The 71,811-nt window shown below is 42.8% G+C and overlaps 1 protein-coding gene across 1 annotated transcript; it reads left to right on the top strand.

The window, feature by feature from the left end:
* The first annotated feature begins 14,367 nt into the window (after positions 1-14,367).
* On the top strand, positions 14,368-68,100 carry UBL3 (ubiquitin like 3). The gene is made up of 5 exons (XM_068672476.1): positions 14,368-14,984; positions 57,231-57,339; positions 61,272-61,358; positions 65,832-65,909; positions 66,344-68,100. The coding sequence occupies exons 1-5, from the start codon at positions 14,958-14,960 to the stop codon at positions 66,394-66,396; spliced, it is 354 nt and encodes a 117-aa protein (XP_068528577.1). The 5' UTR covers positions 14,368-14,957; the 3' UTR covers positions 66,397-68,100.
* Positions 68,101-71,811: the final 3,711 nt, after the last annotated feature.

The raw sequence follows: 71,811 nt of genomic DNA, 5'->3' as shown, positions 1-71,811 counted from the left end.
ATCAGGCACAGGAATCCAGTGTCAGAAGCAATCAGTCTTTTGTTCAAGCTAGAGAGTGTAAGGATATCTTGCCTCCCTTGGCATTACGAACAGGGCACACGGTGATGGCAGGAGATGGCGATGCTGAAGGAGGGACGATGACTTTGAGCATGAAGTTGTTGCTTTGGGGGCATGATGTAAAAAAGTAAAAAAAAAAATTGGAAATATCTGCTCCCACCACCGCTGCCTTCTCTTTTTCATGCCCTGACGGGAGTGTAGGGGTGGCTGTGGACCTTCTGCTGCTGCCTCCAGAGGGATGGATGCCCGCACTCACTTTCTAGCAAGACTTTTCCTAATGCTAACCCAGATTTCTCCTTCCTCTCTCCTCCTGCAGCCCAAGGACAAGCCTGCAGGTGACAAAAGAAGGCTTCTGCCATCCAAGCCAGAAGTCATCTGGGGACAGAGCTAGGAGCCAAAGCTGGGCTGGGCATGTGGCTGCTGTGGGTGTGAAATGTGGAGTTTGCTCCTCACGGGTTCCTGTGCATGGGTCTCATGGCAAAATTAAGCAATTGCATTTTCTGCTTTGTGTGTGTTTAGATTGTTAAAAGGCACGAGTGCTTTCTGGCTTCAAAATGAGAAGCCGTAAATACACGGGTACCAGAAGTGGCTTTTGAGCGTTTCTTACTGCCTGCGTTTCCGAGCCGAATTTTAGCTCTCCTAAAGGAGACACTGCCAGCTTCTGCTATAAAGGGTACACAAGCTACCTGGGGCTCTGCTCCATGGACCTTTCATTGACTTTGCCCCGTAGAGATGTGACCATTATTTCCATAATGTTCAAGTGAAATCACATCAGTAGCGCGAGTGTTTCCAGTAATTAACCCCACGTAGGTTCAGCACGGCTCTCTTGCGGAGGTATCACGGTGCTCCAGCAAGGATCACTCTGCTACTGTGCCTTGTTGTGCTAAAACCAGCACAGTATTTTGCTGTTCTAATATTACAGAGGTTATTTTATTCAGATGCACTGGCCAAAATCTCTTGAGCACGCTGCTGCTCTCAGCCCTAAGCTCCCCACTGCTGGAGGGGGGGAATTTTCCTTTTTTTTTTTGGCCTTTCAGCAGAGCAGGAATGTGCTGGCAGCAGCAGGACTGTGGTACCACATCCCGGCCAAGAGCCCACCACTTTTTAAAACCATCTGGCAAGAGATAAAACATTTATTTTTTTTTTCTTGAAAAGCAACAATAGATTCTGCTGGGGGAGTCAGATCTACTCAGTTTGTCCAAAGATCAAGAAGCTAAGGTTGGGTCCCTTTCACCTAATAAATTTAAATTTATCTTTTCAGGAAGCAGGTATCTAATCCAAGTTAGTCCCGTTGGTTGCTTGTCTGGTGAGATGAGAGATGGATTGCCAAAACCTGGTTCATCCCTCTGAAGACAGCTGCCCACGTAGCTGGCCCTCTGCTCTTGCCTTTCTTTCTCTGTAGTTCACTGGAGGTGTTTGATCTGAGATGGGTTTTATTTTGGAAAAGGGTCGTACTCACCCCTCAGAACACAAATCTGCTTCCCCTTTGGGGCAGAGGGGGTTGTCAGAGGGCCAGGAGCAGGAGGGTAAAAGAATGGGGTTTTGATGTCTCCTCTCCCATTTGCTAACTCAACGAGCCTACCCAATACTTAATTTGGTAGATTAACAAAAGAAGCTATCCCCGCAGAGCTGGAAACAAGCTTCATTATGCCATGTCTTGAAAATTGCCAACAAGTCTCTACAGGACCTAATTTAACGCATTCATTTGCTCACAAAAGTGCTTGAAGAACAACAAACCTGTCCTGTGCAAGGACAAAGAAACTCTATTAATGTACTTTGTCAAGCTGAACCTATCATAAAAGTAACTGTACATGTCTCTGCTTTATTTTGCACAATGTATATCTGATTCTGTACAAAGAGTGAGAGCAGCTATAAAACTTCCCTGGGGCTCCGGAGGATTTTGAGCTCTAACTAAAACACCCCGAATGCCCTCCTTTTACCAGAAGACTCCACCAAACATGAAAACTACTTCTACAATGAACCCCAAATGCCCAGATGCCCTAGCTTTCACGGGTAGGGGATTTCAGGAAAAAGAAATAACCCTTTTTACTCATGCGCACATATATATTTTTAATGTATATCAGTGTATATATATATATTTGTGTTTGTCTATCTGATCAGTACTTTTCTTCAGCTTCTCCAAGAGCTGCTGTTCCACAGCAAGAGGAAGGGCTCTCACTCTAGGAGTTATATGGTCAATACACAGCGATGACATCCATCATATGTTGCTCCACCATACCCAAATTTACCAGCAGGGAGCCAAGGTCCCAAGCAGGAAGGGACTGTTCCCGTGGGATTTACAGCTGATCCGGTCACCTCCTGCAGGAGAGAAGGGCCACTGGTGACTGACAGACCCTGTTCTCCACAGCTGCGTGGAAAGGAGAGGGAGAAAACAGGGCTGAACCCAAAGCTACCACGCTACAGACCTCACAAAGAGAAAGAAACTGTGCTGAAACACCTAAGATGGAATCCAGCAGAGCATTTGGGCTTGGTACTCAGACCTGACCACCTGAAGAGCAAACGAATCTCGTGAATTTAGTCCTCGCAACAGGTTCTTAAGCCTGACCTCTGTGGTTGCAGCATGCGTGGCTTCATGCCCATGGGGAAAAGATATCTCTTCTCCACGCCCTTGGCTGGTGGATACCACCCCACATCACAGAACACCTAGTGTGGGCTTTCCTGGAGGGGATGGGATCCCCCAGGGAGCTGATTAGGCCCAGCACAGGCTAACAAAGTACTTCAGGCTGTGCTTAGCTTCCACACATGCACAGGCTGGGATTAGCGATGATTTTGGGATTAAGCATGTGCTAAAATAGTTTGCTGGATTATAGCCAAAGGAAGGAAAGAAAAGGTATGAGAACAGAGGCTGGCGATGAAGGGATGTGCATGCGCTTCCAGCAGCTTAATGCAAACTATTCAGCGCAGGATGAAACACACGCTGCCCAAACTATTCAGCTACTTGTTCACAAGCCTATAAATCATTGCATCAAATACTGTTAAACTAATTGGAAGATATTTTTGAAATGGGAAAACCACTCCCATCAAACCATCAGCCTGTATCTCATGCGAGCTCGCCTTTTTCATCTTCTCAATTTCTCAGCCTCTAGAGATCATGTCTCTACCAACATGTCCAGTGCTTCTGTACGTTTGCTGGCACATAAATCCACTTTAAGAAAACACCTGTCTTTAGATTAGAGGTTTGAGTGAAGGGCTTAAATGCAAAAGTCAGCGAGTTCATTTATTTGTAGACATCCCCCAATACAGTGGTCCTGCGATGCGTCGCCCAGGTGCTCATTACCGCAAAGGAATGGTGTTGCAGTCAGTGAAATGAAACTGAAGCTAACGATGCACACCAACAGCAGGAAGAAAAAAAAAAAAGAAAAAAAAAAAAAAAAAGAAATACAGAAAGTACAAGGGTTGCTCTTCCACGTCCTTGTGCAGTGTCAGGAGGCACATAGAGCTGTCACGTCTCGCCAGGCAGGGAAGGGACGCTTCGGTGCCGGTACAGCCGTGACAAGCACATGATGCTGAGCTCTGGGCTGGGCTGTTATCTTCCCAATCTGTACCTGCACCAGAGCATGAGAACAAAACAAAAAGCAGAGGCGAGAACGGGCAGGGTGGTGTTGGTGAATGGGTGTGTTTTAATCAGAAAGTAGAATCATAGAATCATAGAAAAATTAAGGCTGGAAAAGCCCTCCAAGATCTTCTGGTCCAACCACCCCCCTACCCATGTCACCCACTAACCCATGTCCCCAAGCACCACGTCCAACCTCTCCTTGAACACCCCCAGGGACGGTGACTCGACCACCTCCCTGGGCAACCTGTCCCAGTGCCTGACTGCTCTTGCTGAGAAGAAATGTATCCTAATTGTTTTAACTGTTGAAGAGTAGTGCTCTTTGTGCAATTTTTTGTTTTAATTGATGAAGAGTAGGGGCATGACGTTTCCATTTTTCTACTCATCAGGGACATCGCCCGAATGCCAGGACTTTTTGACTATGATGGAGAGAGGCTTGGCAACTCCATCAGGCAGTTCCCTCAGGACCCTGGGATTCATGTCATCAGGCCCCACAGACTTGTACCTGTTTAGATTCATCAGGTGGTCTCGAACCTGCTCTTCACTTATAATGGGTAGGACTTTGATCCCCCATCCACAGGTTCAGGGAAATGAAGGACTTGGGAAGCCCATCTACCAGTGCAGACAGAGGCAAAGAAGTTGCTGAGTGCCTCAGCCTTCTCCATGTCTGTCATTACCAATTACTCAGATACAGAAACTCACACCTACTATAAGAAATTAGCCACCTATAATCGCTTACACACTCCTATTTTCACCCCTTGGTCTATTTTCACAGATGTTAAAGGCACATGGTGGTGGCACTTGGGGACTCCTCCTGTCACCCCAGTGCAGCAGCCTGAAGGGGGCTGGGTCCTCTCTTGTGCTCTTCCTCACGTCTCTGTGCAGAAGGGATGCCACCTCTGGCACAGGGCTGGCAGATGGGAAAGAAGCACTCACACAACCCCTGAGAATCGGTAACAAGTTCTTTATTGCTGGGTGTTTGGTGGCTCCAAGCTAATGCCTGGGATGGAGCCTGAGTGACGATGAGCAGGGAGCTGGCTGGGCCCTGCTGCGAAGCTGTCGGTGTTCCCTGATGGCACAGAACAAAGAGCTGCTGGGGCAGTCCCAGGTCTGATGTGGCCGAGGTGGATCCACTTCCATGGGCTCCTCTGCCTCTTCTGGTGGACCCAGCTCCATGGGCTCTACCGTGTTAGGCAGGAGGACGAGCCCCTTGCCCGGGACTGCCCAAATGGGATGCCTTCTATCAGGAATGTTTTCAGGCCAGGGTGCCGCACCAGGGGGTCTGCCCCATGCAATCCTGCCTCAACCCATTTTTCTTCAGATCTCCAAGGGTTAGAATCTCGTGCTAACAAAAGAAATTCCATGTACTGGATCATCTCGTGTATTGCTTACAGACATCGTGAATTTTCCTCTGGATCTATTAATATTCTCAACTTCAACTATGCAGGCACCTGCAAATTTCATCACAAAGCTGTTTTCCATTCCTTTGCATTAGGAGGCTACTCAAATTCAGCTCTAATGCTGTTCTTTCCAGTGCTGCAGTCACTTTTCGATTGCATTTTGTTCTGCCCTAGTGCCTGAGCTCATGGACTGCTTAGTTACATGTTCCTCTTTGCTGCTCTTCCCCGTGCTGCAAGCTACTCTAACTTAATACTCTTGCTTTTCCATGCTCCCCCTGTTTTTCTCATGCCTTTTTTAACCTGACTCATGTTTGCGACGTTCTACGCTTGGATGTGATTAAGAGTCACCAGATGGTATCGCTGGAGATGGCTTTGCTGATCTTATTTAAGCTGACTTCTTTAAGACCAGTTCCTTCCTGAAGAAATGGGGCCAGTTGTGATACATTTCCAGTCTCAGCTGTGGGGAGGATGACGGATAACATCTATTTTGCCTAAACGGCACTTTTTCAAGACCGGTGTGTAGGTTCTGCCTGTTGGTTACATCTACGCAAGCAAGTAATACGTGGTGCCAGAAACCTTGTACGTCCACAATCAATCCCTAGAAGAGTTTTCTTGTGTTGTTAAATTTGCTGGGATCCCAGAAAATTTGTAAAGGTCTCATACTCTTGGGTGTTGGAAAAGTCAAAGCAGCGTGAGAGCTCTGCTGGATGGCTGACAGAGCGCAGAAATGTGCTTCCTTGAAAATAAGTTCTTTATCAAGAGGTTTGCAGGCATAGATTGCCCATGAAAGCGAGAATGGAAATGCATTTTTTGTTTCATCACGCTATATACAATAATCAGGAATAGAACAATTTAATCTGATGACAGTTTTCATTCCATTTCTTTTAGGGAAAAAAAAAAACCACCACCACTGAATAGCTTTTTGTTTTACAGTGCTTGGATTGTTCCTCCACTCTAATGCAAACCTTTCTCATGCTTTTTCAGCTGCCACTTAGACACTTTTTAAAGCGCAGGAAAATTAGTTTTTCATACAAAAGGGAAGAGGTGTTTCATAAATAAGGAAAAGCAGGAGTTCAATTTTACTGCAGTCATTTGTCACTGAAAGGGCAGGAGAAGTGAACAAGATCTCTCTTTGGTGGCGCACTTAATGCTCTTGAAAATACTCTGTAATATTCTGTGCAACCAGTCTCTGTTTAAGACCTGCCTTTTGCTGCGTCTACAAAGGAATTTGCAACAGTGAGCTAGAAAATGTACTCGTGTTAAATGCCCTATTAAAGCTAGGAAGAAGAGATCTCTACGTGCTCTGCCCAAGCTTTCCCTTTCTGTTCTTGTTCTCCTTGACCAAGCCTTTAATGATCAACTACTGCACCGTGTCCTCAGTGTTGTAGATAAGGATCCTTTGGGAAGAGGATGCAGTGGACTCTGCCCATGTAGTTTCAGAGCAGCCACGAGGATCCAATGCCACAGACCCCAAAGGAATCCCCGTGAGCACTGAGCAGCCTGACGCAGCAGGGCAGCCAGTCTATCACTTTCTGGCTTCTCCCAGCGTTGCATTAAAGTGTTTTAAGTGATGCCATGGTTGTAACCTTTCCAACGTTACTTCACCATTCATCAGTTTGAAAAGCGAGTTAATTAAGTGACAATAGCAAGTTTTGCTCTGCAAAGGAAACAAAAGAAGAACATTTTCTTGCCTCGAGGTGTTCATATTTAAGCCTGGATCCTGCCAAAGTTTTGCACCTGCTTAAGTACGTAACCAGTGTGCTTGCACGTGCTTACTGCTAGGAAATTCACTCATCCTGTACCCACTGACTCCAGCCTTAGTTTCACATTGAAGGTCCTGCATGACCAAGTCATCCCTGGCTTTAGATCTCAGCGCTTTGGAGCATGAGTTATGCCAAGGTTTGGTGGGTTGGTGCAGCACAGCACAAAATCATAGTTCATTTTCCAGGCAAATGGCACATGGAGCCGAAAACTACATGTTGCTGGGGAGAAGTGGGAGAGACTGGAGAGAGATTCACCTTGGTTAACTTCATCTGGCTAAAAATTGAGCATCTCATCTAGAATTGTTCTGGCTTGTCCAACAGTAAGCAAAGAAAGTTTAAGAGTCTCACCTAAGATGCCAAGGTGATGGATGTACCTTGCTCCACCAATGACAGGAAGAAGCCAGACAAGTAGCCTAGGGTAAATATTCAACATTTCTAGAAGACTTTATTCAGGTGAGTGGAATCCCGCTCTTACTGGCTGGTAAAGGAAATCGGAAAATGTGGTGTCACTTGGACAAACTTTTCCACCGTTGCCTCTCATGAACTTGCTGTGCCCATAGCTTGCACCCACAGCTGAGGTCTGATGAATTCTCCTTTCCTTTGACTTCTAGCTAGAGTCATGTAAATAAATCAATAAAACTAAAATTAATAAAATAATAAGGAAGCCCTTTACCAGAAGCAGGTGACTACAGAGCCGTATTACCAACTCAAACGTGGCGAAACTTTTCTGCTCAGTCTTTCGGATTCTGCTGCTCTCTTGCTGTCTCTAGCAAGTCTCTTGCTGACAGTAAACCAATTAGACGACTTTTAGTGCTGGCTATTTTGGGAGTATTCGGCTATACTACACAAACACCTATTACAGTACATGTTGGCCTGGGGACTGGAAAGAGAAAGGGAGGCTGGAATTAAATCAGGCCCTCTTGGGTTTTATGGTCATGATGAGAGAAAGTGAAAATAGAGAAAAAAATCAATCCCAACACTGGCAGCATTCAGGACCCAGATGACTGTGACCTTGTAAATAATGTGGAATTCATGCTCCTATTAATTTGCCCAGTGCCTCTCTCACCTTATTGTAAAAGAGGAATAATTCAGATTACGTCAACGGAGTTAAACTCCTATAAAATTAATGTAAGATCCCAGTGCAGCCAAAAGTCTCTCCACTGGAAAACAAAATCTCCTATATGCGAGACTCCATTCCCCAGAGTTGTTTTTCCTGTATTTTCCCCTTTAAATCTGAAAGAAAGGGAACCATTCAGTGAAACAAAAAGCAGTTATTCAGTGTTTCATATACTGACAACATTCATCCTCAGGAAGTCTTTGTTGATTGTGCCTAGCATGTATAGTAATAAAGTAAAAGCAACACAAAACGGTGGTGTCTCCATATCCTATAGATGACACGAGGCCATTGTCCCGTTATATTTAGACGATGCCCTGCTGCTCGTGGAGAGCCTCCCCAACAGCAGTAACCAGTTACCAAAGGTCAGGCAATCTCTTTAGCCAATTAAAAATAGTGCTCCTAGACAGTGGTTCATTCAGATATTGATTCTGGTTTGGAGACCAGCGAGCGATAGAAAAGAAGTCAGATTAAATGTTCTATTACAATGGCGTAATGTATGTAAAAAACAATTATGTCCTCAGCACAAATGCCGAGACGGGTTTTGTTTCAGTTAAAGTAGCGGACAATCAGATTTGAGCGCAATTTATTTGAGTGCTACAGTTAGCTTGAAAAATGTTCAGAGGTTTAATACGCATGGGCGCATATAGAGTCTATATAAACATATGCTTGTATATACACACACACACACACACACATATAATTAACAGCCTTAAATTAGGGACATATGAAGATCCTTAAATTAAAAAAAAATGAAGAATTCTAAAACAGTGTTGACAACAGGCTCGGAAATCACATGAGCAAGAAGACTTTTGTGCTTCGATTTAGTATTTTTGGTACTAATTTTATAAATAGTAAATATGAGCTATAACGGGAGCTCGCTAATGGTTAGCTTCCCACTGGAGACCCTTACGGAAAAAAAAAAATATATATAAATGAACGTAACCTTCTGCATGTGCTAATGTAAAAAATAACCTGCTGGAGTCAGCAGGAAGCAGGGACGATAAAAGGCGGAGGTGCTCCAGGTCTCGGCTAATGGGCTGTGCTCCGCCGCAGGCTCGGTGGCTCCTGCAAGAGTGAGGGGAAAGCTGGGGGCCGGCAGGCAGCACGAGCTCCAGCTGCCTTCTCTAACATTTTTACAATGCCATTTTCCTTTTTCATCCTTGGTTGGACCAAGTGTGATCTCTGGTGGTCTTTTACTACCCTCTCTCCAATGTTTCTCCGTATGTGTACATACTCTGTGTATTTTTCTTTAATTATTTTCCCGACAGTTTTTGTCGCAAAGTACATTTTTTTGCAACAGCCATTCCCCAAGGTCACAGATTCTCGTTCCTTTTTCTGAAGAACTTTCATTTACTTTCGCATTGCACACTTGGAGTTTCTTCATCTTATCCTTCTTGTCCAGCAGCTTGTAATAATATTTGCCGCCACCACTCTTCTGATTATTTGTATAGGAATCTTTAATTCCCACACATTTGATTTCCAGATACGAAATACAATTTTATTGCTATGTTTTGTAAATCCTTCACTAAATTCAAGTTTCTAGTTCAGAAGTTGAGGGTGTTATTTCAATATTTCCTTAGCTTCCCCCTGCCATCAGGAAGTGGATCCAGGATGGATGGGATGGATGCTTCTCTGCTACAATTTCTCCTTCCTGTGTTTTTATTTATGACACAAAAAAAAAGGAACTTCCAATTGTCTTCAGGGTTATTTTTCTGTATGGACTGGACAATGTATCTGTTAATTCATAGATTTATGGGTAGTTGAACCACCTCAGAACGCTGGTGACTTGAGCACTTTCTAATATACACATGGGAACTTCTCATTCATGTTCTTCTTCCTTCCTCCTCATTCCACCTTTGTACCTTCCTCTGTCAATCCTCACCCCTTCTTAGGATTTCCCCGGTGCTATTTATGGCACTAGTACCTGGAACACTGATACGTCCTATCTCCTTTTCTACTGCTACACCCATTACACGGGCAGAGCACTGTTCCTACCAGCTCTCACTGCATGGGCCAAGCCAGGAATAACCTCCGGTATTACTTGCTTGTTGCCAATCATCTTGAACTGTGTGTGGACACTACATCAAGAAGTGGGGGAATAAATCATTAAAGCATATTGCGGCATTCAGGGGTACAGTGTGAGTTAAAATAGCTGTGTGTTTTCATTTTCCAGCAAGATCAGCATGACAAGTAACTTAAAAAGTAAATAAATAAACCACAATTATAGCCACCAGTATTATAAACTCTACAAAACCTCAAAGGTCCTTTTGCTATCCCTACTGGCTCTGGGGCAGGTGAGAACCACTAAATGCTATTCCCAGGAGTCTGCTGACATCAGGTGAGGGGCTGGTAGGACACCCACGCTGTTTTGACTTGACTCAGAAGAACCAAAGAGGCAAAAATCAATGGAAAAGAATCAATTTAGTAAGGAAAAAAAATATATTTGCAAATACAAAATCTGAGTTTTTTACAGAGGCATCAAGTTAAATGTGAATTTTGCTTGGCAAGAGTTAAAAAAAAGTCCACATGTTTATACAAAGGTATTAAAATACCCTGCTGAGTAGCCCTGTGTGCTCCTTGCTGCCCTGGGTATCTTGCTTCTGTGGCTGCCAGAGAGGGAAGGAATCCTGATCTGTCCCATGGCCAAATTGCGGAGAATTAAACCCTTTGTCTTGGGAGCCTTTCACCTTCTCAGGCTGCTTGAAAAACCTGCAGGGAAACGAGAAGCCATGGATATTCTTGCCTTGGGAGAAATTTCATTTCTGTCATCGCTGCGTGCTCCTTCTCCTGAAGATGCTCCTGTTCGCAGCCTGCATCAAATGAAAAACACTGGAGTACATTATGGGGCTGAAAGCTTTTAATGTCAGTCTTGGAGCGTAGGCTCGACGTGTTCTCAAGCCCGGGCAGTAACAACTGACGGGAGATAGCACCGCTCTTTCGAAAAATGGCAATCATTTTTACATGCTATTGATGGGTTATTCTGCTATTAAGGCCATAAAGGACATGAAGTTTTGTGCTTCGGGGCATAAACCAGTCTCTCCTACATCCTTGGCAGCAGTGGAAACTTAACCAAATAAGCAGATTATAACGTGATTGTCCATTGCGGGGTTTTGTGTGTCTCTCTGAAGTATTTGATGCTGGCCACTGCTGGAGACAGGATATCACATTGGCTGGACTACTAATCTGATTTAGAATAACAGGCCTTTTATTCCTATTAAGCATGTCTCAGTGCAGAGTCAGGTTTCAACTAGTACTGATGGTCATGACACACCAAAATCGAGCCTCAACCCACCCGCAGAGACCAGGTACAAATTTTATCAATGCAAATACGGCATTGCAAAATTCGACTCATCCAGTCATGCCATGCCATGCTTTCCAAATGAGGAGCAAAATATCAGCAGTATATTCCATCGTTTTCCTCTGCAAATTGCCAAAGCAATGCCAATAAAAGATTTTGTGCCTGGCCAGCTAAATTCACATACCAGTTCTGCTAGGGAGAGTTAGCGGAAAGGTTTGTGTGTTTGAGTACAGGGCTAGGTCCCCAAAACAGAATAGCCTTTTCAGCTCTCCATGTTGTTAGCACTTCTCTCAAACAGCACTTCCCCTTTTGCTCAATCCTTGGATGTGGGAAAGGTTTGTTTTCAGCTCTGTGTGCCTGCAGCGCTTGCTCAGTGCTGAGCTGCAAGCTGGTCCCATATGCAGGCTATAGCTGCGCTTTTGCAGGGTCCCTTGTTGCAGCCGACTGCTGCTGACCACAACTCTCATTTCCTCTCCGTGTGAACGTGAAATGAATGCTATCAGAACAGCCTTTCTTAATGCAAGCCAAAGAGAAAAAGATATTTTTCTGGTTTATACTCGACCACACTGTATTTCAAATCCATTACCTCACCTCCACAAGTCTGGTGGGAATTCATCCCTTTTGTCACGTGCAGTACACGGACCCGCACTACTCCTACGAGGATCGTTGTACAGCTTTTCTTTTTATTCATTTGCCCAGCACACAATCATCCTTAAACGATCTCCAGTGTGTACCAGCTGTGCTGGGTCCTCCGTTCGTTTGTGTTGTGTCATCAGAGCTGAGAGCTGGGGAAAAAAAAAAAATCACACAAATGTGATACAAATGTCAACTGTAGAGTAAACACAGTACTGTGAACCTTTCAGGACAGAAACTCTGTCTTTGTTATGTGTTTGTACTGTGTGGAGCCTAATGTAGAGGCTTTCTGGCCTGCACTCATAATTGTGGATTCAAATTTGTCTGAAGTCCTGATCCTCCTTTTAGCAGATTTCTAAGCCAGGGGTAGGAAAACAGAAAGCACGCAATCACCCTGATTTAGGTTCTGTGTCTTCTGTGTTCCGTCCTATGGCTCTGCCCTATGGATGTGCCTATCTTTATGGACCACAGATGAGCTCATCCGGCTAAATAATTCAAAAGAGCCATCTCCCATGGAGTGGATGTGTCCTGCTGCTGCCTCCTTGGCTGGCCGACCCCTCATCCAGTCTGCCGGTGCTTGTTGGTGCCCTAACTCTCCCTGCTCGATCGAAGGGTATTTCCATATAACCTTTGGCAGCTCAAGCTGCGAGCTGTGCAAGATTACTCACCCCTGCTGTCTGCCCTGCCTTCTCCTCAGCTGTCACGGCAGGGACAAGGACATCACTCTGGGTTGCCACCAATTTCAGCTTACAGGAGCAGACAGCTGGGAGCTGTACTGCCTGAGAAGCAGACACTGTGCCTATCCTCTTGCCCCTGCTATCAGTGGGCATGGGCAGGGCAGCTCCTAAATCACCCTGGGATCATCTCAAGGCACCTGTACGGGGCTGTGGTCTGCTTGGAGCAACTGCTAGGTCTGCAGGATTGCCTCACAGCAGAGCTCGGGTGTCCACCTAAACTTAAGCTGTTGGGCACTCAGTTAAAATTCCATAAGGAATTTTTATTGATAATGTTCTAAGTATAAACTCTGTTCAGCGAGACCTATTTATAATTCTTCAATCTGTCACTGCCATAACCAGGCAGACGTATGTGCCCAGGGAGGCATATTATGTCAGATGGGAGACATCCTCCAGAGCTCACCCCTTTGACTCTCATCTGTGAGTATTATTATTTCGATGCCTTATGAAAAGATATGAAAAAAATGAGGAACCCTTACACTTTCTCTGTCCCTCAAGGATATCTGATTGGAGAAAAATGTAAGTAATGTTTCAACAATATGCTATTATTGCCACAAACACAAGACTTATTGGTGGCTTGAAGAACTGACTGAAGTTGGGGACGACTATGGATGGTACCACAAAAACATTTGTCAGGGGACAGTCGCCAAGACACTGTGACAGAAGGGATGAGTTCGGAAGGTGCATCAGACAGGGTGAGCCACAGCAGGTTGTCCACAGCCATGTCCAGTTGGGTTTGGACTGTCTCCACAGACAGCAACTCAACAACTTCTCTAAGCAGAGGTCCTGGGGAATGACAAGCCCAAAGTCATGCAGCATGATAGCACAGGTCTCTTTTATTGACCCCCAAACTCTTTTCCTGGGCATTCAGCTGGGATGTTTGCTGTCAGATCTGCTTTTTACAGTCAACGGCCTCATGCTATTCTGTAGCTTTTCCTGAAGAAAAGAATGATAAATTTGATGGAGGGGACAGTGGGGTTGCCTTTGTTGCTTTCAGTAGGAAGTCATAAAGAGGAAAGACAGCTTCCAACTTTTAGTATTAAAGGGAACAACTCTGTCTTAATTTCCTGTGGTTTTACATGAGAACTGTCCCTGAAGGAACCAGACAGCATCTGCCACAAGCTCTGTCTACTTGATTTTTGTGATTTTTTTTTTCTGGACAATTTTACAGTGCTGGAACACGAACGCATCTCCACATATCCCTCTCCAGAGGCCCACTCATTCCTCGGGTAGATGTGCACATTGAGCGGGATTTTATATTGTATTTTTTTTGTCCGTGTGGGAAGCATTTTTCACGGGGCACGGCCTTTATGGCACGCTGAGGGGCTGGGATGAGGAATAAACCACTGGCCGCGATGGGGAGTTTTTACCAAGGAATGCCGTGCAGGCTTCGATTTGTTAATATGGGATGGAAAATAGAACAATTTATTTGTATGTATATGAAATAGTGATGATGATTAATTACAATCTCCCGCCCTAGCAACGGTTGCTAAGGAGAGGGGCGGGGCCATGAGGCGGAGGCCCCGCCCGCCCGCCTACAAGTCCCATGATGCCGCGCGGCGCCGCGGCGCCTGATTGGGGGGGGGGGTGAAGAAGAAGGAGGGGGGGGGGACACCGACCCCCCCCCCCCCCTCCCGCCGCGCCCCCTGTCCGGGCCCGGCCGCCGCCGCCATGTTGGCGCCGTGAGGCGAAGATGGCGGGGGGCGGCCGCGGGCGGGCAGCGCGCTGAGGGAGCGGCACCCCCGGCTGCTGAGAGGGAGGGAGGGAGGAGGGAAAGGAGGAAGGGGGGAGAGGCGGGGGAGAGAGGGAGGGCTGAGGAGGAGGAGGAGGAGGAAGAGGAGGAGGCGATGCGAGCGCAGCGCTGAGCTGAGGCGAGGCGGCGGCCGTTGGACGCCCCTCAGGGTCCCCGCGGAGCGCTGAGGGGATCCGGCTGGCGGTGACCCCCCGGGATCCAGCTCGGCCCCGCGGATCCGGCTCGATTTAAGCCCCCGGGATCCGGCTTTATCCCCTCAGGACCCAGCTGGACTCTCCCCCCCGCAGAAGCTGCCCGCCCCGCCGGGTGTCCGCGGCGCTAATGAAGGAGGCGGCCGGGCCGCGGCAGCCCTGGCCGTGAATCACCCCCTCGTTATCCGGCGGGGGAGAAGGAAGAAGAGCAGGGAGAGCGAGGAAGGCGTGGGGGGGGAGGGAGGGAGGGAAGGAAGGCAAGAAAAAGGGGGTGTGCGGGCAGAAGGAGCCCCGCACGCAGCCCATGTCGCCCTGCGGTCCTGCCGGCCCTACCTGGCACCGCCGGTGGTGACGAGGACCTTTGCTGCCTTTACGTCTATTTTTTTTATTATTTTTATTTTTTTAATTTAAAATCGGTTTTTCGGAGGGAGCTCAAGATGTCCAGCGGCGTCCCGGCTGATATGGTGAGTCCTGGCGTCCCCCAAGGCCTCTTTTGGCAGAAGGGGATGGAAAGGAGAGGGGTGTGGGAAGGGGAGGGGGGGGGTGTGTGAAAAATCTCGGTGGCGTATTTAAGGAACAAAAAGTTCCCGGTTAATAATTCCTCCCCCCCCTCCCCGATGCTGGTTCGGCTTTGATTTTGGGGAGTGGAGGGGAAATCTGCAGTGTCGTCTGCTGTGTGGCCAGGCAAGTGTGGATGCCGCCCGGTCTCCTGGCGCTGGCAGTTCATCTCCGGCTGCTCCTGCCTGCCTGCTCCAGCAGTGCTCTTCAGCCTTGCCCACCACTCTTTTGGGGAAGAGAAATTCAAAGCAGAGCATCCAGCCTGATTTACCCAAGCCATTTCTTTTTTCCCCTTCCCCTAAACCAGCTGTGAAATTGATTCTCAGCCTTCTTTTTCGGCTCCCAAACTTTGCTCGTTTCTTACCGACGCCGTGCCTTCTGATGCTGCTGGGAAGTTAATCCCCTCACCTGATGCCGGGTCAAGAGCGAGAAAGGAATTCTCGTGCCCTGTTTGCACAGGGAGAGCCTTTGTGCACTAGCTGCAATCTGGACGTTTTTCAAGGGCACTCCTTGCACTTCTTATGGCGGACTGTACTTCAGCCCGTGTGGGTACATTTAAAATAGGAAGGCACAGCTAGGCGTGAAGGGAGGGCGATCGGGTCTGTTAGGTAACCTTTCTGCTCAGCAGGGCTGCACCGATTTGCCTGTATTTCCATAAATCACTTAGCTGAGCGGAAAAAAAAAAAGTTGTGGCAGTGGTTTGATATGGTGGCTCTTTATTCTTACGGCAAAACATTTTCACTTCCCTCCCCCCCCGTGATTGTTCGCGTTTAAAGGCACTTTGACAGCAGCAGACGGGGCTGTGCGTTTCATTTTCGGGATGAAATTCTGTTTTGTGAGTGTGAGCTGCCGTGGCGGTGGTGATAGAAAAACTGAGCCGCGTTTCAGCCATCGATACACAATTAGTGGTGCATATGTAGGACAAACAGGCTATTGAAATCGTGCTAGTTGCTTAATTTCATTGTTTAATTCACAGCTTTTCTACTGCAGGGAAGATGAGCGGGTTTTGCCAAAAGAGCAGAACCAGTGAGATACAGAGGGTGGTCAAGCACAGCTTTAGGATTCCCCACCCCCCTCCCTAAATACTAAAAATATATTTTGTCTTTATGGGAGAAAAGGTGGTGACGAGGCTGCTGCCCCTGTGTTTAAACCCTTTCAGTTGTTTAGTTCCATACGTGTCTTTTTGGGGTCTCCGACTGTGAGAACACTCTGAAGCCCCTTCTTTTTTGCACTTGTCTGCCTCTGCATGGCAGAAGTCCCCTCCTCAGCTGCGGAGAGCTGGAAGCACATCTCTCAGAGCTGCCTGGAGGAGCCCCGTGGCTGTGACACGAAGCTCTTCTTTCCTCTTACCCTGGGCTGAGCGCAGTGCCACCTCCACGGCTCTCCTCCGTGCTGGGCAGTCGTGGTGCTGCCACTACGCTCGTCGTGTTGGAGGACTCCATTTTATAACAATACACAGATCTCCAGAGGTGAACTCGCAGCTCGTTCCTCTTGCAACTCTTTCTTCCCGTAGTTGTGATGTAATGAGGATGCTGCCGGCAGGGATACCGAGGCCTGGAGATGCTCTGCTTCCCCAAGTCAGGAAGAAGCTTGTTAGGCAGAGCGATGTTTAAATATTGAGTCATTACAAAGACATTTGGATGAAGATGTTACCAATGCCAGTATCATTTAACTGGAGGGACGGATGTGTTCGGCTCTGTCTTGGGATCGTTCTGCTGAGTGACGGTGTTATTAGCAGCAGTTTCTTCAGGTCTGAAGTGTGTTGTAGAAATTCAAATCGCTAAATACAATCAATAATTTAATTTGTAGAAAGAGCACTTGGAAACTCATTTTGGGTCTCTTTTTTATCACCGTCCTCCTTATTTCAAAGGAGCTTGTCCAGGAAGGAAAATGGGATTGTTATTTGATTGCTCTTTAAAGAGAAGCACTTACCAGGCTGTCACCTTGTTTATATATGTTTTTATTTACTGTATGATTTTGCAGTTTGCATTTCTCTTATCCACCCACTCTGTAATTTGCATCTACAAAAAAAAAATATTCCCCATTTCTGTACGAGCTGGCATTGCTGTGGTGGGGTGTCATGTTACGAAGGCTCCATCACGTTTCCTAAATCTGCTCTGAATTGCTTAAGTATTATAATAATTGCGTTTCAAAGTGTTTGTCAGATTCATGAACTAACCCTCTCATAATAACAGTAAAACTATTATAATTGATGCTTCTTAAAACGCAGCCTTCCTGTCCTGCCTTGGAAGCATCAAGGACCTGCTATAGATAATTTCCTAGCGAATTATCAAATCTTCAGCAAGCTTTGTGCTGCTGGGTAGACACAACTTGATCCGGCCTTCTTTCCTCTGATGCTTGGTTGACTTCTTCCCAAAGCTCCAGATTTTACCTGCTAACCCTTTCAACATCACTTCTGAAGTAATTACCATAAGTACTTTATCATTTGCATTCCACTAATAAACTGGATGGTGACACACCACATTCCGGGCATTGTCAGTTTGTGTTGCATTATTCCTTAGCAATCCGTGCTGCTTACAGGCTGTCGTCCCCTCCTGGAATGAAACCTGCCAATATTGACCTCCGTACTCGTGTAGGTTCTTTACTTATTGAGGATTAGGCCGTTCTGCATTTCTACAGCTTAATTTTGTTTATTTCCTTGATAATTACTGGCACTTGTGGCGGCCAGGGTATTTGAATACGTTGAATGATTTCATCAGATAACTTGTTGGTTTTGCCATCTGGTAGCAGCTCCGGTTGGAGTGAATGACAGCGGAGCTGTTGGCAAGTTTTCTTTTCCAACAACGAGGAGACGTGAGGTGCTTTATGGACTTGCAGTCAACGATGCTGTGCTTTTTTGAAGTTAATCGAATGAAAATGGTTTGCTACTTGTTTAAAAACTGTAGCTGACTATATCAAAGAAAGCGATTTATTAAAAAAATAAAAAACCACACCAAAACCCACCACCACCACTAGGCCCAGCCCAGCAGTTACTGCTCAGTTGAACAATCCCCTTTATCTCGGTGGAGTTATCAGTACAATCTGGGAAGCTGAATCTCTCCATTGTGTGGCCCTACCATGCCTCCCCCTACACATATAATTCTTCGGGGGTCTTGGAAGTTCACAGTATGGGGCCTGTGTGACTAAAGACTATTATGCTGCCTGCCGTTTCCTGTATTGGTGCATTTTATTTAGGTACAGGAAGGCTCTGCCAGCACTTCCTTCCTGTGCAGTTCTTTGCGTGCCCTCTAGGATATCGAATTTCAAATTCTTTTTGTGTTGAGTAGTAATCAAGTGTAATGTATTTGGCCCGTGGTGTTTTCTTTTCCCTTTTTTTTTTTTTGGGTGGTGTTTGAGTGCTCAAATCTGTCCAACAGTTGAAGGTTTTCACTTCTCTTATGTACAGCTATTGAATCCGTACGCTAAATTTAAGAGATGTAGGTTTTATGTCAGAGATTTTTTTAATAAAACTGAATGTTTGGTGATAGACAGTTGCAGACATGCAAGACCATGGGGTTCACAGCCTAAAATACTGACGTACATGAACAATATTAGACAAGGGCAATAGGTGGAGGAAGACCAACAAACTGCTCAGTTTGTCTTGTTAGTGTCACCATCTTTAGTGACAACGTGTGTACACGTGTCCTTTTAGGAAGTTTAGTGCAGAATGGCGATGAACGGCGTAACTTGTCACATTTATGTGTCATTTATACAATAAAATCCATTTTGGAGGAGGCTAACAGAGGAAAAGGATGGACTTCTAGCTGATCCTACAAGCAGTAGGGCAACGGTGGCATCCTGGAGTAAGGCTCAGGCAGCAGGGGCTCGGAGGAGTAGCTGGTGGTACGGCAGCTGAGTTTTATCGTCCGTCATCCAGTCTAAATAATTCTTTCATCTAAGAATAATAAGTCCTTTATCACTACAATATGCTTTGAACATAGAAAGAAAATGCTTTGTTTGCTCTTAGCATGTTAATGTATTGGAACAAAATGTAAAAAGCCACGCGTCTTGGTTCTGTTTTGACTGCTTTTCCTTCTGCCTTCGGTAGATACCTTTTCTTTGTTTTGAAACTTGTTACATCCCTGGTAGCCTTTCTGCATACCCTCATGAAGAGCTTGGGGGCTAACAGTGTTTGTATGGCCTTCATTTTCTTCAGGGACAGGTAGCTGTAACCTCTGGGTGGTTACAAATTTGTTTGGCTCTGCTTTTGTTGTCTGATCCCATGAAATAGTGGAGGAAACGGGTGCTGAGGGCCATTCAAGTCTTCCCTTGTTGGATTGCTGGAAGCCAGTAGTAGCTGCTGGCAGGTTTCAGCAGGACTAAAAGACAAAAAAAAAAAACAACACACACACAAAAAAAAAAAACAACAAAAAAAAAACCACACAAATACTGAGTATCTGATTGTAGCAAAAGGAATGTTGAATTCTACACATTTAAAACCAAAAAGCAAAACAGTTGCCAGACTTCATCTGAGGAATGCTGACAGCGAGGTCAGGGCCTGAGTGGGGACAAGTCGGGAATGTGGAGTTAGGACCAACGTCAGGTACCTGTAGCCTGCTTTTCACCTCAGTGTGTGACTGCTGTTTATGCATATCTAAACGTAACTTTGCCCCATTGGTATTTTGTTTGAGATCGTTCAAGGCCCATGGCTCTTTTCCTTGGCTTGGCCTAAGGCTGTGGTAGGAGATCAGCCAGTCTGGATACCGCCCTTGCAGCAGACTTGATAGGCAAGGCTTTTATGGTACTGTAAACAGAGTGACTAAGGGCAAGCTTTTCTGTTTTTAACTCCCAGTCCTTTCTAAGGATGACTTCTGTGAACGTCAGAGGCCGTGGTCACGGTATCTGCAACCAGGCGGGATTTACTTGTTTGATAGTTCTGGTCACTCGGCGTCGGTTCTGAGTAGAAGTCAAAATGCAAACTTTTGGTGATGTCCCTGCATATGCTTATGCAATCCTGAGCAGAAAGGAGAGCTCAGTTGTGACTCAGCCCGAGTGCTACTCTACTTTGCAGGAATCCAGAAATATCTGGAATGTGACTAATCATTCTTGTGGTTTTATGTGGAAGCGATCGGATGGCTTATTTTCAGCCCTTGCTTCGTACAGTACTGGGTCCACTGACTTGGTTATTTCTCAGCCCAAGTCCAGGGCCAGGCAGAGCTGCAGATCAATACTCTTTTCGATGTTGTCTGTGTCTTGCAGCAATTAACCGAGCCCACGGAAGGAGCGAGCCTTCCCTGCCACAATTTTGCATGCATAAACTTCAGCTCCCCATAGTTATTACAGGGCTGTGACTGAGGGAGATGCTTTCATTTTAGAAGCCGTCAGAGGTGAGCGGAATGTCAATGAGGAATTTTAATGTCGCTGCTGTCGTGTCAGATCTGAACTTCAAGACCCCAGCTCTTCACCAGTTTTAGCTTAATTTAGAGCTCTGGTTTTCAGTTAGCAGTTAATAATAACAATTGAATTACTGTTAAAAATTACCCTTTGAACTCTGCTAGAAGGACAACTTTATTCATTTTGATGGTGTCTGATATACAGACTTTGCAGAATATCTTAAAGCAAGGAGTAGATCATTTTTCACTGGGTATACCTCCAGATAAGTAAAAATTCACAGATGTGCCACTGACTATTGCAAGCTACGATATTGAGGAAATGATACTGGAGGAAAATGAAGAATCAACAACCCACAAAAAAAATAAAACAAAATAAGATTGAGACATCAGTTGAGGTTCTGCACATAGCTTTCTGTGCTTCAATACTATGTTTTTTGTATTTGAAAGGAAACTTTTTGGGTGTGATAACTTGTGAAACGGGCTTTCTAAGAACGTAGAGACAATTATTTAGGTCTTTAATTTGGGGGGCAACATTTAAAGAACAAGTTAAGACCTTCTGACTTGTAGAAATACTGGGCCTACAATGTATAGTCCTGCAGAAATACTTACGCATTGTTGCTTTTGAATATTCTGACATATCTGTGGAAATTGGGGTATTTTGCAGTCAGTAATAGAGATTGTGGTTAGCTCCTGAACAGAGGCTAAATTAGTTGCTGCTCGGAAAGCAGCTGCTGTGAAGACCCTTCTGTGTGTGTTAAGACTCCACAAGTGTGTTGAAATCTGGCTTGGAAGTGTGGTTGGTGTGCATTTTCCACAGCTAGAAACTTTGTGAAGTGCAGATTCAGCTGATTACAGAGTTGTGACACTGCCATCGGTGTCTTGTAACTTTTCTGCTTTTCTGCTAAAGACATCTGAAAATAGCTTGCCGGTGGCAGGGCCCACATTTGGGGGTTTGTGTGTTTGTTGTTGTCTGTCCTTAAATGAAAACTATTTGTGTGATTGAGTTTTCCATTAAAAGGAGACTTTGTGGCAGTGTTGAGCTGAGATTTTATTCCATAATACTGTTGTTATGGAGACAGAAACAAGCAAGGAACTCCTTGAGTTGTGTGTATCCATACAAATTAGCCAAGTAGGCTCCTGCCTGTGGTTTGATGGGTTTGTTCAACCACCAAAACACCAGCTCAGGGCCTCAGTGGGATCTGATTTCTGTCAGTGGCCTGCACCGCTGCTGAGAAGCCAAGGTGGCCGTGTGCTGGAGCACTCTAGCTGAAGCTGAGGATCTGGACTCGAATCTACAAATCGATGGGCAGTTTGCCTGGGAATGAATACTTAGCTCTTTTTTCTCCCCCCCCACCCCCCTTATTATTTATTTTTTAATTTATTTTTCATAAAGTGGTGTCCTGAGCTCGTGTGGAAGCTTTGCTGTGATCTTCGTTATGCAACACGCGTTGTTTCGCGTTGCGTAAGAAACTTGGAGCACTTGATAAAAGCGCAGTCCCAACTTCAAAATAAACACAAGGAAACTAAATGTGACTGCTCTTTCAGGGACTGAAGAGAATGAAGTGTTTCATCTCAAAAATAATTGTACTTCAAAGTCCTGTGTTGTAGCATTGGTTGCTATCTCCTCAGTGGAGTTACGATACGGTAATATTTCGTGGTCTGGCAGAGATCCACGGCATTATAATCTGTTCCTGATACTTACCATATATTCTAGATGGTACTACTGAATCTGGCTCTGGGACCTGGCGTACGTTTTGAATGTAAGGAAATAATGGACTAGTGATAAAATAGTGAAGTTCAGTGTTAATCAAAAACCTTCCATAGCTGGGGGTATAAATTTAAAAATCTCCTTTTTAAAAGTAGATTAGTGTCAGTCTGCTTGTGGATATACGTGGCGTGTGTTAGTAAGCCTCAGGAAAGTTATTTTAGATTATATTACTGCAACATAATTATTCGAAGATAGTTGTACTTCACAGTATTTCCTTTAAGATAAAATACTGTCCAACATTCTTCAGACATGCTTATCTTTCAGATACTGTAAGTGGCTGGCTAGAAGGCCGTGTACTTCTTAAAAACCGGTAATACCTCATTGCAGCGTTTTTTTAGTATCAATTTTTTGATTATAGAAGTCTTATTTGTATGAACATAAAACTAAACTTAATTCTTGGAGTAGCATTCAGTGGTTGTAACTGATGTACAACACGTTGCTTAGGATATATCCTATCTGAATATTTGTCACTTTGGCTGTGCGTGAATATACTTTTAATCAGTACAAGCACGTTAGATATAACTGTCATGGGGTATGGTAACAAGAGCTTAGCTCTCATTTTTGAAGCATTGATCCCCAATGGAAATAGACTTCGTTGGGCTCGCTTGTTTCAGTGGTTTATATTTGCGCAGGTATTTCTGGAAGTAAACTCAAAACTTTCAAAAAGATTTATTGAAAGATTTAAAGTGGGGGAAGGAGAAATCCCCATTCACTAGTTCAATATGATTCCCTAATAGTGGAATTAACGTAAAATCACACACACACACAATTAGTAGCTTCCAATAGCTGTATTATAGCATGTCAGTGGTGATGAGGGTGTCATGTATTACTGTGTAGAATCATAGCAGATCCTGAGCTGGAAGGGAGCACAGGAGTGATGGAGCATGGAGTCCAAACTCCTGGCTCTACACAGGACCACCCCAAAACCAAACCATGTGTCTGAGAGCACTGTTCAAGCACTTCAACAACTCCAGCAGGCTCAGTGCCATGACCACTGCCCTGGGCAGCCTGTCCCAGTGCCCGAGCACCCTCTGGGTGCAGACCCTTCCCCTAATCCCCAGCCTGACCCTCCCCTGTCCCAGCTCCATGCCGTTCCCTCGGGTCCTGTCGCTGTCCCCAGAGAGCAGAGCTCAGCGCCTGCCCCTCCGCTCCCCTCGTGAGGGAGCTGCAGGCCGCCATGAGGCCTCCCCTCAGCCTGCTCTGCTTGGGGCTGAGCAAACCAAGGCACCTCAGCTGCTCCTCATACATCTTCCCCTCTGGACCCTTCACCACCTTCATAGCCATCCTTTGTGTGCTCTCTGATAGTTTTATGTCCTTCTTTTAGCGTGCCACCCAAAACCTCACACAGTACTTGACGTGAGGCCACACCAGCGCAGGGCAGAGCAGGATAATCATATGTTTGTAAGGATGATTAAGAAGCTGTTCTCCCAACAGAGCACAGTGCTGTCTGTTACGAAGGCTTCTGAAGCTCTCACTTGCTTTAATTTTCTGGCTTGCTAAGTGTAGGGCTGGGACTGGCTGTCGGTCACTCAGTGTGGGGAGCACAGGGGGTAAAACTCTGCCAGAGGCTGTCGCTGGTTAGCATGGTGGGAACAGTGGGGTCAGTGGTTTAGCCCCTCTCCTGAACAGCTACGGATGTGCCCTGCTTTCCCCTTTACACGGATGGTTTGGCAATACCTCTTTGAGTCCTTGTAGTTTGCCCGTACCCGCAGTCAGGAAGCCGGTGCTCATAAGCTGGCACTTGCCAGGCGTGTTACCTTAGACCATAAAAATGTATCCTATTTGACTTGAATGTTTGTAGGTTTTCTACCCAAGTATGCTGTAATGTGTATCCTTTGTGCTGTCGGTTTCTAAGAAACGCTGTTTTAGCAACTGACTTTGAAGGTTTGGTAACTGTTTTAGGTGAGTTTCAGCCAGTCCCCTTCAAATGTGAAATACTGAGGAAGAGAAGTTTTTTTCCAAATGACACTGATGAGTATTTCTAGCCATCTAGACACTGGAACAAAGCTTCAGGATGTAATATGTCAGATGCTGGCACCAAGAAAACAGCTTATTACCGAGCCATGTAGGATCTTCAGGATCCCCTCTTCATGAGTAATGGCAAAATGACCAGGTGCTCGTGTCAAAGAGAGAGTGCAGCGTTTCTGTCTGCTGGTTGCTTCTGGCCAGTACAGTTCCATAAGAATCCGGCTTTCATACAAATCTGGAAATGGGGATCTTTCATTTCTAGTTCCATATGCTTGAAATTATTTGGGAGTTTAAAATCCATTGCAGTGGATGGGATGCTAGGTAAACTCCAGTGGGATCGCAGTGAGGGGTCCGGGGAAGGTGGCAGCGGGTATTGCAGAATTGTTGTGGCTTAGAAGTGGTTCCCTTATCACAAGGGTAGAAGAGGAGTATGCTTCTCCAGTGGTGGGCTCAGTGCTGCTTTGCTAGCAGAGGTATCCATGAAAGTGGGGTGGGGGAGACCTCCAAGCTTGCTTTTTCACCTTCATTTCACCCTTGTTGTAAAAAAGGAGGCCTGAAGCACACAGTTCTGCAGGGAACTCTCACCACTCACGTCTGCTGGGGTGATGGGATTTCTGTGTGCCTTCTCTCTTTCCCTCAGTTGGCTATAAAGGGTGTAAAACTCTTTCCAGAAGGAGGCTAGCACTTCTAAGCTGAGTTGTCTTTTTCAATTTGTGTTTTAAGCAGATAACGCCGGCAAAATGTGCATAATAAACTGTGTGGTGTAGTTACTGTAGTGCTAATTATGTCATACATGGAAAACTGGCATTAGGAGAGAACTGTCCCACTTCTGAAATGAAATACAGGAACATAAATACCAGGATCAAGATGGCAGAGCATGGCATGGTGGTGCTTAGCTGCCCACTGGTTGTTAAACCATCAAATTTAACTATTTATTTATCCTGTTGCATAAATGGATAATCAACTCTTCTTCGAGAACCACGTGCGTCTCTCCATCACAGTATCCCTTTGCTATTCAGCACCCACTCCTTGTGCAAAGCCTGGATCAGCGCCTTGCTATTTTGTGCTGCTCTAACATGTTTTGGATGAGAAGTCCTAATTCACCTTGAGACTTCTGTGATATGCAGCACTTCCCTGTGTTCAATAATGTGAGGTTTTAGTTTCATTCTTAATTTCTCCCTTGATTTCTGTAAGCTTCTTTTTAGAAAACAACATGTAGGAAAGGCTGCTTGACTTATCCACGGAGAAAGGGGTGATTATCGGTCAGTGCCTTTATCTGCAGATCTGCTGGTTGGTGCTTGCTTTTTCTTCAGCTGGGTTTGAAATTTGCCTGAGTGAGTAGTTAAAGAGTGCTGAGTAATGCCAGATAAGGTGGAGTGAAGGTAAATACTTTCCTGCCTTTGCAGCTGATTCTGCTGCTGCATATCAGTCCTGACTTTGATGCCTTTAAAAAAAAAAATCCTAGGTTATGTATTTTATTTACAATAAGCATGTGGTTAGGAGATATTTTCTTCCCCTTTGTTATCTTCTGCCAAAAAAACTAAAACCCCACTTTTGTTTTATCTTCTAGTTCTCAGCATATAGAGGTGAAGCCCAGAGGGAAAGAAAATTACTGTGCTTAAAAGGGAGATCATTTAAGGTTTCGTTTTTTTTTGCCATCAACAGTAAAGTTTTGTAGTTTTTATCTTTTGCTAAATGTTGTTCTGCAGGAGGCGTAAGATACAGATTATGCCTGAATAAATCCATCATTTTCTGCAGTCTTTGTATCAAATAATAGTTTTTCTCGTGAAATCAGATGTACAACGTTATGAAAACTGCAGTGCAGTTTTCAGGAGGAACCATAGCTATTTGTTGTGCTAATCTAAATTTCATCTACAAAAATATTTTTTTTTCAGAATCTTATAGGAAGTAACCTCCCGTTCTTGTTCTGTCTTTAACTTTGGGGGAAAGACAGCAGTTGTTTCGCTGCGCTCTGCCAGAAGCTGTATTGGCTAACCTTAGAGTGTCCCTCGGGCTGTTGGGATAGGGAAGAGGAAGTGTTTTGAGCTGTTAGAAACCGTTCTGGCTGGGTTGCTGCAGGAGATGGCACTTGCTTGGTGTTGTAGGCATCTTGAGCTGCCGTGGTAGCTGGTAGGATGGGTGGTGGTAGCAGCTGAGAGGAGCCAAATCACAACTACACAACCTTCTAGCAGCGAGCTCAGAGGCATTGGACACCGCAGTGTAAAAGCCTTCAGGCTTGTTTATGGGTAGTAGTTTGCCATACAAGCATGCTGGCCAGCAACCAGCTCATGATTTTTATTCTTACCATGCATAGGTTTGTACTCTTAGTGATTAAATTCCAGTACGTGCTGCTTTTAATGTGTCAGATGATAGCAGTTTTCTGATGGGCATCCTCACCTACGTGTTGCATGCCAAATACAGACCGATGTACCCAAACCCATCCCATAACTTGTATTTGCATTTTCAGTATCAGTGCTGAATGGAGATAAGAGAGTAGAGTATGTTACTTTGGGTGGAAAAAATCACAGAAATGTGTAAATGTTCTCTCACCTTTTGGTAAAAGTGAATCTAGCGTTACCAAATCCAGTCTCTAAGGCAGTGAGGTTTCCACCACTTGATGAAGTTGCCTCAGTGTGGCCTTTAGTGCCATTTAGCACGTGTTGATGTGCCCAGGACTGTGGGAGACCCGTGCCCTTGTGGAGGAGCAGCTGCAGTGTGTGGGGGACTTCACAACACCTGAAAGCAGCACCAGAGGTTCAGATAATTCGCTGGAGCTGCTGGGGCTCTACAAAGTGCTGTTTGCAACAATTTCATATTGTTTGGTTGGTAGGCTGCCTTTTCTTAGTTCATGGCCATTAAGTAATGCTTCACAATCAATAAACGTGTTTTTTTTTTTTTTTTACAGTAAATCACACTTCCACTGCTTCTGTTACTTCCTACAATAACTTTTGTATCCATGATTGTGAGTACAGTGCTAGAAAGGAAGTTTTCCAGTATTCAAACTCCATTTCCTTCCTTTTAGCACAGAAGAAATTCTCCTCTAAAAAAAAAAAGGGGGAAGCTGAAACATGGTATTACAATGAATTTAAAAGTAATTTAAGTTATCAAACAAGAATTTGCATGCTACTGGATTAATCTCGAAAATTGTCCGAAGTCTGATCCATCAGCTTTGTAATTTGTGGTATAAAATTGGACTTGAATGGTCTATGCCAAATATCCCAGCAGAAATGCAATATGTCTTCAGTACATAAGTGTGTAATAATGCTTGTGTAGCAGGAGAAAAAAAAAAGATACTATCTGTACAAATTTGTTTAATGATACTGAAGATTTTATAATAGTCTCTGAAATTCACAATTTTTTTTTGATGCTAGATTAAATGAAAGCAGCTCACTCTTCGGAGCTTGACGGGTCTCTCTTGACACTTGGCCTGAAATGTTCGCAAGATACCTCATATCCTCAGAGCAGAAGAGAAAGAGTAGCTTGAAAATTAATGCATATGTGGTTAAATAATGAAGGTTTTTCAGCATTACATAATGTATGAATACAGAAAACTTTATCACTTGCCTAGCAAGATTTCTGTTGTATACTAAACTTCTTTCCTATGACTTGAGGAGTACATTGTACGTTTCTGTTTTGGAGGGCTGCTTTTGAGACTTGTGCATTGTGAAAATTAAGTCACAGTGTGAATGAAGCCCTTATGCTGTGTCTGATATTAGCACTTTGCTCTTGGCCCAGTTTAATCCTTGAAACACTTGTTTAGTTTTGTTTTTTTCAAAAACAGGTCCAGTAGAAACCCAATGACCGTATGTAAAGCCTATCCAGCATAAGTAGTTGTAGTATTTGGAGAAGAAGAAAGCCTTGACGTGGCCAAGCTACGTCACGAGTGCTGAAACAAGACGCGTTGCTCTGCGTGTGCTAGAAGGCTGTGCCTGATATTTGCAGCGGCGCTTCATTTTTGGAGGAATTTCATGGGGAGTGGAGGAGTCTTTATATAGTGCCTACCTAAATAGGCACTCATCTAAATATAGCCTCCATCCGTATGACAAGACTAATCGCTGGGCTCGGGCTTCTGGCAGACCTCTTTTGGATGGCTAGATTTCATTACCGAGGGATCAATCAAAAATTTGCGAATTAGAACTGCTATTTCGGGAACCCTGGAAATAATACTTGACCTGAAGAGCCAGAAGGCTTTGCTGAAGTATTTACAGTGTTCCTTTGAAAGCTCTAGCATGCGGCAGGGGTGGGAAGCAATGCTCTACCTGCTATCTTGTGCCCCGAAGACCAAAGCAGAGGTAGCAGCCCACAGGCATGTCCTTCCCTTCAAGTCCATCTGTTTTCTGCTGTGGATACACGAGCTCTTACATTTATGTCTGGTGATGTGTGTATCACGATTGTTGAATGCAGGCAGTTTATTCAAAAGACTTTTATTGTTCAGACTAAGCTGAAAATGATCTGGGGGATAAAGCCATGCCCTAGTTCTGGATTTCAGTGCCTTGGAAAGCATTGTAGTGCCAAATCCACACATGTGTATCTCCTTGTTTGATTCCTTCCCTCCTTTTTGAAGACTGATGAATTATTTATTTTTAGGTTAGTGGTAACATATTCTCTGAGTAGAATGTGCATAATGCTCTATTCAATGTTAATTTTTAGGGGTTTATTTTTCTGGGGAATTATCCACTTCTCCGTGACTGTGGCTCCAAGCATTTGTCAGGTGGCCACCAAGCAGGGGCCGTTCTGCTGAAACGCTTCGGGTTTGGTGGCTCTGTGCTATTTTTTTTTTTCCTTTAGGAAAATAATACTCAAGAATTAATGCTGTTTCTTCCTTCCTGGAGCTTTGTAATCAGGCAGACGAGCAGATTGCTTTCTCTAATGAGTAGAAGGGAAAATAACCACGAGAACCTCAGCACCAGAAGGATGTGGGGCTGTTAGAGCAGGTCCGGAGGGGGGGGTGAATAACTAATAACTTAGCTTGGCATGTCACCAGTGTGAAGCAAAAATGTCAGTGAAGACTCGGGGGAAGAAGGTTGCTGTCCACTCCGATGTGCGCATCTTCTCTAGGCTACAGAAGCTGGAGTTGCTGTGATTTTATAATAAAGGTCTGAGACATTTGTCACCCAACTCATTAATTGTGTGGGTACTTGGAGGACATCTAAAAATGTGCAGAACTGCTTCTTAAGCCCAGATTTGAGTAGAAGTTTCTTGAAATTGTCTTTTGGAGGATATAGGTTGTCTGAGTGTGGTTTTCCAAAGTGAAGGTGATGCGAGGCGTTCTTGTAGCTAAGACACTCACAGGCGCTTTGCGGGTTTTTATCTGTTTTGAAGCGATTCTCTACTTTGTCAACTCACCTGTCATAGGTAGCTTGTTGTAATTTAGTTCTGCTGCAGGTGATGGAAAATAGCTAGGACTTCATTCTGCACACATTCAGCTTGCCACATCAAAATATGAAATGCAAAACCTTGTCTGTACCCTGCAAGGCTTTGAGAAGTGCTGAAGAGGGCTGTGTTGAGGCAGATACCTTTGCTCTTCCCTATGCTGTGTGATAAAGATGTTTTGCAAAGTAGTTGCAGAGAATTATTTTAAACAAATCTCCTTCCCACCCCAAACCCTGTGATGCAAAGTGAAGGTATTGCAATTACTGTTTTCTCATTTGGCTGGACGTACAAGACAGTAACCCCCAAACTTTTCATTTTTCAGAGGATGCGGATTATTTCAGACACAAGAAATGTAGACTAGGATATAATCTGTAGAAACACGGTGTTATTCCCAATATTAGTGTATGCACTACAATACATGCTTAGCTCTCTTTCATTTGAGAAGTATTCTCAGGCTATCTAAACCTTGTAGCTTGGTTTAGTTAAAAGCCTATTTTCAGAGACTTGAAGCAAAGACCAATTTCATAACCTGGGCCACCATCTGTTAAATGCACTAGGAGCTTATTTATTTTTTTTCTGGATGGGTTTTAGCCAGCTGTCCATTTTGCTCTGTTGCCTGGATGGAGGCGTGCATTTAAGAATAACACAGTGGCCTTTCTGTGAGTTGACACAAAGGCTTTTTTTTTTTTTCCTTTCATTTTAATCTGACTCCTTTAGCTTGTCTGACACTTCCTTAAATTTAGTCTTTGGCCGAGGAGTGTATTTGAGATCTTTCCTCTGCCTCACTGCTTTCATCTTCTGCCGTGTAGGGTCGGAGCTGCTCCCTCAGATGGGACGTGTGCCTTCTCGTGGGTCTGCCTGCTAGCCGCAACCCGAAGGCCTTTCTAATCCTATTGACATCTAACCCAAGCAGCACCGTGTTAATCTGTCTGGCATCTCTCTTACTTCGTCTGACCCTGCGAGATGATGCAGCTTTTTGTAACTTTCGAGTCTTTCGGATGAGTGTTTCAGGATGGTAATAGCAGCCCGGTAGAGTTGACTGGGTTTTTTGGGTTTACTGACTTCCTTTTGAAAAGTTGGCTTTGTGATAAATAAGACCGAGATTCGGTCTTTATGTAAAAAATCAGTATTTGCAAAAATCTGGGAAGACAATTGCTGCAGGTCAGTTAATCATTCTGTTTTGCTGAGCAGTTTGCAGCAAAATAAACTGTATTGAGGCAAAAAATCATCAATTGCAGAAAATTGCTTAAAATTAGAAACCAGTTCTTTGCTGACTGCCGCTTAGAGCTGGCTTTAAAATGTAATTCTGGAAATTCATCCTCCTGCCTCCCACAGGAGTTTTGCTCATTTAAAATTGCAAACTAAAGCTCAAGTAAAATCAAGGAGAGATTCTAGCGGGGAAACTACCCAAGGCAACAAGGCACCACATTTTCTGGCTTGGATTTCCATCAGATACATTGCGGGCTGTGTCTGATTCATCCCCCTTAGGATGACAAATCTCCTTTTGCTGGCCCTCCAGGAGTGGTCAGTTTGAGCCTGGGCTGGGAAAGGCTTTGGCTCCACTGGATTTGGGAATCCTTATGTGTTTCTTCCGCCTTGCAGAGTTAGCAAGAGGTGTCTGCACTGCTGAAAAGCACAAAACCCCTGAGTTTGGTGTCATTTATGCAGGCTCCAGCCTCTTCTCGTCCCGTTGAGCTTTATTTTCTGCCCTGTCTCGGGGCAGCTTGGTGAAGGGGTGTTTGCAGTGACTCCAGTGTGTAGATATGAACAAGAAGTGGGAACAAGAATTTGAAGCTATTGTATGGAGGGCAGCTGGGATACTAATCAAGCTGTCATATCAAAATACTCGAAATGCCTGCTCCTTATACTCATGTATTGGTTGGATAACCTGTGCTTGAATTAATCACATCCAGCTTCAGCTGTTTGGACGTGGCTGGCTTTGGCTTAAGGTTATTGGCCCAACTCATCAGAGGCTTACTCTAGGAAGATCAAGGACCTCGAATCTATGCTTTTAAAATCTCCTTTGCCCCAGCCGCTGTCTTCAAAGTCTCCCTGGAAGCTTTGTAGCTAAAACCTGCCAATATCATGTCATTGCAAGACAGCCCATTTATCTGTCTTCCTGGCAGGGGGGCAGCCCCGGCAAGCACTAATGTCTTCATTCAAACATTTTAATGAAGCAGGGACAAAATTGTGATGTCAGCTCACCCCACGCACACTTCCCATCTAGTCCTTACATAGACATGACTAGGCACATCACACCTGCCCTCCCATGGCCTTGTTTCCACCATGTCCTCAAAAGTAGGATTTAGTTGTTGGTCGTGCAGCCAAAAAAAAAAAGAATGGGTCACGAATGATTTGATGGAGAAGCAATCTGGCAGAAATTCTCCCAAAGCTTTTCCGTGTCTGGCCTAAAACCACTCATCCAATGAGCCCAGAAAAACAGTAGAAATTGGGACTGCCCCGTTTTGTCAATCGGTTGCAGTCACAAAAGTGTAGATGTAAAAGATGCTCTCTATAGAAAGCCAAACTTGCTGAATGCTGGAGGTGCCCAAGTGCTTGCATTTATGTAAGCGCCGACGTACTGAGACAATACTAATTTCCAAGTAGGACAGCGACAGCGAACGTGGCTTAAAGGATTAGTTGCTTGTCAGGGAAATAAAGCATTTTGTTGTTGTTTTGTTCTGGATGTTAATAGTAAAGGCCACCTGAATGCCTAAACAAGTATTCATTTTAAAATAGTTCTTGCTGGTTGCTGTAAATTTCAGATGAAATGGTACAACCAATGAGAGAATTAAGGAAATAAAGCTATTTAACCTTAATGCCTTCTTGATGTAGTTTTTACACGTAAATGTGGCCATCAATCCTTTCTTACATTCCTCATGCCATGTTTATCAGACTCTCATCTTCCTACCAGTGCTGCTGTATGGAAGGATGGGGGATTGGGGGAACACTGGCAAAATCTGTAGTACTAAAAATATTTTGGTCTGACAGAAGCTTTTTCCAGAAGTTATTAGTTGGACTTAAACCTGTTGGTGGAGCTGCCAGACAAGGTCTTTGAAGGTCTACTGATTTAGCAATGTCTTATTATGCAGAATGTGTTTAATATGAATGATCTTCAAAAGTCAGAAAGTCCATATTTATAGGTTATAGAGCGATTTAGGTTGGAAGTGACCTCAGGAGGTCCTCTAGCCCCAAGCAGGGCTGTCCTCAGGGGTAGGAGAAGTTGCTCAAGCCTCATCCACTTGAATTCTGTGTGTCCAAGGATGCCAGTCCCGCTGCCCTTGGGGCAACCTGTGCCAAGCTTAAACCACCTCTACCCAAAGACTTCATCTGTGCATGCAGTCAAAATTTGCCTTGCTGCAGCTTGTGAACATCAAGATACTTCAAAACACTGATAGTTTAACTCTTTGAAAAAGACCTTTCAACCAAACTGCTTCAGGATTCCTTGCACTTTAGTGTGTAAGTGACTAAGTGATTTTATATTCTTAGTGTAGAGCAAGTTGGCCTGTGCATAGTAGTTTGAAGAGCAACCTGTGAAGTTTTATTAAAATAACCCGGTGTTTCTGCATTCCATTGTAGATGGAACAGTTTTGCTTGTATAAATATTTATTGAAAAATTGGCTTAGCTGGACAATTTGTCTGTGTATTTCCTACTGTCACCTCTAAATAACTAAATGAGATGAAAGATACATTTGTTTGGGGGGTTAAGAGACACTTAAAAAATAGCAAGATGTTTCAGTTAAAAACACATAGCTGAACAAGGACAGAATTCTCCCCAAATGCTGACCAGCCTCTTGTATGTCTGAAACTTTGGATAGGGGTGAGTGATGAGATTTCTATAAGGCAAAAATAACAAACAAGGGTAAGATTGTTCTTTTCTTGTTACTTGTAGCAGGAAAAAAAGTAGTTTAACAATGTATGCACAATGTTATGTTCTCCCTTTGGTCTTTTGGGGCCAAAAGTTAACCTTTAGTTCCTTGCATGTGTATTAACCTCTGTCTTGTGAACTGGTATGCTCTGTTTAATGTGTTTTTGTTGGTGGTGTTCCGAACTTTAGGCGTTCAGAGTCATGAAAGAAAAAAAAACAAACAAAAAAAACAAACAAAAACAGGAACAAGGGAAATCCATAGGCACTACCAAAATGTCTCGTGCTTATGAAAAAAAGATTCAATTTCTCTTTAAGTTCTCTAAAAAACTGCATTGTCTTAATAAACTTCTGAAAATGTGTATTATGAGAGAGGTTCTCATCTCTAGAATATGCATCCCGGTGGGATTTGGTGGTAGTTGCTAGAAGGGAAGATGATCTGCTGGAACTAGCTTCTGCATTTTGCTTTAGTTACAGAGGAGAGAGGAGAGGGCATCGCTTGTGGGCTTGTCCCTGGCTGGGCAAATGCTTAACTTGTGCTTCACTTCCAAGGATGTGCAGCCCATCACTCTACCTCACTAGTTCTGTCTAACAAATAATCTTTTATTTCAATATCCGTTCCCCTGGCTTTGTCTTTATCAAAACCACTTCTGTTTTCTGAAGCGTGGCAAAACACAACTGCCATTCTCTAGCTTCACCCTGCAAGCCCAGGCACAGAGACCTGTGCTTCTCACATAAAAACAATGCCACATGAAATGTACAGTGCCTACATGTGCATGTTCACAAGCAGGGTCATCCTTGCAGCGGGTTCTGAAATTACTGACCAGTATTTTTGGTGATTTGGTAGCATTTTACGTGATATTCTTCAGTTTATAACTGCTTGTGTGCAGCCCTTTTGCTTTTCTAGTATGAAGTGTAAGCGTGCAATGAGTGAATGAAGAAAAGCATGCCTTGTAGTGCTTCCATGTTAAGGGAATGTTTATGACTGCTTATAACTGTCTTTTCCAATCCTTGCAGATTTACCAAAAAAATTATCCATGCTTATTGCTCAAAGGTGGAATTTCAGCACTGGAAATAAAATTAAAATTACAACGTAAAACACCCAGACCGACTGTAAAGCTTTATAGGCTCAATAAAGGGTTTGGGTAGTATTCTGGGGAAGTAAAGCTTCAGAAGATCCATGTTTTAATGAAAACAGTATTATGTATTTATTATAAATATAAACTATGAGGGGGAAAGATGATGCTGATTTAATGAGTTTGCAGAGTGACCTTTTAGTAATCTGATTAGTCACAGGAGCAAAATGATTTAAAACACACAAAAGCAAAACAGCAACAACAAAAACTTGAAACCCCAGATGATTTTCTGAACAGGTATTTATTCCCTGCAATGTCTTTCTCTTTCTAAACAGATCCAGGGGATGGTTTATTGAACTTATTAATTTCCATTGCCAAGGGATGACTGAGTAAAAGAATCATTTTTTTTTGAGTGGTTTTATATACCAGCTTTTGAAGATCTTCTGATAAGACATGCTTTTCTTCCTTGTACTTTTGCCTGGCCTTAGAGTCCTAAACTCCACGGTCCAGCTGTGGGAAGAGCTGCCTGAATTCAGGTGTAATGAAGGCAGCCATGTGTTGGTCGAGAAACAGATGTACGTTGTTTGTTTTTTTTCTCAGATAATGGTGGAGATTCTGTAGATTACCACAGTGCCAGCTGGAAATTGTGCTGTGCCCTTCGCCGAAGTGCTGAAGCTTCCCTTTTTAGAGCTTGCTTCATCGGGGCTTTTTGCAGGCTCCAGCTGTGCTAAGCACGAGGCTGGTCCATCGCAGGGCTCTGTTGTAGGACCTGGCTCGTTTAATATCTTTATCGGTGACCTAGAGAAAGAAGCAGAGGCTCACTTGTCAAATTTGTGAACACCAAGCTGGAGGTGCAGTTGGCCTGCCCGAGGGCCCCTTGACTTGGCACTGGTATGCGTCTGGAATAGCGCCCAGCTTGTTCTTGCATTCATCTTCCATATAAAACTTATTTATCCCTTTCCTAAATTTGCAACCCATTTTGTGTTCAAGTTTCTTTTCCTCTGTCGTGTTCCTTGCTTGGGAAATTACCTTGCCAGAAGTCAGTGAAGGAGTTTCCTCCTCTTGCTGCTCCGTGGTGAACCAAACTACCCGGTGTGACTTCAGTGAGGTGCATTTTTCAGCTCTGTTGGCTGGCCAGCACAATGTGCTGGAAAGGCAAGATGCTTGATAAACCTGCCCAATTCTGAAGCTGAAGGACTGCTTTGTTGTTGGGAAGCTACCTTGAAATAATCGCCAGTCAAATCTAGGTTGAGGTAAAATTCAAAACCGCACGATAATATTTCAAGGAGAAAATGTGATACAGAGAACATAAATGCAGAACCGAGAGGGGTTAGAGTGAACTGATTGATGGTGAGATTGGATCTGGAAGACCTCCTCTTTGTGCCCAGATTGAGAGAAATGTCCTCTTTGACAACTGCTTTTACTTTTATCCAGCACTCGCTGGATAACACGCTTGTTACTAACCTCTCAATGAGTTGAGGGGGTCTGTTTCACTGTTGGTTGTAGATTTGGGACCAGACATGGCAATAAATTACAGCTGCGGGATGCTAATGGACCTGAGGTAGCCTGTCCTTCAGGGATGCTCTAACGTTGTGTTCCTGTTCCTCCTGCAGCATCTTTATTGCGTCCTCCTTTGACTCATGAACTCCTTTTCACTCCCAGCTTTCTTGGGGAGATTTCCCAACGCTGTGCTGGGTGCTTTGCTCTGCTCCATCTCTCCTGCTATGGCTTCACTCGGCTCCTCCTCACCCACAGGCACAACAATCTGCTGCCTGCTTTGTACAAAAACCTCTCTAGTCCAGGTGTTTCTCCTGGATTATTCTCTTTACATGCAATTTACGTTCTCTTTACTTGTTCCTCCAGCTGAATTCCCCTCATCTCATCTTCCAGTCACTGCAACATCCTTATCTCTGGCCCCTATTACATGCTTCCAAACCAATCAGCAAAGACACAAACATAATGCTGGCATTCTTAGTACATCCCCTCACTGTCACTTTCTTTCCTAGTTCATGGAGGGGGAAAAAAAAGGTTGCTCAACTTCGTTGTTTGGCTTTCAGCGGCAGCTGCTCCTGCATATGCACCTCATGATCCAGCGAGAAGGTTTGGCCTTTATCTTGTGCTGCCTGTGCTTTTCAGAAAGAGTCCTGTGTACGCCAGCTGCAAGGTTAACGTTTTCCATCCTGAATTTTTCTGTGATATTTGCAAGAAATTTGACAGAACATAGGTGATACTCTGTGACCGCAATAATAGGTTAGTAACGAGGAGTTGCACAGTGTCTGTTCATGAGGGGTTAGATACTCAAGGCAACCTGAAAATTGCAAAATGGACATGAAAGATGAAAATAGGGTTAGCAGGTACAGCAGTGGGAGAACGGAGAGGGCAAGAGTTTGAAATAAAATACAAGCCTGCTTTGGGTTGTGTTTGGACCAAGCTAGCTGCAGGTGGAACGAGTAGTCAGGTACGTAGGAGACTAAATTGATGGATAATGTCAGGTAGATATATGAACATAAATGAGTCACCCAGGGCTGGGTGTTGGTAAGTAGAAAATGCTGCTAAAAGAGGAAAAAGTAAGCAAATAGATAAGAGCAGCGATAAAGAGGCTGAAGTGTTGTAAGAGGCGGGGAGGGCAGAGAGCACCCAGGATCACAGCGGTTGAGAGAAGACAAGGGATGAAGTGGAGTCATCCGAGTGCTTTATTAGCAGTTCTTGCTCACCTTTCAGAAATAAATTAGTTTCTGGCTTCCTGACAAGTCACAGTCGTACAGGGGAGGTGATGTGATGCGTTCTCTAGCGCTCTGTGCTTTCTGCTCCCAAAAAGTGTGAACGTACCCACCTGGGGAGAAATGCAGCTAATGTTATAGGGTGATTCACGAGGGAACCTGAATGTGATGTGGAAAGTTCAAACCGAGATTTCCCCGGCGTGGCATTCATCGCCGTGTTGCTGTGGGTGGCTGGTTGATTTCTTCAGTTGGTTTTCCTTCTTTGTGTCGTTTGCATCTAATTCACGGCGAGCTGAAGGAGGGAATAAACCTGATCTGCAGACAGCAGCCTTGCCCGGCGAATTAATTATCGGGAACCTATCAACTGAAATGCCATCCGCAAGGAGCAACTCGTGAAGCTTCCCTTGAAGATCCAGCATCTTCAGGCAGGACTGAACGATGTGTTAAGCTTGGGCTAATGTGGCTGCCAAGATAATAGGAAATAGATGAATTTTCCTCTCGGACTGGGAGGTGGCTGAACATCTATAACCTCTGAATGTTGCACACGAGGTACATCACTCAAGCCTTACCATTAGACCTTCTGGTTTTCTCTTTGGCTTGGTACAGTTATTTAAACTTCATAAAAATGAGCCTTTTTGGTTAAAATACACGGACGTGTGCCTCCTTTCTGCCTGTATTTTCACTGCTCTCAGAAGTGGTCATTTCATTCTGGTCCTGCTTTTGACAACCAAAGCCAGTGCTATCTAAAGTGAGAGCCAGCGTAGGGGATCTCAGCTTCGGAGGTGAGCATTAAGTGTGATCAGTGGCAGAAGGCTTCAATGGGAAGCCTTGGTCAGGTGAACCAGCACTTTCCTGGTAATATTATATATTAGTAACGCGGCGAATCTGGGTCTGTCCTGCCTAAAAATGTTTTTCTGGACATGTCAGCATTGACTACAACCCTGCAAATATAGTAATACTGCTTCAAGAGCTGCTGATATCATTGTGACAGTAAAAAAAAAAATAAGATAAAATAAAAGTAGAGTAACTCTGCTACCCCTTTATTGTACATAAAAAGATCTGACCTGTGAAAGGCTATTAATTATTTATAGTTCACAAACTTCATGCCTGCCTTTATGGAGGAAAGCCGTGTTATTTCAAGAAATTAAATATTTGTTCTGCCTTTGGTGCTGCTTTCATGTTGGATGTGTGCAAAGGGAAGAAATAAAGCGTTTGGGCTAGTAACAAAGCGTGCTCTGACATAGGAAGAAGTGAATAAAAGGCCAGCACAGAGATACAGTCAGGTTCTGGAAGTACCATTGAGTAACCAAAGGTTGTTCTCTTGGTCGCAAGCTGTAAGAGAATCGTTCTGTACCCGTTTCTAGGGGTGGTATGTCCAACTAAGCCTATTCATCTGGCTGCCTTGCTTATAGGATGATGTTTTCTCCCCGTTTGTACCTCACAGCATTTATCTGCCAGTGGCTTCTGTGCAGGTGAGAAGTCGCATGAAAGCCGCGGGCGTTTTTGGTGGAAGCGCTGTCTACAGTCGTACCCATCCCTGGTGTAGCTGGTTGATTGAGGAGGGGAAAAGAACTGAAAATCACTCTGGCTGTGTCTCTTCTGTGGTTCGTGATGTCAGTTACGCTTCCTTCCTTGATGAAACAACCAGTAATAACAGGGGAGGATTAATTACCGTTGTATTTTTGTTTGGAGACTTTGGAAGTCTTCAGCTGAGGAGCGTCTGCTCTCTCTCTGAAGGAAGAAGCAGGCTAAAATACTCTTTTGATTTATGTCCTGCTACTCATTTAGCTTACCGCAAGTACCATCCCTCTGTGAAAGTGCTGTTACCAAACCACAAAAGGAATAATTAGTAGGCAAGAGACATTTGGTTTTGTGTTGCAATTTGGACAGTCCTGAATAAACGTGTTTGTTCCTGCCCTCCCTCCCCCCTTCCCTATGTTTTGCTGTATTGATTATGAGGATTTTATTAAAGATCAAAGTTGGGTTCTTTCAAAAACTCCTGCAGCTTAGACTTAGTGCGCTTTGATTTCAACTTTGTCTCTAATGGAAATATTTCATTGTGAATTATATTTACTGTTGAATGCTAGCTACTCAGAGCACATTATTTTCTACAAATTATTAGCCATTAAATTCAAGAAGAAACATGAAATTTAGATGCGTATATACATATATATGCAAGGGTGAAAATACTGTTTTTTTTGGGGTAAAATGACACTTTCTTGACTAAATGCAGTCTTTTAAAATAGATGAAACGTGAGTTGGCCACATGCTGAATTATTACCTTAGCGGACATTTAAAAAAAAAAGCTTAATCCTTCATTAGAGGTAAGAAAAATGATGGGAAAGTGCTGTAGGAGTTAACCTCTAAGAGCTTTTTAATCCTACAGTGCTTCACCGTACAAGGGACGTTTGAAAAGATGTCAAGTTTGAAGTAGTTGGTAGAACTTACTGGTTCGTTTTAATGAGGCAAAAGATGTAATTTAATAAGAATCGTTGTGCAAAAATGATTGTCACGTCAGTGTCAAACAGTTGTCAATTTTCAAGAGCAAAAAAAATAGTCATTAATGGCAGGAAAACATCCTCCGGTTGTGATAGTGTGGAACTGAGACAGCCTGTCCAGGATTTATTCCTTTCTATGAGGTGTCCAGAGCAAGGTTGTGTTAAAATCAGAGTCTGGCTATGGTAGGTTCTTGGATTGACCTTCAATGGTGTTTTGTATTTCTTCAGCTTAATGTAAAGAGGAAGGAAAAGCTCTAAACTTCTGATCATATTCTCACCGGTTTTGTTTCTTTAACTTCATTTCTACATCACAAACTGATGCGGTACTCTTCTATATCCTGTTTCACTCTAATTTTAAAATCTGCATTAAAAATTTAGGCCTGGCAAAACTAAAATTTGTGGAAACTTTCAGATTTAGGGGAGATGTGGTCGGGTTGACTTGTTTTGCTGTCTGGTGAGATACATGGTACAGAGATCCACCTGCAAGTTGGTTTCATCAGCAGGGAGTTTTCTTACTGAGGTAGAAGTAATATTGTAATTAAGAATTATGAAGTGTTTGATAGTGTATGACCATTCCCTTTTTATTTCTATGTATTTTTAATATTAGTTTGCAGAGCCTTTAATGAGGAAAGGTAGAGGTATAATTTGCAAAGGAGGCACAGCAGCAGCCTCAGAAGTCTGAACTGTGAACTGACAAGCAAACTAGAAGGCAGGACTGAAGAACTGTCTCAGATTTCTGTTCCTTTTAGGACACTGCAAATTACTAATATTGTAGGGAGAATCACACTATTAATAAAGCTCAGTTCTAGAGGTAGCGTCTAAATTTTTCATAGGGATGTTGAACGTGAATTATTTTTCTGTAATGGATCTGCAGTCTGATGACTAAATATATCTATTCCAGGTAACACTTAAAAAAAAAAAAAAAAAAAAAGTGTTAGAAGTAGGCACTTTTCCACTACTTAATCTATTTTCTTACAAGCACCTGTGTTCAATTCCTGTTTTGAAGTTTCAGATCGTCTCTTGCTTTGCTTTTTATAAAAGACTTTCCAGAGGCCTGTTCTTGTTCCGATACTGAGCATGTTGTTCTGTTCTGTCTGTTACTTACCCCACTATAGTTTGTGTAAGGATTTGCAATGTAAGTAATGAAGTCCTTACATTCCTTAATGTAATATTACTAACTATGGACGATGCCTTTCTCTTCACATCTAAAGAAAGGAAAATGAATTATGGAGGAAGCCTTAAGGAAGAGTTCTCTGTTCCAGAATTTGGACGGGTGAAGGCGGTGAGCTTGGTGCTGTTTAACATAGGAGCACACATGCGGTCCTTTCTCAGTTGGTTTCGAGAACATGACACCGAGGCTTTTGTGATTTGAGAATTTGCAGGTAATCACAGTAATGGTCTCGCCTTCAGAGTGCAAATAGCACCCTGATGACTTCACTGACGCACTTGGGGAGGAAGGTGAAGGTGATCAGCTGCTTCAGGACTTGCCTGAATAGCTAATTAAACTTCTTAATCCTACCTCTGAGGCGTGCAGCGGGAAGATCCGAGATACCATGGGTTTTGAAAACAAGCTGCGCTTGCCATCTCTGCAGTTCTCTGCTGCAGTTCTTAAAACATGAAACTCCTTTTTGTAAGGATAGAGTATAATCTTGGGTGTTTGTTAAAGTTTGAAAACCTTTGGCACAGGGGCATTTTAGGGTAGCTTTTATTAGGGATGTGGTGTCTTATGTATCTTTAACTGATATTTCTCTAACAGGTCTGCAACTTGAGATGCTGAGATGATCGGTACCTTTTATTTATTTAATAACCAATTGGCCATGATTTGGTCTATTCTCCCATGTGCCCAGTGGTAGGATGAGGGGGAACGGGCTAAAGTTGCACCAGGGGAGGTTTAGGTTGGATATTAGGAAGAACTTTACAGAAAGGGTTGTGAGGCATTGGAATGGGCTGCCCAGGGAAGTGGTGGAGTCACCATCCCTGATGGTCTTTAAAAGACGTTTAGATGTAGAGCTTAGGGATATGGTTTAGTGGAGGACTTGTTAGTGTTAGGTCAGAGGTTGGACTCGATGATCTTGGAGGTCTCTTCCAACCTAGATGATTCTGTGATTTAAAGCCTCGTGGGCTTCACTAAACTTTACAAACCTTACAGCTGCCTGCCATCAGTCTCAGGCCATGTTCATCACCATTGTACTTCATTTTCTTCTGTTTGCTGTGATTCCCGTACTCCTGTGTTCTTCACAGACTGGAGCTGTTTCTGTTTGTTTCCTCATGGTTTTGTTCTTTGAGGGAGACACTTCCCAGGCTCCACAGGTTTCTGTAGCCTGTCATCTTGTTCCACATCTTCTGGTTTAATTTGTCTTTCCTCTTTGGGCTGCCTTGTTTAGTTCTTACTTTTTTGTAGTGGTTTCAAACTTTCTCTTAGTGTCTTCAGTTAACAAAATGAATTGTTGCGCACTGGTTACAGTTACTAGACTTCAGAACTGAACTGTGCTAGATGGTGCTCAGGGTTGTAACATGGGGATGTTCAGATTCCAGACAGTATCTGGCACAGCGTAGGCTCATCCAGCATACAAATCCTTGGCTTGTAATATAAATGCTGCACAGTATTCATGCAACACTTACTTTGTATAATTTGAGAGGCTGTTTATTTAAGTAAACAGTCTTGCCTGTTGAGGTAATCAATGAAATACAGTTATATGCACATGAGAATTCATTATGTTATTTGAAAACTAATTTATGAGCGTGGATGTTGATCTGAAAGGCAGATGATGGCACGGTTGGCGCTGGCACCACTACGTGACAGTATCACTAGTCGCAGGTTGATGCGGATTGACTCTTCAGCTGAATAGTTGCCCAGGCTGAGGGTAGCTTAAGACAATAGTGGTCTTGATAGCTGTTTTGTGTGACAAACGCACTTTTCTTCTAAATGCCACATCCTCCTTTCAGCTTTGTGTAAGGATTTGTCTCCCAAACTACTGGGAAGAATGAAATAGTTCTGACTGCGTGGACTTGCCTTCTCTTCGCGTAGAGCAGCTGGATTTTCTATGCTGTCCCGTGAGGATGTTCTTGAAAGTTTGTAAGAAATAGTTACATCAACGATTCTGCTACTGTGCTGTAATTACGGCTTAGTAAATAGCAAGAAAATCCCTTGGCTGATAACTAGAAACTTCTGAGCTGCGTGAGTGTTAACATCAGGTTGTGTACACAGCGTTGTCATTCAGTCAATAATACCTACGTGCTTGTTGCCCTGAAAGATTCATGCTAAAGGGTGGTGCATCTCCTGGCAGAGAGCTTGCTAAGCCTTTTCTCGCCCAACACAGAGCTGAAGCAACCTTCATAAGGTTGTGACAGCATCAGTGACGACATGGCATCTTTCTTTGCTGTAATGAAACGTACAGATTATTTTTTTTCCAAATCCTTTTTGTTAAGGATTGGTTTTGTTAAGGGTTAGTCATCATAGCCGAAACACTCATCTGTCCACAGCTCCGCACAGAGTCCCAGTAAGAAAAGACATTTTGGCTTGTTTGGTTTTGGGGGTGTGTGTGTGCTCTCTCTTGTAACATCAAAGTCATGTTTTATTTCAAATAATTATGAAAGTCTAGTAACTGTCTGGGGCAGTAATTCTCCATTAAATATAGTTAGTCATAAGCAGTGAGGTTTTTCATAACGTGGTCCATCATTGATTCTATCTTGCCAGACAGTCATGCCTCTTGCCTTAATGAAATAAGGGGTGAGAGGGTCTTTGGAAACCCACCATAGGGTTTGTGGAACTATTAAGAAAACACCCTTAATTTTGAAACGTTTCCTCTGTAAATGAGCTATAGCTTAGAAGTGTTATGTGTAGAGCAAAACAAGAACTGTCCTAAAAAGCTGACAATCTGGGTACATGAGAAACAAAAGAGAGACGGATCATCTCCATACCTCAGGGAACCTGTGGAGGCCAAGTGACCTGCCATGGCAAGAGGCCAGGAAATACTCTTCTGGCGTAGGTGAGCGCTGGCTGTTTTGCAACCAGTCCTCATCTGGTGAGTAGTATCTGCTGGCGGTATTGACCACAGAAACATGGAGGGGAGGGTTAAGGGTTTGTAATACGACTTGGGTCTGAAATGATTTTATTCTCATAGTGTGTGAGGAAAGAAGCCTATTAAATTCTCCCGGTGCTTGTGTATTTAGATTCAAACCAATTAGTTCAGGGAAGCAATACTATATTTTTTAAGAAGCACAGATATTTTGGGGAGCTCTCAATAACATGCCTGTGTAGTTGTCCATATATAGGGTTTTGCAAGCCGTAATTAAGATGCAAGCTAGAACACATGTTGCCCCAGATTCGCAGAAACCAACCTTACTCACTGCTTTGACACAGAGCAGATGGCTCGTTATAATGTAGTTGTTGATGCAGGAAGAACAAAGAGCCCTGACTGGTGTTGCTTATAATCGCTTCCAATTAAGACTGTAATGTCTTCAAGAAGGCATCGCTATTTTCCCCTCATGCGAAGGGTTTAGTGAGATCCTAGACCACAATGACACTTGTGCTTAGAAGATGCCTGGATATTAGTTGGTTCTTGAATTTAGTGGGTTTTATGGATATTTTTTACCTGGAGGGCTGGAACCAAGCTTTTTTTTTTTGTGTGTGTGATGTGATGCTTTTTGCGTAGACTCTGGTTAAAAAGACAAAGGAAGGAAGAAGATATTAAGATATTAAATGTGTGCTCTAAAAGGCTTTTATTATTAATATTATTATTTTATTTCCCTCTTTAAAATCTAACAATCTTTGGGTGAAAAGTCTTCTCCCAGATGGAAAAAGGTTGGTTTAGACCTCCTGCGACTTCACAGCACCTGGCCAAGGCGGATCCAGTTCCCTTTGGATGTCCTTGGCCGCCGTGGTGGGCAGAGCTCCCCAGAGCCACACAGAGGTGCTGCATCTACCGAGGAAGTTGAGCAATAAGTTTACAGCTGGTGAGCTGTGCGGTTCTTACTCCACAGAAGGCTTAATGACACTGGAGGAGGAGGCCAAAATGCGAGGGCAGCTTTAACTGGCCAGTCATTAGTGGATAGTCTGGACTAGCAAGTGCTCTCCGTGATGGAAACAGGCAAAGAATTACTACTAGGCTGCCAGCTGGTCAGGAGGGCAGTAACAGCAAGGTGGATAAGCTGTGCTTTTTAGTATTTAACACAATAAATAACTGGATCAAACCTGATTTGTGTTATCTGCCATTAATTTCAGTCAGTTGACTTCAGCAGGCTTAGCTTGGGGATGAAGTTTTGTCACCATGTTTAAATGGAACAACAATATTTAAGCTTTATATAACCATGTTTTACCTTTCTGCTGAACGTTAAGGGTAATTCCTTGAGGAGGGAAAAATCGAAGGTATAGAGCGGTCGTCACTCTGAGCTGAAAAGTGCAGACATAGGTCAAGGTCAAGCTGTTTGCTCCTGAAGAGTTTTATTTTGAATAAATTGGCACCAGCATCGCAATCCTTCATCTCTTACCACATGATTCAGTGTTTTCTCTGGGCTATTTTAGGACAAAAACAATTAGAAAAGGTTGTGTTCTCATTCATATCTAAGGTGATTGCTTTTGCAAGAATAAACAAGACGTATAGTCAGTGAAACATCCATTTTGATTAAAATTTAAACTATCTTTTGCATCAGAGAGAAAAAATATATATATAATGCTCTATATCTTGCCTTAAATTATCACAGCTCAGTGATGTAGATAGTGCTTTGGAATGACAAAACTTTGGCTGACTGCCACGATACACAGCCCAGAGAAACTAGGAATCAGTGGCTAATAATAAAAATTTAATTTTATGGTATTTCCACACGAGTGAGCTGTAATGCGTCTCTAATTCAAGGTGCAGCTCTTCACCTCTGTCCTGTCTTAAAAATACTGAAGACTTTTTCCATTTTATTTTTGATGCTCGCTCCAAAGGCTTGAAAAATTTAGTAGGTGCAGGCTGTCCAAGATGCGGGATCACACAAGGAGGAGTCGGCAGAATCCCCAAAGGACTTCACAGTGATAAACTGCAAACTTGTCTCCTGTTACTGGCATTGTTATTGGGATGTAGGTCCTGATAGTCTTAGGGATGGTTTTTGTTGATTCATTGATCTTATTAATAACTTAGTGCTGGTTTATATGAATGATATTCGCCTGGACTTCCAGGGGGACCACTTCACTGTTTATTTGTTATTAGGAAGTGAGGTTTTTTCTTCAAATTTTCAACCTGTAGCATCTATATCAGCTGTAATCCCCATGTTTAGTCGCAGCATGTTATGTACAGTACAGTGAGCTGCGTGAAAACCATGTAATGCAACAGGTACTGCGAGAGAAAATACAACAGGGAACAGAATTGGATTCAGAAGGTCGTTTTCTGGCTTTTTTCTTTTTGCTATAGTCTGGTTTGGAACAGATTTGCACTTGGTTGTCACTATCCTTTTTTTTGAGGCCTGAAGAGTAGCAAATCTTATTAGGCTTTGCATGGAGATTTGTTTGCAAGGAGAACTATCACGGCAGGAATCTTTATGCTCGTGGAGGGAACTAAGGGGTGGTCCCCTCACTTCCCTTTTTCAATAAATGGAGATTAAAGATTTTTCCGAAGAATTCTGTAAATTGGTTAGTTGTATATTCTCACAAAAAGACACTAATTTTGAAGTGATCCTTAATTGCTGTTGCAGTCTTGCATTGTTCCTGTGGGGGAGTAGGAGTAGGGGGAAGAGCAAGGTTTAGGAGTTCTGCAATAATGATTAACCCACGTGTTTGTTTAAAGTTTAAATAACTTTAAAATAGAAATTAAAATTCAGTTTCTTCTTGCAATACCTGTTGTATTAAATGGTTTATTGTATATAAGAATACATCAAATGTGTAAAAGCCCATGGGGCCTGATGCTGTGCATCCCAGGTTCCTGAGGGAGCTGGCTGGTGGAGTTGCCAAGCCTCTCCCTGTCATATCTGAAAAGTCCTGGCTGTCAGGAGAAGCTGCACCTGGGTCAGGACAGTCCCAGCCATGAATGCAGATGGGGTGAAGAACTCACTGAGAACAGCCCTGTGAGAAGTACTTGGAGGTTCTGGAGATTTAGATTAGGTATAAGGAAGAAATTCTTCCCTCAGAGGGTGGTGAGGCCCTGGCACAGGCTGCCCAGAGAAGCTGTGGCTGCCCCATCCCTGGAGGTGCTCAAGGCCAGGCTGGATGGGGCTTTGGGCAACCTGGTGTGGTGGGAGGTGTCCCTGCCCATGGCAGGGGGTTGGGACTGTGTGGGCTTTAAGGTCCCTTCCAACCCAAACCTTTCTGTGATTAAGTACAGGGATTATAGTCCATATACTATACCCCTTTAAACTGCGTCTAGGGAGGAAAGTACAAAACCAACAACTTAATCCCTTGATTTGTGGCAGGCTTCAATATACACATCCATGCCTACTCCAGCATGTAGTGCAAAGATCAGTGGGGTGTTACGGGAAGTTTGAATACTGCCTTTTACTGGTAAATTGCCTGCCTGCCTCCTTTGGTTATTATTTTTGTCAATCCGTCTCCCTGATACTGCATTCAGATGAGTGAGCGTTCCTCTCAGAAATAATGAAGTTGGCTCGGAGAGCTTCACTTTTCTCTCCTGAAAATTAGCATGTAGAGCTAGCCAGTGGCCGTGGCCGTGTGCTGCTTGCTATTATCGTTGTTTTGATTGCCTCCAGTTAATAGCATTTCCCATGAAATGTCCAATTTATTTTTGGGGGCATTTTGGAATGATTTCTTTATGTTCACTTTTTTTTTTGTGTTGAACTTAACTTCTGCTCAAACTGTAGCTGACTGTAACCAGAAGGTTACTTTGAGCTGTGTGTGTTGTCTCCTTGACCGATTCTGGTTATAAAATCCTCATACCTCCAAATCCAGTTATGGCGTGCATGGTTTGGTCAAATTCCCATTATGCAGCAGCAGGAAACTCAGATTTCTGCCTCTGTTTTCTCACAGCGCACAAACAGACCATTCAATATGCTTTCCCCAGCCCGTCATTAGCTTTTCTTTATCCTTTGTAACCATGGAACAGCTGCATCTGAAACTTCTAGGAACGTGAGTTAAATGGAAATTTAGACCCACAAAATTGGTTAAAGATGGGAAGCAAATAATGGATTGAGAAGGGGTGGAAGGTACCCGTCTGCCCCTGGGACTTGAAGAAGCAGCTGTCTTTGGGGCTTTCCTCTGAGTTGTGTTTCTTCCTTGGTTAGAGCAATATTTGTTTGCAAATCTGAGCTGTTAGTTCACAAAATAAGCATTCAGACTTAGATCTCCTCTTCAAGAAGAGATTGAACTGTCCTAGATAACGTTTAAAAGTACCGTGTAAACACTCCTTAAATCTACGAAATGTTGAATTATACGAGAATTAAATCCAAACTGTAGTGTTATCATTATTCACCTGCAGCGAACCTGTGAGCTTTGAATGCCAGCTGATAGCAGAAGGTGAAAGCAAGGTGATGGCCTTATCCAGTGGCAGCTCTTGAGAAAACACGGCAGGAAGGTCACACAGATGGCACGCACTGATCCCACTTCTGAAGCCTGGAGTCAAATGCCGGGATGTGTGTCACCAGGAGGCATTTTTAGGGAGATAAAGATCAGAAAAAAAAAAAAAAGAAACGAGCATCTTGTCTTCTTGCTCCTACTCACCAGCTTCTCTCGTATGCATCGTGACAGGATGCGCGGCATTATTACTTCTAGTGTTTTGCAGTGCCTGGTTCACTGTGCTGGAGGAATCGCTACAGTGATCTCTACCAGAATTTCGTGGTAATTTTCACTGCGTTGGTTTCTCTGTTCCATGTTTTAGGCAGTTTATTTCGAAGTGCAGATGTGTTTATTCCAACAGTGCCCTGAAAGGATGAGCTTTGCAAACAGCAGCCTTGGATGCTGTGTGGTTAACTCTGTGCCTGTTTTTCTACCTACTTATACTAAAGCCTAATTCTAAACCATGGTCTTTTGTATCTTGTAAGTACATCTTATCACTGCAGTGGAATTAGGCAATTCTGTCATAACACGATAGAAATCTGTTTTGCATGAGCACGATGAAATTGCCCTGTCTCTGGCTGATGAGTTATCAGAACAGGTCTTTATCTGAATCTTCCCTGTGCGAGTGGATTATGCAGACAGGCTGAGGGAGCTGCGGTTGTTCAGCCTGGAGAAGAGAAGGCTTCGGGGAGACCTTATGGTGGCCTTCCAGTACCTAAAGGGGGCTACAGGAAAGCTGGGGGGGACTCTTTGCCAGGGGGTCAAGTGAAAAGACAAGGGGAGTGGTTTTAAATTAGAAAAGGGTAGGTTTAGATTAGGTATAAGGAAGAAATTCTTCCCTCAGAGGGCGGTGAGGCCCTGGCACAGGCTGCCCAGAGAAGCTGTGGCTGCCCCATCCCTGGAGGTGCTCAAGGCCAGGCTGGATGGGGCTTTGGGCAACCTGGTGTGGTGGGAGGTGTCCCTGCCCATGGCATGGGGGTGGGCTTTAAGGTCCCTTCCAACCCAAACCATCCTGTGATCCTATGAAGTATTAGATGGTAAAGTGCATGTAGGAAATCTCCGTCTTCCACTGGAACCCATTGCATTCTACTGGTTATTTCTGACAATATCCACATTAACTTAATTTGAAGAACAATGTTTCCTAGATACTTCTTCTTAAAAGGTAGCCCTTGAACTCACTTGGAGGACACTGGTTAATGTATTGCCATTGTTCCAGTGTTACTTGAGCTGAAGTAAGGGCACGGATGAAGTGTGTCCGAGCACTGTGACTTCTAGTTCAAGAATGCCACAGTTTCTATAGAGACAGCTTGCTCTATCACAGCTGCCGAGGTAAATGCTGATAGGGTTTTGCTTTTTCCTCTTTTAAATAAAATTTGATTATGCTTCGGGTTGGTTTCCTTTCCCATCACTTCAGCGTTCTCTGAAATTTGCTTAGTTCTTAGCAGTGCAAAGCTGTCTTAGTCAATGCTTGTTTGATGTGAAACTGTTTACCCATAAAAATGTATTTGCTTCTCTTCGCAGTGATGTGAAGATGAGTGTGTCACTGGGGCTGGTTATGAACTTCACGTTAATCTTGAGTAGGGTGATGCAGGGTGTTATCACACCTCTACAGCCCCGTGTTGGAGCCATCGTGCTATCACAAGTGGTACAGCTTTGGATGAGTTACGCGGGTCTGTGTGCCAGCTGGCAATGAAACCTCAGAGTTTTGTTCTGCCACATTGACAATTTACGTCAATTTATGTCACTTCCCATAACATATGTCATTTTCTTTGCCCTGATATGAAGTAAACTTAATGTAGGTGCAGGGTAATAATTGTAAGGGTAGAAATAGTTGTTCATTTTACCTGGAGACCCTTCAAGCTGAGTCCAGAATCAAGGATCTCTTGTTCCTTTCAGGAGAGCTCTTGCATCGCTGGGCAGCACATTCGTACTCCTCCTTGCTCTTGTACTTTCTTCTCACTTCGTGTGCCTGTCTGTCAGTCTGTCTAACTGCCAGGCAGGTTCTTAGCCAAACATTATTATTCTAGATGTCTGTCTCTTAAAATTTCCAAAAAGCTCTGGAAATCTTCAGCAGACTGCGTGGCAAAGTGACATTAGATCCAACAGTCACGAGCTGATACAGTTTGTATTCATATCAAATGGAAGAATAAACAAAACAGGAGCAAATACATCTCTGATACACCAAGGCTTTGGATTCCAAGGGTGTAAATGCTGATTAAGCTGCGTGTGTGGGGTCAGTATAAGGAGCATTGTCTGAAGAGTTTGCAGGCTTGCTGTTTCAAGTCAAAGCCATTAAAGGTATAAAATAGCTGCATGCAAAATGAGTAAACGGATGGAGGGAGAGCCTTCGAAGTTGACAGGTAAATAACCACTTCAAGCAGGACACTGAGAAGGAGCAGAGAAGTGTAAAACAACTCAAATTCACAATGTGTATTTACCAAAGTTAGATGATGACAGATTCATTATCCAGTTTGCTTTGGAAAGCTTGTTTTTCAGATGAGGAAAACGCAGAAGAGGTAAAAGTCTGGAACTCAGTGAGTAGCTGAAGTCGTGTAGGAGAGGATTAGTCTGGGAAGGTGGATTGATGGAGCGTGTGACTTGGGTGAAGATGGTGAGATGCTGATGAAATCTGAGGATGAGAACTTGGAGGCATCAGAGAGGATCCGTGCCATCATATGGAAAAGATTGGGTTATCTCAAAGGCTGAATTAATAGCAACAAAATTAATTGCATTAGCATCAAAATATCCTGTACATAACGGGTCGTTAAGGTAGTGTAATGCAGATTTGAAGTTCTGTGTCACGGGATTGTCTGGACTGGAGAAGAGTATTGCAAAGTTATTGAAATGCAAACACGAGGCAGTTGTGGTCTTCGTGTGGAAAACGGAGAGGCATTTGCAATAGATTTAGGAAGGTTTATTATCACTTCATAAATTCTTGATGATTTTCTCTGAAACGCTGTGTACAGTTCTAATCGTGCATACTTAAGGAAGATGAATCAAAGCTGAAGCAGATGCAGATGAAAGTGAATTGTAGAAGCACTCAGTGTGGAAAGGACCTTGAGAGGTCTCCAGCCCAGCCTGCTGCTGGAAGCAAGGTCACCTCTGCATGTGGACTGAATTCAGAGGAGGTCGCCTGGGGCTTTGTCATTCAGGTCTTGAAAATCCCCAATCCAGAGCTTCCAGAGCATCTCCAGGTTACCTCTTTCACTGCTTCGATGTCCTCAGGGCAATTTTTTTTTTCCTTATCTCCTTTGCAAACCTGTTGTTCCCAAGAGTCTTGTCTCTTGATCTTCTGTTTTGTACCTCAGACGGTCATCGCGTCAGTGATTTCCCCATAGGTATCTGAAGGCTGCTCAGAGGTGCCCGCCAAGCCTTCGGGCTAACCAAGCCCTGTTTCCTTAACCTCTGCTGATGCACTTCGGAGCCCTGAAGGCAGTGATCACACCAAGCCCGCCTGCTAATGAGGAAAGACTTTGCTTGTTTGTTTTAGCAAGGTGTCTTCATCTACAGATGGAGAATAAACCACCCAAACCCTAAGGGGACAAAACCCCGCTGTTATAACTGAAGCCCGAAGTAGGTCTGGTATCAGTGGATGTACCCTGGCCAAGAATAAGGTTGTGCTGGGAACTGAAAGGAAGTTTCACTCAATAGGACAGCCAGGATCTGGAGCGTGTAAAAACTGAAATTCTCAATTTATGGATGGGGTTACATGAGATGGTATCTACCTTACAAGTGAACAGGAGTCTAGAACCTGCAGGATTGTCCTGACATGGCTTGTGTAACGCTGCTGTTTCACGTAGGCTCCTGTTCAGGCTTGGTTCAAGCTCTGAAGTGGATGGGGTGGAATTCAGCAAGTGGAGGGTGCTGCGTGGTGCTACACGGTAGGGAGCTAGCAGGCAACTCTTTAGGCTGTAGTCACTAAGAAATTTCGGCTCACCTTTGGAGAGCAAACTCCTTTTGTACAATTGTGAACTTGAGCTAGGAAGTGAATGTGTTGGGTTTTGAAAAGTGAAGCTTCTGAGTGCTGCTTTCTCATCTTTTCCCCCCTCAGGTCCACTCTTAATTTTTAATTAAAGCTTACATTTGCTTAAAAAAAAAAAAAAAGGATAAATTCTCATGTATGTATTTCAATCTTAAAAACAGCTGAACAAAAGCAATTAGTTTAAACTCAGGGTTGTATAGCACGCGGTGATACAATGCTTGTCCTCCACTGTGTTTTAATTGTAAGATGGGAGGAATCTTAACCTGCTGCTGCAGCATGAAACTGATAAGAAAAATTGTTTAACTGAGTAGATGGGAGCCACTTAGCCAACAGAGCTATTTACAATCCTGATGGTTGTAAATCCCTCATTTCTTGATGTTTAAGAGGCTTTTCATTTCTTTAACTTGGGCTGTGAAGTTAGAAGCACAGTGACATGAACAAACTTGGTTGCACAAACTCAGTAACACAAAACACAACTTCTACATCTGCATCTACATGACCCAAATTTTGTTCCAAAAGATGCAATTGCACAGCATTTGTTAATACATTCTTCTGTGCACAAGCATTTTTATTACTATTATTTCAGTTTGTAGTATATAATCTTTGCAGTTGGTGCTGTAAGGTGTAGATGTGAGTTTCTGGGCCTTATGCAGCTTGCTGTAGCAAAAGGTTGGAATTCCCTTTGGTGTCCTAAAGAAAATATAAAAAAATAAATCAGGACAGTTCATGTTACATCACCTGTAGAGAAGAAACTCGTCAGGGCCAAGGGAATCAGACAAGTATCTCAGACCAAGGCTCTTACAGTAAGGAAGGCAGAGGGGCTGTAGGCAGATGATCTCAGATGATACAGGCACAAGTTCCTTGCAGACTTTTAACATAAGGTGTAGTGGTTTGAGCTACTCTGTATCCTAAGAGTCATTTTGGAACTTGAAATTTTTAAATTGGCTGCTTCTGAGTCAGAACTTCTCTGCCAAACCAAGACCTGTCTGTTCCTTCCTTCCGTTATACGCACATGCTCTTTTTTTTTTCCTTTTAGATATGGACTTCCATCAGTGGCCTTGTGCCAGAAGGTTTGTTTCAGATCCCCTCTAGTTTGTTTGAAGTGGGATTCTCAGGCGTACGGGGTGAGAAGTGCAGCAGTTGCAAGCAATTCACTTCGCAGTGCTCTCGAGGGGAAATAAGATTAGGCTCTAAATTTAAAGGCAAGTTTGGGGATTCTGTGTTTCAAACCCTTTGAGGTAACGTGATGTTCAACTGAAGATTAAGATTCCTTCGAGCCAAGATTAAGAAATATAAATACAGAGATATATTTATCTTATATATATGCATATATATAGACAAACATGCAAACTAAATGTGTCAGGGGCATGCTGTACTATAAATAAGAAAATACTTTAACCTTTTATTAGAGCAGCTGTTTCCTTGCACTTGATGCAACATCTGCGGGACTGATTTAAGGATTTATTTTGGGCTCCTTCTAATATTTGGTGAGACTTCTTGTTTCTTAATGAATGTATTCTTCCCCTGGTTTAGACATACTTTGTAGTGTATGCTGTAAAATTATTCATTCATGTTGATATTTGCCTTTACATTTGATAAAAAGATGATAGTCTTTTAGATATAGTCTGCAGCAACAAAAAAAAAATCAGCACTTACTGGATTATCCATTTTGTGAGGGTGGGAAGGAATTAATGTTTTTCACTTTTTTCCTGGTGCTTATATTGATTTTTGTATTTTTAATTAACGTCTGGAGATATGATTTAATCAAAATTTGAAGGAAGCAGCATTAGTTTTGGCTAGTTCTGTGATATACTTTTCCTTTCTGTGTTTACTTTAGTGTGCCTGCCAGTTTCAAAACACGGTAGCGAGAATAAAAAGAAATGAATCTCCTTAGCGTTGTGCTAGCTGGAGAATAACTTCAGTTCTGTATCAGTGCTCTGCCATAATTATAAGCGTTGGGCATTACTAATAGTCTTTTTCTTTTAATCATCTCCTTGTAGGATGCAGATCCCGCAGTTCTAAGGAGCTGATAGGTTGGTGATAGAAACATTCGCTGCCTAGGAAAGCGTTCTCATCCTCAAAACATGTAATCCCCACCACAGATGAGCTCCGCCCTGATAAATGAGATCAAATCCTCAGGTAGCCTGCAGAAAATCAGAGCTGGGGGACAGCTGGGCGACAGGGAGCAAGCTGGGGGGATGAGGAGCTAGTTAGAGTAGGGGACACAAGCGTGAGGGGAGACAGGGAAGAGGAAGGCAAGCTGCTGGAGAAGAAATTTCCTCGTTTTATCCTCGACTGTGTACAGCAGACGCTGCTGCTGAATATTTGGGGTTGGTTTGTTTGTTTGTTAAACAGGCAGCCCATTCCCAAGTACAATAACAGCTTGTGACGCAGTCTAAACCTCCGAAATTTTTGGCAGTGTATCGGAGTTGTAATGAGATGCATTGACGCTTAAAGGATAATTAAAGATAATGAGGTATAGAGAAAGTGAAGTGGGAAGGCAGCGCGCTGCACTTCTGAAAGCCAGATGATGGCAGACTGACTTTCGATGAAAAGAACTGATTTTCTAAATAGAAATTGTTATAGTTTCATCTGGGTATGTACATAGCAGCCGATGCGATGCCAGATTGCAGACTGTTGGTTAAATAGGAGAAACTGGGATTTAGTAGAGAAAATGAGTGTATAAAGGGGCGAACATAAATGGCCTGACTGAGAGGAGGGGGAACTGGATCAGGGGAGCTCATAATTGGAGTCGCTGTGGATCAATTCTCTGATCACTTTTGCTTCATCTGACTCCGTGGCAAAGGTAAACATCAAGGGATGCTGCTGCTAAAATCTGTAGATAATGCGAAGTTCAAAAAATGTTCTCATTATAGAAGGAAAAGCGTGACGCAGAAACGTCTGGGTGATTTTGTAGGGTTCAGGCCCAGACATGAGGGAGATCCCGACCGTTTTTGTGGTTGCAGCGTAAGGTTTTGCCAACTTCTTTCCACCTGGACTCCTCCTTCCTTTCTCTGGGAGATGTGGAGCAGTAGGAATGGGGTGAAATTTGGAGCTTTAGGGTGTTACAGGCTCAGAGCCTAAATAATGGTATGGATGAAGGTAGGTCAGGGTACAAAGCAGCCAGACTAACGGTGTGGTGAACTCTGAAGGAGGTGTGTGTCCTCCTGGCACACAGCCACAGGGGGTGTTCCCAGTAGATGCTGGTGGTGGTGGAACAAGCAGCTGGTGAGACGTCGCTGGGTACGCTTCTGAAACAGTCATCTCTATGGAGAAAGAAAAAAAAAGACTGAAACATGCAGAGACAGGCAGCTGGGGTGAATGGGAAAATGGATATCTCGTTAGAGAAAGCTTGAAGAGCTCCTCTTGGGCAGTCCGACCAAAGAAATCATCTGCGTAAGTGTTGGCTATAAATACACAGGTGGGGACTGCTGAGGCTGGGGGGAGCTATTTCAGCTGAAAGACAATAGAAGCAAAGCAACAAGTGGGCATCCTCTGGCTGCCGCTAAATTTAGGCGTAAAATTTGAAGTTGCAGTTGGGTTTTTGGAGTCAGTGGGGCTAGTTCCGAATTTTCTGAATGAGTTTCTGTGACTAAACAGCATTCCTGCAGCTTCAGTCCTCGGAGGCTTCTCGTGATGGGCAGGGATAACGTGGTGGGACTGTGTGATGGTGGTGGCAGCATTTCCTCCGAAAAAAAGCAGCCACCTGGCATCTTCCCTGGGCTAACGGCACAGCTTCTGTTCTCTGATGGAGGTTACCAGGGGTATGGGAGGGGAACCGAGCCCTTTCATGTGGATTTGCCCTTGCTGTGTTTGAAGTAGATGCTGAATTGTTTTTTGGAGGGATCGTTCTCTTCATTATCTTTGATGAAATGTGCAGGATGATGGAGACCTTAATTTTGGATGCCTCCACTAGATTCACAAAGATAGGTGGGATGAACCCAAGCCAAAGCATTTAAGAGGGAATCTGTTTGGGATGTGGATGTGAAGCACCAAGGTATTCAACCGTGCAAAAGTCTTGAAAATTTGGTCATCACTGTACATTTTTCCTCTTGCATTTTACCCACACAAAGAATTTCCCAAATTCCAATGAGAAGTTTTCTAGAATGAGGGACACAATATTTTTTTCCCAGTCTGATCTAGAAAAAAAGCATCCAAGCAGTTGGGTTGCCCAAGTCTTGCTAAAAATTGATGGGATTTAGGCTTGTAGGCCAAAACACAAGGTACGTAGACTCCTTGTCGTGGGCATTGGGAAGCGCTGGCTACCCAAAGACATTGTGTGACCTTTGGTTGCTTGAGAACTGGAATCTAATCTCGTTTGCATTGTAACTCGTGTCATAGTGTCTCTTTATACAGATTATTTTGATGCTATGTGGAAAAAAGCAGTCAGTAACTTGCAGATAGAAGGGAGGACAGTTGTAGCTGAAGATGCTGATGGTTAGATAAAGGAAATTGCTGATACACTGCGATGTGTTGTGACTTCATTGCATGTGGATCTCAGCAGTTTTACTTGTAGCATCACGGCAGCAATGGAATAAAGTTTTGGGTTTGAAAGAGATCTGTGGTGGCTGGGACCAAGGGAAGATGTTCAGTTCCTTGGGTGTTTTGTAGGAGGAGCAGTGGGTGAGATCCGGGCTGATAAATATCATACTAGAGGAGACTGACTCTAGAGCACACAGACTTTGCAGATGTGTATTTTTCAGTGCTGTGTGTAAAGGTTAATTCTTCACGTTCGTTTTTATTCAAGATGATATGTTGCTATGCTTCTGGCTGGAATTTCTTTATACTCTGCTGAAAGCTTTTTAATGTTGCAGTTGATTTGATCACTATCTATGGGAATCTTCTGGTGGTTAATGTCAAAAATGTCAGCCATAAGAATCTAATCTTCCTAGATTGCATAAACAAGATTTTATTGACCTATTTGTCCTTATATTTAACACCATCTAAAAGTGTATTGTCAGATCACTTTAGAAAAATCTCTTTTTTCCAAAACATGACAGCTTATAATAACATTAAAAAAAAAAAAAAAGTAAATAGTCTTTTTTTTTTTCAGTTCCCTTCCTAATAATGCATTTTCTTTACAGATAAATTTGCGCCTCATCTTGGTGAGCGGGAAAACGAAAGAGTTCTTGTTCTCACCAAATGACTCTGCTGCAGATATTGCGAAGCACGTGTACGACAACTGGCCGATGGGTGAGTATTGTGTGCCTCTGGCATTTTACTGGCGAGTTCAAAGCTTCCCTGTGCTTTCAGGCTGAAGTCCTAATAAACCTGCCTCTGTTACCAACATTCAGATTATGTACGCTCATTGTGTATGTGGGCAGAGATTTATATAGAAATACAGCTGCCATCCTGCCTTCTTCCTGTGTCTTAGGTGGGGTAGACTTTTAGGTGTTTTGACTATTTCCTGTTTTTTTTTCCTAAAACTTGCTTTCTCAGAGTGAAGTTACTACTTTCTCTCTATCTTTAGATTCTTTTCTTGGTCAGTTTTGGTAACATATGTAATAAGTGGAAGACCTTGAAGTGTTGGAGATATAAAACCTTTTATGTGAGGACAGCTAGTGGAAAGCATGGCGTGTCACAGGAATACATTAATGGTATTCAGCCTCAAGTTCTTCTCACTTACTACCTTATCTTGGAAAGGATCTGTGTTAATGATATTTTCCCAGGAAAAAAGTGTTATGTAAAAGAAGATTTTAAGAGGCATTAAAAGACGGGAGACTGAAGCTGTTTGTATAAATGTATTTGGTGTTATGCGGGAATATCAAACCAAGAAAATGGAATTGAAAACTAAGATGTTTATTCACATATGTGAATGGTTCCACAAAAACAAAGTCCTTCTGTTTTCCCTGAGTATGATTTCATGGGAAAATAGCCAAAGCACAGGCATAGCCTTATATATGATGAAAGAAAATGCTTCCTTTGGTAGAGGGCTTCATCTGGTTACTATTTTGATGTGAAAAAGCCTGCTATTTATACAAACTCCAACACTGCGATATCTGTTCCTGTGGTGAGTTCCTCAAAGAGGTAGGACGGACAATAATCTATGCCATAAAGTTAGTGCTGATAAGCTGTATTTTAGGCCTTAAACTTGCTATCTTTGAGGTCAGGAAGAACAGGGGTTTGGGTGACTTGTTTGTTTGTTTTGGTGGGATGCAGTGTTACATGTTTAATAAAACACGTAATGAATGAAGAAGTTGTAGTCCTAAGTATTAGATAGAGATGTTCAGCACTTTTACAGCAAGAAATCTGGTTGATGAAGGATTTTGTTGGAGCTGCTGCACATGTTTTAATGCAAGCCTGGAAAGTGGTTGGCATTGGCTGTTCTTTGGTTACATTTGTCTGAATTAGTAAAGACAGAACTGTGTTTCTCTTACCCAAGTTCATTCCTGAGCATGTGATCTTGCAATCTGACATCTGCATCCTACCTCTTCGTATGCAGGGCATTAAGCTCGGAAGCAAGGGGTTATTTCATGAGTTTGATTTGTGCTGCGGCATGTGATGAGGAAACCTTTGGTGAACTCAGTAACATCAAGTAATACTGAATACTGAAGGCAATAGTAATAATAAAGGTGATTTCATTCCACTGCAACAAAACAGATGCATTGGGTGGTGTTGTAGCATTGCAATGAGCGTGCGTTGTGGGCTCGGTTCAGCTCTCCTTTATGCTAGTAAAGATTTAAGGCCAGTAAAGTCACTGATTTTGGTGGACATGATGCAGGTTGATAGAACAGCACCAGAGATGAAAGTATTGCCACATTAGTGTTCCATTATGTGAGTTTGTTCCTAATGTGGTCTACTCCTACTGCAACCTGAGGAGCTTGAAGGTTGCAGATGGAGTTTCTATCTAGGAGGAAACCCAGTCTGCAAAGTCTCATCTTTAAAGAAAACAAAAAGCAGAACTGGACGTAGAAGCGTTGGTTCAAATACCTGGTGTCCCACAGGAGTGCTCTGAATTTTCTTGATGAATATTTAATTGCCTATGCAAAGAAGAATAACGTCAATGTAAAAGACACAGGAAAAAACTACTTGAGAAAAGTATGTAGGTTTTCACATGTTACTTGCCTACAGGCTATTTGCAGAGTGAGAGCACTCTTCTGTACCACAGCACTGAGAAATCCCAATGAGGACAAAAGTTTATGTCAAACAGAGGATATGATTGTTTTTAGTGTCATTTTGACTTGTCACGATCTTATGAGGAAGAAAATTCATGAGATATCCTCAGTCATATGCCTAGCAAGCTTAAGGCCAAACTCTCCTCCAATTTTTGTAATGGAACTGTTAATTAAGGATTTCCTGACGGGTATTGGGGAATGCTGACTTAATTTCATGTACAAATCTAGGTAGGTTTCCTGTTCCCTGCCTTCCTTTCTTCTAGACAGTGTTAAAAGATAATTTTTGTACAGTGGTTATCTGCTATATTTTTAAAAATAACAAAAAATTTTAAAAGCCTAGGTAAATATGTTTTCCTTTAGTCATCATCGGTGGAATTTGGAAATGGAAAAGGTGTCAGAAATGTTTTGGACTGTGAGCCAAGAAGCAAAAATTAAAAGAATGGGCAAATTGGCAGGTTAACAGTGAGGAAATACCTGTGCCAAAACACAGTCTGTTGTCTTCTGGTTGCTTTATATCGCTACGGTCCTGTAAATTGGCTTCTCTTCACAGCCCTAGTCTCTGTGGAGTTCAGATGCGATAGAGTAAAAAGAAAGAAAGAAACCAATACCTTCCAAAAAATAAATAGTTTGTCCTAGCAGTGTGGTAATTCCGATCCTTGGTTGTCTTCCCAGCACAGCAAAAATGGCTCGTGCAAGACAGTCGCATCAGGCGACGAGTGGAGATAATTGCAATTCAGATGGCTTTGGCTGCCGAATTTTACCCCAGCTGCTACCCCAGGCCCGCTGCAGCAGCCTCACGCCCCTGGGCTCTCCTCGGCCTCCCCCATGCTCTCCTTCACTCCAGGGCCTCTTCTATGCCCTTCATGGCAGTGCCTTCTGTTTTAAATGCTTCCCTGTCTCCCCTTTTCACTTCTTCTCCTTTTGTGGGGCCGGTTGCCGCTGTCCGTGTGCTAATTGTATGTTCCCAGTAAGCAGGTCGGTGTCTGTCTGTCCTGATCCCTTGCTGAATATTCATTTTCATATAAAAACGCTACAAAAGCAGCAAAAATCATGTCTGTGAGCAGCTGTTACCAGGTAGCTGGTCAGCTGCGGAGCAGAAGAGACTACTCCCGGAGAGAAGCCATTTAAATTCGGTGTTTAAAGGTTTTTATGGTACTTATTCTGAAAGCAAAGTGCAGATGTATTTGTTTTTCACATTGTGACTGGGAGCAGCGAAGGAGTGGGAAGCGATCATCTCAGCTTATAAATGATTTATTGCAGCCGAGGCGTTATGGGAAACGCATTATAGGAAAATGCAGGCTTGTTTTTCCCGAATCACCGTTCTCCCCATGAAACCATATCCAGCTTGTTCTTGGAGAAGTTCCTTAAAATACCCCTGTAAAAGCCTCCTCTGTTCGGCCTCCCCGCAGCCGCTGTCAGGTCGGGGGCTGCTCAGTTCACTGCTGCCTCTGGACACGGAGCTGGCTCAATCTGGTCGGCATCGAGCACCACTGAGCTGCCCACGCTGGGCTTGGGGCTCTGTGATCTGGGAATCCTCTTTCAGACGACCGATCACGTGCGCTTCGGCTCTGCGTGTGGCTGCAGAGAGGCTCGGGCTAGGCAGGGAACTGGGGAGGATGAGTGTGGCTCCAGGATGGAGTCCCTGGACTGGAAGAAATCAAGGCAATTTTAGCAAAGTGGGCGTTAAGCCTCGGTGTAAACAGGAAGCAATTTGCTCTTAAAAGTATCTCATGCGGGGCTTGTGTGTATGTTAAATAGCTCATGTGATCTGTGAGTTCGTAATATTTATATTTATAGGCATAGAATTAGGGGATTCCAATGCTCAATATCAACTAATACATTTAAGAATAACTTTCAGGAGTGAATTGTCTTTCTGTATGTTTAGTCTATGCTCTCTGCAGTGTTTCATGCAAGAAAATCCTCTCCTAGGTTTTCTTCTTAAGTAAAGGTGAGAAATAACCAAAGATGTTGGCATTACAACCTAACTGTGGAAATTCTCTTCCTTTTCAGACTGGGAAGAAGAGCAAGTCAGCAGTCCAAATATCTTGCGGCTTATTTATCAAGGGAGGTTTCTTCATGGCAATGTGACACTAGGAGGTATGAAAATAATTTCCATTATCCGTGTTACAGCCAGGCAAAGGGGATTTTTTTTACAATGCAGTAAATACTAATTTGGTGTTGAAGATCACAATATGACTTGCTGCATGCTATTTTGCTTTGGCACAGGATGACATTGCATTTTATCTTGCATATTTTTCCATCTTGTTATGACTAGTTAAACTCTGGGATGTACCAATTGGCGAGTCAAGTCTCCTCTTGCATTAAGAGGCAGTAATGTTGCTTTTATCTGTTGTCTTCCTAAATAGAATATTTTTTCCACTTCTCTTACACTGTATTTGAGGGCAAGTTACTACATAAATGTCTCAAGTGCTTCAAAATATTTTCTAAAGATTATGGTAATTGGCTAAACAATGCTTCAAACCGTAGTGCAATGAAGAAAGACACCCTATGAATGAGAATGAGGGGAAGCATTCTTGATGTCCAGTGCTCTCCCAGGGATACAATTGCATAGTTATGTGAAAACAAAAGTAAATGGCTTCGCTTTGGATGCTAAGGAAATACAATTCAATTATGCCCCCTTGTGGCAAGTGTTTTCATGCAATTACACTCGCTTGGTGGGTATCTTGGATGGAAATCTGACACAAATTTGTTGCAATCTTTCCCTTTATCAATCAAAGTTGCCTCTTTGAGCAATTTCAAAAGCAAATTATTCAAAGGGACCTGGGCAGCCTTGAGAAGTGGGCCCGTGTGGACTGATGAGGTTCAACAAGTGCAAGTGGAAGGTGCTGCACTGGGGCAGTCAATCCCAGCCATGAGCACCATGAGTGCTGCATCCAGGGCTGCCCCCCCCCCCCCCCAGCATCAGAAGGATGTGGGGCTGTTAGAGTGAGTCCAGGGGAGAGAGGGCCACAAAGATGGTCAGAGCTGGAGCACCTCTCCTATGGGGACAGGCTGAGGGAGCTGGGGATGTTCAACCTGGAGAAGAGAAGGCTCTGGGGAGACCTCATTGCAGCTTTTCAGTACTTAAAGGGGGCTTATAAAAAAAGATGGAGAGCATATTTTTGCTCAGTCAGATAGTGACAGGACAAGGGGGAATGGCTTTAAACCAAGAGGGTAGTTTTAGATTAGGTATAAGGACAAAATTCTTCCCTCAGAGGGTGGTGAGGCCCTGGCACAGGCTGCCCAGAGAAGCTGTGGATGCCCCATCCCTGGAGGTGCTCAAGGCCAGGCTGGATGGGGCTTTGGGCAACCTGGTGTGGTGGGAGGTGTCCCTGCCCATTATAGATCACTAATGAATTGTTTCTGAAGTCCAACTGAACCTGAAAGGAGTATTTTTTGACTGCTTACGGTGGCCTTTCCCTTAAGAAATGACTGGGATGATTCAACCCTTGATTTTCTTTCTGATGTTACTGGTGTTGGCTGGTTCAAATGGGTTTACTCTCCATATAAATCAATTTTTAATCCTGCTGTATATACTGACAAGATCATCGTCAATTCAGCTGAGAGAACTATGTAATTCTTATCTCTTCAATTACCTGGTGCCAATGAGCACAGCTAGTAGAAGTTAAGGAAGCAGTTGAGACAAGTGTTATAAATTTTGGTTCATCTCTGAGAGTACAGACATGAGATTTGTCATATATTTTTCCAGGCAAGTACAGCTAAGTGGGACTTTCTTTACTAATCATCTCTAGGTGTTGTTCTTGACTACCAGTGCTTGTTTCCTTTACTGATACCTGTCTAAATCTGAAGCAATCTTGAATATTTGTTTAACAAGTAAGGCTGAAAAATAATAGCTGCGTGCTGTTGACTCTTGCATCAGCTCAGATCCCCGCATTTTGGACACTTACTTGAGTTCAGGGCTTTTTAGTTCACTGTTAATCATTCAAGCGTTGCAATTTAATCATCATGATTTTACCCCGAGGATCAGACATGTATGCTAATATTTCTCAAAGATCTTTCTGTTGCTGCATTGCTTTAATAAAAAAAAATAAATCCTAAAACACTGGCTTCAGTTTGAACAAATTTATCTGGAGTAAGATAACAGCTGAAAGGGCAGCGGCAATTCATGATTGCCTGAAAAGACTTTAGGACTTCAAAGTTACTGCCAATAACCCCAAGTGAACTGGCTATTTTTAAAAGAAACGGGAAAAAAAAGCTTTCTTGTTAAATACAAGACATATTTAGTTTCTTGTGCTGTCATCATACAGTTCCATTAGGCTTTTCTGTTTGCAGCTCTGTGTAACTGCTGTAGCACACAGTGCTTTATTTGCTTTGGGTGATTAGGAAATATTGACTGGAATTTGGACTTACTGTGTACTGAAGGTCGCTTTATCAACCAGCGAAACAAGAGTTTCCAAGGAAACAGCTTGTCCTGCGTTTTTTAAAGAGGAGACCACTTTCAATCCCATTTAAAATGATACTGTAACGCTCTAGTCGTAACCTTACACGTGGGTAAGATTTGAGACCCTTTTAAAGGGAGACGCCTCAAAAAATGACAGGTAAATAGGAAAGACTGGCTTTTGAGAGGAAAAAATGTATTTCAGAGAAACCATTTCTTTTGCCACCTTTCTGAATGGGCTGTCACTACAGGAGCAGCTGAGCTAATGGCATTGCGAGCGGGAAGGAGATTGAGATGTCTCTGCAGAGCTTGCCGTGCCTCTGCCTGGGGTGCTGGAGCCACCACTTGCCTCCTGCCTGTGCGAAGGGCTGGGGAGGAAGCAGGGCAGAGTTTGTTGTTCAGCCTCCAACAGGAAATTTTACCCTTCAGTTAAATGCTTTGCAGGTTGTGCCTGAAGTGATACATCTGAAATAGTTAGGGAGGTGACAGCCCTATTTGTCTTGTTAGGTAGTGGCAGAATGTTTTTACTTGCATGGCATGCACATACCAAAAGAGGGTGAAAAGAAAATTCTGATGGTAAAAACTCTGAAATAAAAGCAGGATTACATAGATGAGAAAGGAATTAAGTAAAGTTTTGCTTTAAGTGAGGTGAAGGGATGAAAGAGCAGAGATGATAGAAGGAAAGGGTTACCGAGCATAGGTTACGGTGCTCTCTTTCTTTCACAGTGCTCCAAAGAAAGCAACTGTTGGAAATTGCTAATAAGAACTTGCGCGAACTATGCAAACTATTAGCTGAAATGAATTAATTAAAATATTAGCATACTTTTTACTTGATTACTGTAAATAATTAATCTCCACAGCTCACTAATCAAGTCTCCTTGAGTGTCTTGATATTATATAAGATGTCCCTAATGTGATTAGTTCATAAAATCTTGGTCTGTCCTGGGTCTAAGAGTTTCTGTAATGAAAAGAAGACTTTTATACTGAGTTTAACAGGCTCTTAACATATTCTTTTCTGTGATACAATGAAAACTCTGAATCGAGTACCCAAAATACTTAATCCTTGCCAAACTTTAACCAATCAATAGTTTCTAGTTGCAGGCACAGGGCAGTCCTTCAGGTAAACTAAGTGATGTTCAGATCTGATTTTTTTTTTTTTCCCCTAGACAGCTCTTCCCACAGCACAGCTATGTGAGAGAAGTTTACCTGTGTACCCCTCCATGTTTACACCAGTACTGTAATCATGACTTGATTTTTTTTTTTCAAAGACATAGGCCATAAAAATGAGTCAGTTGCATTGTTGCAGCTGGACTTGTATTGAATGTAAGAAGTAAGGAAATACTACGTTGTGTATTTTACTACTGAATGCTGGATGTATGCTGTAGTGATTAAAATGAGTAAAAGGATTTTCTCTTCAGTTACCTTCAGGTTTATTGGACTTTCGTTATTCATTTATTCACTTAAAATGATTTGGTGCACCATATGTGAAAATATTAGTTGTAAATTGAATTTAAGAGGAAAAATTCTAGTCGAGGCAAAATGATTTGTGTGCTTAGGCTTAAGTTCTTGTTACATTTATCATTTTTTCCCTTTATAAATGGGGGAACAAGCTTCAAAGAATGCATCTTTGCATTGCATTTCTCAGAAAAATAATCAAGAAAGTTGTTTAGTCTTAGGATGAGGCATGAGGAAATGTAACTAAAATAAAGAACTCGTTAAAACAAACATTCAGAAATCCACATCATGGATCTGAGTATATTTTTGGAGAATCTGTTTTTCAGCCAGTGGGTTTTATGTTCTGGGTGTCTTAGAACTAACAATTTGCTGGTCAACCTAGCTGTTTTTTTCTATCCTTATGAATAAAGGGCATGTTAAAGCGCCTGAGTCTTGGCCTTCCGCTTTTACTCAGAAGAAGGAAGCTAAACTTCATAACAGGGGTCTCAGACCTCCAAGAACACCACGTTTCAAGTGATTATTATCAGGTTCTAAGACTGTAATCTGCAAAGCTTTAGTCAGAATGCCTTTATAGATTTATTTAATAAGCAATTCAAACCTAACAGTATGAACTTTTTGAACAGATGCTAATCCAATCAACATTCGTTTCAATTGGGTGTTTTGAAGAAAGAAATCTACTGTAACGTATTAGTAAATCTCCCTTTCTCCTTTTGCAGCATTAAAACTTCCTTTTGGCAAAACAACAGTGATGCATTTGGTGGCTAGAGAGACATTGCCAGAACCAAATTCTCAAGGTACGCTGTGCAACAGAGGTACTTCTTACTCAATTATGTGGCAAAATAGTCAAATATCTTACAGGCTTTGAGTATTTCATGGTAGAGAAAAGTCCTTGTGGTCTTGTGAAGCAAGTATTGGAATGCTTTTGTACATGTTCCTTATAGAAGACTAAGAAATTGCTTCTCTTTTTTAGCATTTATGTAAAAAAAATATATATATATATATCAAAAAATTACTCAAACCTTAAAAGTTCTGTTTTTATTGTTAAAAAGATGTTCTTGATTTACTTTCATCATTTTGTTATTTTATGTGTGCATGGGGATAATAACGATAAACATAAATATCTTCACTAAAAATAGTAAGACATTCTTCAATCAAGTCTATTCATGCACAAAACCACCTAATCATTTTAGAAGCGGCTTCTAAGCAAAACTTTCTTCTTGTTCCGCAGGTCAAAGGAACCGTGAAAAAACTGGAGAAAGCAATTGCTGTGTAATCCTGTAAACCTTGTTAGCTTTACCTGCTAAGTGTGATGTAATATAGTCTTTGTCTTTCATGCTGCTGGAATAGAAGAGGCCCTACCTTGCTTCAAACACCTGTAGGAAGAGCCTGTCTGTAAATCCATGGAACTGAAATATTACACGAACACTGTCTCATTAGTCTTTTTTTTAAGGAGAAAGATCTATGAACACTTTCATTGTGTTTGTTTTTTTTTAATTCCTGCTTTTTGTTTGTTGAATAATCTTATTATACATTGGTTCTTGAACAAATTTGATCTCCAGAAAAATTAATGTGTTTTTTTCCATAGCAGGAATCATTTTGCTGCCAGAGAAATGTCCATTAACCGGGTCTAACTATAGTCAAGCTTTCTAGATGCAATTTGCACTAAATATGGTTGACAGTATATTTCTCATCAACAATCTTTAACAATATTTGAGATACCTAGTAATAACCTACAATGCAACACTGGAAAATAGTATATCTGTAATTAAAGCAAATCTCATTTTTGGCCAAATCAAAGGAAAAACTGTTAAGTCCATTCTACCTGAGTCAACCTTGGTGGCCGAACTGGCACAGAATACTAACTAAACCGAGTCTAACTATATATATTTTCACTATGACAAACAAAAAAAACTATGTGCCTGTAATTTAAAAGCACTCTGTAGAGGGCTGATGAAACTAATTTTTTTCGTTACTGCGTGCACTCTATCTCGTGCGTTAGGTGAGTGCTTAATTCAGACAGCACAAACAAGTGCAGAGAGTGCATTTCCTAGCCTTAATATGGGAGGGGTAATTTCCTGTAGTTCATAGGCTTTTATTATTGTGCATAAATGTTAGAAAACATCATTTACTAATCAATTTTATGTATTTGAATATTGGCAATTGGTGTTTTTCAGTCACTTTCTCATCTGTACCTTAGTGTCCAGTGTCATGCTTACTCATTAGAGACTTCAAAAGAATTATTAAAGTTTAAAAAGCAAAAAGAAAAACCTCTGCCATAGTACTAGTTTTATTTCTTTACGTAATCTGCATTTGGTATTAGTGCTTGCAATTGTATTAAAATCAAAAGCTGAGTTTTGAAGGCATACGTAATTAAAAAAGGATGCCATTCTTTCATTTCATATCAATAATTTAAACATTGATATGCTAAAGAAATTTGCACAGCACTAAAGCATGAGCTAGTTTCATCTAAACCTGTAAAAATAATAATAAAAAAAAATTAAAAAATAAAAGATTTTATATTTTTTTCACTGGGGAGGAATTCTTCCTGGCTGAAATTACAAATATGTGTAGAATATATTTAATAAAAATCTTATAAAATACATAACTATAGAAGTTAAATATAGATTGGCGTGTAGTATAATAGAACAATATTCCATATAAATAGCTTTAGCCTTTAAAGAAAGTCACAGGTTGACATTGTGTTCTGTACTTAAGTGTCCACAACTCCTACAGATGTTCTGTGTAATCGTTTTTTCGAATGATTGGCATCATTCAAATGTAATCAGATTATTTTACCCATTGTTACTGCTTTGATGAAATGCTTTATATGCAGTAGATTTACAAAAATATTGTTCATACTGATCAGAATTAAATTTGTATAGAGCAGAGTTTTAAAACAAATTGTAAATAGCACTAAACATTTTCTTTCTGCAACCTGTACTGATAGACTCCTCTGTAAACTAAATAAAAGAATATTGTAGTGCATCTCGGTGGTGTTTTAAGGGTTGTGACTTGGTCTGTAACTAGTTTTAATAATACTTCCTAATCTGGAAGCTAATAAGGACTCCATTTTACTTAAAAAATAAAGAGGAGGGAGGGAGTAAAAACTCCTAGTGGGATTTATCACTTCAGTTTTGATTCACTAGCATGTTGACTTCACATTCTGAGCTCTTCAAATGCTCAGTGACTACTCTTCAGCCCTCCTGAAAAGGATGCAGTTGTCTGTACCAAATACTTAAACGAAAAGTGGAAGTGTTCCTGGAGTGAGACCACAGAAACGTGTGTGGCCCCGGGTGTGCTCTCAGGGTAAGCACAAGGTAACTCCTGCACCTCCATTTCCTCTGCATTGGGAAAAGAAGTAAGTGGCCTAGGGTGTTGGGTGTTTTCTTCTTTCTTGCTAAGTTGGTAAATAGGCAACTATAGTGAAACAAAATTTGATTAAAGTGTTTAAAAACCATCAACTTAAGACAGCTACGAGGAGTGTGTTGTCGTCTTTATTCATAAAATGAAGCTTCCCTTCTTTCCAAAATGCTGGATGCTTGAGAAATGCAGGCTCAGATGGGGAATGGTTGTGACAATACAAGAAAAAGAAAGGGCTGAGGCAGGACTCCTTTTATTAGTTAAAACACTCTAAGATGCATTTTTTTTGAAAATGCTTTAAATGTAAGCATATTTTCTAAAAGCAGCTAGCTACTTAATACTGTGTGAATATATGAAAATCCAGTAGCTTCTGGTTAAAATACTTGGCAAGCTTGAATAGTGATGTAGAGTTCCCTCTTGTTGAAATGAATAATGTACACGTACGTGCTTGTCCAAGCAAATCTGTGCATGCTGCTTGGCATTTAAAATGTGAACTTGTCAAAATGCAAGTCCTGCAGAAGCCAAGCAGAACTGCTGTCTTAATTTCCATGCGAATTCTTGGAGCTCCATCAGTCCATTCCAGGACATTTCTGTTGTGTCAGGGTAGTGGAAAACTGCGGAGGAGAATTGCTTAAGAGTAATTGGGATGCCTTGTCTCCTGGATTGTAGTGCATATGAGTCAAAAACAAAAAAAAACAGCAGGTTCTTAATCCCAGATTCCCCAGCCTTGCTATGTGTGTGCTTCTCTTCTCTGCTGATTGGAGTCAAGAGGATGCTTCTTTGCAGGGTCAGGCTGTTGGACAGCGTGCTAATGCATTGGAGAGGCTGACATTTGATTTTCACTCTTCGACAGAAATGATATTTTCTCTCGGAGGTAATAGATGGCTCTGAGGATGAGAGCAGCAGAAGAAGCAGAACCCTTCGTGTTCTGAAATAGCACAAAGAGACCGCATCCATCTCCCACACCCCTGCACGCTATCGGTCGTAAGTTAATATTAGCACATGTGAGGGATCGTATCTGATAGCAACGAAAGCACTCCGACTTGTACTTAAATGATAGAATAAATGCAGCTGTTTCAACAGTCTGAGAGACTTGTCTTGCTGATGGAGAGAGAAAGTATCACCGCTGTTCATTTTTAAAAAGTCTTTACTAATATTCAGCATTGATATTAACCCAGGGGTGATCTCTGAAGTCTGAACACATTTCCTTAGTACCCCGTGTTTACAACAGGAGGTGCAGTGATTTAATTTAACTTAATTTAGAGGAAAATGTATATAGCACTCTGAGAAAGCTTTCTTCCTCCCTTGCAGGTAGATAGGAAGGAAGGCAGCGGTTTCCAGGCTGGCTGAAAGTCAGGAGCTGCTGCTGCTGTTCTTTGGGGAGGTGAAGCCTGGATGCTTCACGCTTCAGCGAGTGCTCTGATGAGATCCATTTTGCAAACCCTACTTGGAGAAGTGAATATGAAGACGGATAGACTTCTCAATCTAAACCTCTCAGTAATATTGTACTAATGAAATGGATAAACCTAAGCAGATTTTAGGTTATACGTCCTATCAAAATGTATGTATAGGCCATTAACAGCTGCACCACTGAAACTGATGGGGCTTTGTGCTTAAATCGGAGGAAATATCAAGATCTTTCAAGAGTGTTAAAGAATTCTTATCTTTTTTTCTTCTGAAATAGCTGTATTCCTCTAGATACCGTGTTTTGGCCATTACTTGTGAGTATCAAGCCTATTTTCAGAGCACAATAAAAGGCCTTTGTTATTCAAGAGGCTGCCAAGAATATATATGGTTCATGATACGTTATTGAAGTCCTCATACTGCAGTAACATATTTCAGAGGAACAGCCCTGTGCCCTTCGTGATTGTGAAGAAGTTTACAATGCAATAGCTAATTTGATGACCAATTTATTATACTATACTAAAACCTGGAGGAAAAAAAAAAAAATAAAAACACCTTTCTCCTGTTTTTCTGTAGTTATGATTGATTTTTTTCTAATTTTTTAAATGATAAAGGAACAACCAGTGAAGTGGAAAATTGTGAAGGTTGTTAACATGAAGCTTAGACAAAATTTGGAAAATTGGGCTGTGCCTGACCAAGCACGTTGAATGGATCGCAATGAGAAATGAAGTTCGGTTTTTAATGTAGAGGAAAGCATAGCTGGAGGAAGCAAGGTACTTGACCAACTCGTACGTTTTAAAATCACCTAGATCCATCAGGAACTCAGTTCTGGGCTTCACAGCAAGTGCTTTGTACTGCAAGCTCCTTAGGGTTTGGAAAATGATAACAAAAACGATTAGACAGCAGAAATATTAGACTGAAGAGAACGAGGGATTAAAATATCTACAGTGATGACGAGCACAGAGAAAATGGTTGGAGAGCTTTTGCATCAAATTGAAATTCCTCTTTAAAGCAGAGGTCACATTCAAATCTGATAGAAAGATTTTTCCTGAAAACAACTGAAGAGATTTCCACCTGAAATAATTGGAGGAGAAAAGATGAGCAAGACTTAAAAGGATGAATCACTATAAGGATAGAGCGAAATTTCAGAGTACTCATGATTATCATTAAGCCTTTTTTCCAACAGGGTATTAATTCCTTCAGACGGTGCACGAGCTTTTAATGAGAGCCCGGCTTTTGGGGGGGGATGTTTCTGGCACGTTACCACCTCCGTTATGGACAAGCGACAGCAAAATGTGAGCCCTTGCCAGTACCAGGCCAACGTATTGCATGTCCTGCTGAGAGTTCATCATCTTGCTGTGTCCCGAGGAGAACTTTTGGTCAGTTCAGGTGATTTTTATGCTTTCCTGGAGCAAGTTTGAAGGAGCGAGTTACCGTGTTCAGATGGCAAGGAACGTGAACTGCAATTGTTTAGGGCAGAAATTAATGCCCTAAAAATGCACAGGGCAAGATCGAAGTACCCTGCTGTTACCAGAGGACTCTGACTTTATAGGTAGGAAATATTCTGATTCTTCTACCAGAAAATACTTCACAGCTCCTGACTGATGGCCAACGCTGATGGCCAAGTAGACATAGCTATGAAAGAGGCGCAGGAGGGGCTGATATTTGGCTCTTTCATGAGGCTTTCAGATGTTACCTGGCAAAAACCAGGGCCACCACAGCACACGGTGGTGTGGGATTAACAGCGCGCGGCTCCTGGTGAAATGCCAGCGAGGCAACAAGGATCCAGCAAGGGGAATGCTCCCAGCCCCCTGTGGGTGTCCCAGCAGCCGTGTAGTGGAATAAGCACCTGGGGGTTCTTCTGTGAAGCAAATAGGCAACAAATAGGCAAATAGGCAACAGCTTTTACGCTAAGAAATGTCAGATGAATCT

Source organism: Anas acuta, chromosome 1, assembly GCF_963932015.1.
Source record: "Anas acuta chromosome 1, bAnaAcu1.1, whole genome shotgun sequence".
NCBI classification, from domain to species: domain Eukaryota; kingdom Metazoa; phylum Chordata; class Aves; order Anseriformes; family Anatidae; genus Anas; species Anas acuta.
The sequence above is the reverse complement of the archived record's forward strand: the minus strand, read 5'-3'. Positions and strand labels throughout refer to the sequence as shown.

Bases quoted from the DNA above. Each gene is read 5' to 3' on its own strand.
- UBL3 (XM_068672476.1), top strand. From the start codon at position 14,958: ATGTCCAGCGGCGTCCCGGCTGATATG. The intron at 61,359-65,831 runs GTATGAAAATAA...CTCCTTTTGCAG, and splicing joins TGGCAATGTGACACTAGGAG to CATTAAAACTTCCTTTTGGC. The intron at 65,910-66,343 runs GTACGCTGTGCA...CTTGTTCCGCAG, and splicing joins GCCAGAACCAAATTCTCAAG to GTCAAAGGAACCGTGAAAAA.